The sequence below is a fragment of the Elaeis guineensis genome, chromosome 1 (genome assembly GCF_000442705.2).
Source record: "Elaeis guineensis isolate ETL-2024a chromosome 1, EG11, whole genome shotgun sequence".
NCBI classification, from domain to species: domain Eukaryota; kingdom Viridiplantae; phylum Streptophyta; class Magnoliopsida; order Arecales; family Arecaceae; genus Elaeis; species Elaeis guineensis.
The window spans coordinates 17,328,457-17,400,545 of NC_025993.2; the positions used below are offsets into that span (position 1 = coordinate 17,328,457).

Genomic DNA, 72,089 nt, shown 5'->3' on the forward strand with positions numbered 1-72,089 from the left:
GGCTATGACATAAACACTTCTTCCACGCTCTGATTTTGGAGGAGAATATGGTAAACCTTTCCATTAAAGGACCCAAGAATCCTATTTTTTACTTACTGAGGGTACTGCTCCAATTTTGTATGGTTCTCCATCAGTACAACATGAGTGCATCCCTCAAGCTATTTTGGGAATGGATGTCATCCGTCAAGCAAAGTCTGGGATGGGAAAGATTGCTGTGTTTGTTCTCTCCACACTTCAGCAAATCGAGCCTGTTGCAGGCCAACTTGCTGCACATGTTTTGTGCCGTATGAAAGAGTTAGCTTACTAGGTTTGTTCTTAGCCCCTCCTGAAAGTCTTGTCTGTTTGCTTGGATTTTCAACTATAATGTTTATTAGATATTTATTATTTTCTTATTTGGATATTCAGGTTTATAGAGTTGGGGAACAAGTAAATTATTGTTGTTCTCTATCTTGATTTTTATGCATATCATCCATAAAATAGAGATATTTATTTATTTAAAATTTTTTTAAAGGACCGAACCTTTTCAATCTATGATTATAGGAGGTATATAAGACTGCTCTTGCAAAAAAGTATAGCTCGGAGATTAAATCATAATCATCATTTGACCCAGTTATGTGGGTGGAAGCCATGGGAGGTTTTTCTAAAAACAAGGTGTATGGATTTGGATTATATGCATATTCATTCAGTGTACTTGTGAGCACTCCTACATCATGCTCTACTTCTCAACCAAATGGCCCTTTAGGGAGTGCATCCACAGGTCACTCTGCTATCCAAGAAGTATGGAGATTACACAGTGTTGGGTTTTGGCCACGTAACGAAAAGTAATTTTTAAAAATTTTAAAACCAAACAAATCAATAGTCTTAACAATTAAAACTATCGAGCCAAAACCCAAACCCTACAATCATCTTGTTGATATCGATCAAAACAAAACAAGCATGCAAAGGGATAGAATTTTATACTTTCACCAAAAAGATAATGTGGTACATTGGTGATCTCTACGAGACTCCAAAGTAGAAGCCCTCCAACGATGATCCACATAGAAGTTGGCCAAGATCTTTCCTAACCAGTGCGCTGCCGTAGTCTTGTCTTCTCAAGAACACTGTTGGCTTCAAACTCGAGAAACGATCACACCAAAATCTAGTTGCTTTCGATTTTGCCATCAAAATCACATCAAGAGGACACTTTACAGAAATCTCACAATCTAGAATTTGATTTTGGGCTCCAACACATGAAAAAATCAAATTCTAAGACATACTAGCAATACTTGCTAATTCTCTCACCATCCTTCTTATAACTTTTGCCTCTCAATTTTTTTCTTATCTTTTTCTCAGACTTTTTTAAGAATTTTTTCTCTCATTTACACACCACTTATCTCTAGTTTTCACCCAAAAATCTAGCACCTGAGCCACATGGGATGCCCCATTTAAATAGGGGACTAAGGGACGTGAGGAAAGACCAAGGGGCGCCAACCTTTGGCGCTCTACTTGCTCACATGGTGAATAAATTCACCGTGTATGATTTTTGGTGTAGGAGAGCTTCACACAGAAGGACTCCTCCTCTTCTGTGCCTCATAAAAATCTCATAATAAATTGGTGTGGAAATGTAAGGAATTTGGATGAGAATACAAGGCAACATGATAAGATAAGAGCCTTCATTAAGGACTCTCCATCTTCACATGCTAATTAGGAGGGGACGGCATTTTTATTTTGGCATGAAACCTGGTGGGTGCAGAGGAGTCTTTCTACACTTGAAACTATTCCAAGTTGGATAAGAACCCAATTAAAATGGATCCAATCCCATTAGGTCAAAGATAATTGGTCTAAGTTAGCTCAAACACTTTGAACTGAACTAATTTACAAACTTGGGTTAATACAATGTGCTAGCATATCAAATTAATCCTTAGAATTTATATTAAATCTTAGTTAAATCAGATCAAGATCAAATCTCAAAGTGTGTGATCTATTGGGTTCTAAATCTAGACAGCAGTAGATCTAGACTTTCGACGTAACCCTAATTAGGTCAGCTGAAGAGTCTCAATCAACTAGGACTCTTCCTAATTGATTTTTGAATTAAATTTTTTTAATTCTAATGAGTCTACAAGTTCAGATTAACGTCTAGCAATGTGTCATGACTATCCAAAAGATTTAAAATTTTGACGAAAAATTATCAAAATATCCTTCAGTGGTAAGTTACCGTGTAATTCAATCTTTCAGTCAAACAACATCCCAGATGAGCTGTAGGCATAGAAACATCTCATAAGAAATACATATCTATACCATGAATGATCGTCGATAAAAATTATGAAGTACTGATAACTACCCCTAGCCTGCACATCGAATGGGCCACATATATCAGTATATACCAGGACAAGTATTTCAGTAGCCCTCTCCCTATATCCCACAAGGGCAATTTAGTTATTTTTCTTTGAAAGCAGGATTCACAAACTGTATATGACTCAGAATTAACCAAGTCAAGGATACCATCCTTTTCTAGTTTGTTTATTATGTCCTCTCCAATATGGCCAAGCATGAGGTGCCATAAATACTTATGGTTAACATTATCTTTAGGCCTTTTAATTCCTACAGTACTCACTATTTGCTCATTAATATTCACACACACATCAATATGTAGGTGATAAGGATTGTCAATCAAAACACCACTTGTAATTAATTTATTTTTTAAATAAATTAAATAATAATCTTTATTGAAATTAAATATATAATCTTTCTGTGCTAGCATAGAGACAGAAATCAGATTTCTGCTAGTTATAGATACATAATAATAATCTTTTAAAATTAATTTAAACTCTGACGGTAATCAAAGAAGGTAGATCCCCACGGTGACTACACCAACTCTTACTCCATTTTCGACTCGAAGGATTATTTCTCCTTCTCTTAATCTTGTACTTTTTATTAGACCTTGCATAGAAGTACATACGTGAGCACTCAAGCTAGAGTCTAATATCCAACTAGAAGTAGAAAAAATTATTAGGTTGGATTCAATAACGAGCATATTAGACATACCTTCCGAAGTGTGTTACTTTTCTTAGACTTCAAGTTTTTTAGGTATAGTGGACAATTCCACTTCCAATGGCCATCAGTATTACAATGAAAATATTTTTCTTTATCTGCAGCTTTCTTTGGAGTATCCATCTTTGGCTTTTTTTCCTTCTGTTTCTTTGTAGGCTTCTTTTTCTTCTTCTAGGTAGATTTTCTCTTGGAGGAAGATGCCTACTCTATAGCAAGAATATTATCCCTTGAACTCTTCTAGGTTCTCTCAGCTGTGACAAATATGTTGATCAATTCAGATAAAGTGCAGTCAATTTTGTTCATATGATAGTTCACAATAAACTGATTATATGAACTGGTCAGGGACTGGAGGATTAGATCCATTTATAATTCCTTCTGCATGCTCATGCCCAGATTCTCAAGCTCTTCAAGATCTTTGATCATTGTCAAACAATGATCGTGAATCGACTGTCCTTCATGCATCTTAGAATTAAAGAGTCTCTTTGATACTTCAAAATGTATTGTGTGGTTCTACTCACTATACAATTTTTGTAGGTAAGTGATCATGGCCCTAGCAGTAGGCATGTGCTTATGCTGGCTTTGCAACTTATTTGACATAGAAGCCAGTATATAGCATTTTACCCTATTACCATCGTTCATCTATTTATCCAGTACAGCCCTTTGGTCAGCACTTGGACGGCTTGATACGGCTGGGGGGTCTTGGTCAAGAACATACCATATTTTCTCAAATATCAAAGCTATCTTGAGATTTTTGAGTCAGTTTTTGTAGTTCAATTCGGTTAGACGATTGGACTCTAAGATTCAGGCTAAAGGGTTTGAAGATGATATTGTTAATCTGCGAGAGTAGAAATTTAAGTTAGACATTTGTAATTTGATTTCATTTGATCTAGAAGCTTTAAGACTCAAATGGACTCCCACTATTTTCTTAGATCTCTCACACTCTCTGGATAGAGAAACGAAAACCCTAATGCGACTCAAGATTTCGATCTAGTGGGTACTGTGATCTCACTGATTTGCATGCATCTCACCTAATAGTTATTGGTAGTATACTAAATCAATAGGTGGACAACCTTTGTCCAATGCTTCTCAAGCATGTTGCAGCGATTCGATCTTTAAATCATGTGGGCTCACCTAACTGTTATTGACCACACTTCTTTATTAAGTCAGACCTACTATTCACAAGTAGGAGTGAAGCCGTCATTGGGACCCTTACCAAACAGTTATTGGGCCCAACCTCATCCACATCTTAGAGCAACTCTTTGCTAATAAAGTGGTTGAGTCTTCTCAGTACAACTGAACCACATGACCAGCTGAAAATAATCAACACCAGTAGGACCCCCGCACATCTACAACGATGGAAGATTGCTAGACTTAATATTTGTAGGAAGGTTTAATTTAGGTCTCATCTTAATTAGTCATAACTGTTATGACTAACCCTAAGGGTGTGGGCTAGCTCGAATCATCAAGCAACCATATCAAGATTAATCAACCAAATTGACCAAAAAAATATAAGATCGGTGGAGGTTCTCCCATTACTTTTTTTAGATACTAATAAATTGGTCAGATTAGCGAACGAAATCAATTAAGTAACCACCCCTATTTAGGTCGAGCCAAACTACTTCTTTAGACACCAATAGGTTAATCAATTTTGAATAGATTAGCTTGTGTGACTCAGGCTTGAGTCATTGAGCCAGATCAGATCTTTGAGTTAATCAATCCAACATATGGCTATTAATCGATGTGATCAATCTACAACTATTGGGTTGATCTCGAGCACTCTTGACCTAATTCCAATCAACTCTTGATTGGATTGGATCAATCGTTCGTCTCGATTGAGCCCCACTATATACTAATCAAATGTCTAAAAGTAATTGAATTACTAGATCTAATTGAACTACCCAAGTCCAAACCCTTATGTTTTATACTTACGATTAAGATCTTAAATTCTCAATTTCATATTTTAATCTTAATTTTAGATCCTTAATACTTAATTTTAGATATTTAATTTATAATTTTAGATCTTTAATTAAGTACGTTATGAACATGAGGTAGTTTAGATATCGAAACTACTTTTAGATCTAAACTAACAATCTATGTATCTCATACATAAACATAAAATTAGATCTAAACATGACCAAATATATCACATATATTCATCAAAGATTAGATCTAAACATGAAAATACTTTTTTAATTATGGATCAACATCGATATAGGATAACCTTTCCAATATAAGGGGTAAACCTTATGCCAGGACAACCTTATATCATGTCGATGTAGATCTAATTAGGTTAAGTTTTAAATCTAATTCAAAATCAAAAAATTAATTTTTAAAAATCCTTTTCAGATATAGATTAATCTAATTAAATCAGATTTAAATCTAATCATGCATATTAAAAACCATAGCTCTAATATCATTGTTGAGTTTAGGTGAATCTAGCATGCAGATTTTTCTTTTTTATCTCATGAAAATGCAGTGGAAAGCATAGATTAAAATAATTAATCTATTACATGCCCTATATCTAATCTAGCATCATCTAAAAGGGATCTAATATGCATGATAAATATGGATCTATGGATCTGAAAAACTGAATTTAAGAAGGATTAAAAACTTATCTCAGATTATTGACTAGTTGCAAGCCAAATCTTCAAATTTTGCAGGTTCTGTTTGAAGCCACGCATGCGTTTGACCTCTACAGATATCCACATAGGGCTGATTCAAATCTAGAGCCTTCGAGATCACCGAGGTGCTAGCCTCTTTTAGATCTGCTTCATTTGATTAGATCTCGATGTAGAAGAAGACAGCATGAACTCCTTCATGCAGGACCTTGAAGAAGAAGCAAGAAAAGAACCCTTTTTCTTCTTCTTCTTTTCTTTCTTTTTTCCTCTGATTTTTCTCTCTTTTTTTCTCTGATTTTTCTCCCTTTAGGCAAGGAAACTCAGATGAAATAATGCATCATACGTCCAAGAGGTGGGGCATCCCTTTTTATAGCCAAAGGGGTCGGCCAAGAGGTGTTCACCCCCAACTCAAAGAGGAGTCCAACTCCTCTTCTTATTTCATGCCACAAACCAAAAATAAGACCCTTTTAAGAGTCCTAATCTGATTCTAAATTAGTTAAGATTGATTTATTTTCATGAGAGAGAGAGAGTCCTAGGAGAATGGGGTGACTTCTCTTATTGCACGCATAGGGAGAGGGCATCGATCCTCTCTCTTTGTGCGCCAAAGAGGAGGGAGAATCCCAGTCAAACTAGAACTCTTTGATCCTATTTGATTAGGTCAGATCCTAGTTTGATTTGGGTTCAATTCGAGTCCGATTCGAAGTCAAATCGAGCCCAATTTGAGTCGAACTCGAAATTTAGTCCAACTAGGTTTCTAATCCAAGCCTGACTTAGATTGGGACAATCCATTCAACTTAAATTAGATCAAAATCAATTAAATTAAATTTGATTTAATTTAATTAGGTTCTAAACCCAAACTTAATCTTATCAAATTCAATTGCAATACCTACAATTAGGTCAAATTTGCTAACACTTAGCAAAACTTCTACTTGTAACTTTTACCAATCGATCCTAATTATCAATTTAATTGGTAATTAAATCTTGATCTAATCAATTGATTTGGTCAACCTTTTTTGTGTGTAATCCTATAGGTTTTACTATATCTGATAGTGAGACTTACAATGATCTCCATCAAAGTAACATCAAAAATTCTTTTTGATGGGCTGGAACAATTCCAACTCATCTCGAACTAGGATCATAGATCTGAAACGATCCAAGTGAGTTGTCACAATTCATCAGTCACACCTAGTAGTATGTAGTGATAATTCAGTAAAACAAAATGTATAAAATCTTTAGGTGTAGTTATCATGTGATTCGGTTCGTCTACAATGAGTTCCGACATGATGCAGGTCATGGATAACTCATCAAAACCTAGTATCTGTCATATGTATAATTCAATTAGCTTGAGTCTAAAATATGATTCTGATGAAAACACCTTGCCATCCATCATCTTGCTGTGGCTACAGATTTGTGAACTCAGCCTCTTAGATTGTATAGGACTACTACTCTTTTATCGAGGTCAATAGATCTCATCTTGGTACTCTTCCTACTTCTACAATCGACCTATTTCAGCTAACATATATTACAAGGATCCAAATGGCTAAGAGACCATATTTATGTACAGTCAAACTACAGTAAACCTATTGTGAGCAGTTGAGATATCTCAGATCAAAGAACTACTCACATAACTACAACAACGAGATAGTCACTGACGAGTGAGTAGACATCCATATAACCTCTCGTATGGTTATATTCGATACCGTTGTTCTCTAACACCACCTACATTATCACTCTAGTGTCCCCATTTTGTAGACTTGAAACTTGTCTAAAAGCGAATTATGCACCGATCTAATCGGATTAATTACTACCTTCGTGATGATTTACGATCGGGAGCAATTTAGAAATTAATTATGTATGTCTCAAATTCTCAACTCTTGAGAATATGTATCTTAAGCATTTATTCTCTAGATGATTCAAGGACACAGTAACAAGAATGGATAAAAATATGTCTATTTTATTAATTTTAATAAATCAATTATAAATTTATGTCCTGAAAATTTTATATTGCGTTAGCCTACTTGACTTTTCAGATCGTACATCTAACAACTCTGCCTCCCCTTCTTCTTGGGCATGGGCAACCTTGGACTCAAGGGAGTCCTCAGCTTCCTTCAACTTCAGCTTAGTTGCCTCAGCTTTGGCCCCATCTAGATGAGCCTGCTCCTTCACCTCCTCTAGGGATGCCATTGCTCCTTGAGTTCCTCATCAACCTTTGTCTTGGTCCTCTCCATCACCTTAAGGCAAAGCTCAGACTGTTTAAGCTCCCTCTGGAGGAGCTCGACCTAGTGAGCCAGGCCCCATTTGTTGAATGCTCCTAGAGAAAGGAAGACAGTTAATCTCAATAGAAGAAAATTTCAAAGACCAAGCTTTTACCTCAATGGTAGAGCAATATGAGCAGTGGATGAACTTCCCCAAAGTCCTCTCCCTCAGTAGTTTCTCATCATAAGGGAAGATGATGTCCAAGATCTTTTGGTGCGCATTTGAGTCACCCTAGAGGTTGAGCATTGAGTCGACCTTCATTATTGACCAGTTGGGTTGGAAAGCAACCGACTTAGGCTCATCGAGAGAAAGGTCAGGACAAGAGGACCAACCTCAGATGAAATACTTGATGTACCTCTAGCCCACAACAATTTTGTTGGGTGTGGAGGAAGTAGGCCTGACCACTTTAGATGTAGCTTCACAAGCATTAGGAGTTGCTTCAGAGGCTTCCATGAGCAAACTCATTGGTGGAGGAATAGACACTAGGAGGGAAGGCTCCAGAATAGGTCCAAGCACCCCGGGAGTGAAGGACCCGATCAACACCATCGCGGGCGTCTCTTCCTTGGTAGGCCCCATCTTAGTCTTCATAGTAGTTGCTTCCGAAGGGCTTAAGGGTGTGGCAAGCTTAGAAGTAGAGGAGGATGCCTTCACCAACCTCCTCTTCTTCTTTTTCTCCAAGGACTCAGCACCACTCAACCTCTTCCTTAGTACACTCAAAAGCTCCTCCTCAGAGAACTTCATCCTTGCAACACAGATGATCGGTCAAATCGCTGAGGGCCAATGATCCCAAGGTAGAGCTACGACAGGTGCTTACTTTGGAAAAGCTTGGAGTAGGAGGGAGCTTTGATCTCCTTAAACTCCCAAAAAATAGCCTCTTCCTCCTTGATCAAAAAGTGTAATTAATACTCAGCCAAATAGGCCTGATATTGAACTGAGCCTGGTCTACTTGACTGGCCCAGGTATTAGAAAAAGGGCCCAAAGAACTGCATGATTTTTAAAGCAAAAAAAAATAGAGAGATGGAAGAAGACTCCCGAGGGAGCCTTCTTCCTCCTAATTTTGTAAGAGGAAAGCCGACTCCGAGATGGATTTGACTTCCCCTCCACTTTATTTAGGGAACCTTAACCTCCCCCTATCATCCCACATTGGAGATTTGGAATCTCATTGGAGATTGCCAGAGCTTTTCTCTTCTTCTTCTTTTCAAAAGCTATCACCATACTCAGCAGATTTTGGGTGCCCAAGCACCACTAGAGATGGGATAAGATTACCTCCACCTTCTGACTAATCATTGTCCACAACTTTCTTAGTCATTAGATCAAGATTTCCGACTGGCCATCACTAGATTTTTGGATAGGAACAAAGCCCCTATTTTCTATGATTTTTTCAATCTTCCCCTCTCTTTTCCAGCATCATTCATCATCACTAATCACTAGGGGGTTACCACTTGTGTTGCTAAGGACCCAACCACTACTGGTGGGAGCTCTACTATTTTGGGGAACAAGGGCAATAGAGTGCCATGGTTTGCCAAAAAAAGGAAGAAGGGAAAAAAAGAAAAGAAAGAAAAAAGAAAAGAAAGAAAAGAAAAGAAAAAGAAAAGAGACATTCTCTCTCTTCTTGGTTTCCCTTATTCCTCTCACCCGTCTCTTTCTCTCTCTTATTTCTCTATCTAATGTTATCTCTCTAGCCTTTTCTCTCTTGTTCGATCTTTTTCTCTTTTCTTAGACCTTTTTTCTCTCTCTAGAGGATAGATGACCCTAAAGAATCTCTCCATTGCAGCCCATGTTGGGCAGTGTGTCAGGTTCCACTTTGGCTCTAGTCGGATCGTACTAGATTTGTCCATCTTCAATTTCACTGATCAACTTGTATCCCAATTTTTCTTTTGATAAGATGAAATTATCCAAATTAATCGATTTGTGTTGTCGGGCTCTGGCACTTGATTGGCCTTTCCTAGATCTATCTCGATTCGAGTATGAAGCCAACCCTAATCAAATTCCTAGTTGTGTTGATCTAGTTACTCAACCCATTTGGATTCATTAGGGTTTCTTAGCTGTTGGGCTTCTAAAATGTTGACTATAAAATTAATTGAATTTCAATGGCTTTGAATAGGTGTATCTGATTTGCTTAACTAAAGTTGTATTTTGATGCATGACAAGGTAAGTAACCTAATGCTTCAAAGTGTGCTTTCTAATAATTCTTGAAAAATTGTAATTAGTTTATTTAATTTGATATATGATCTTTATTTTCTATTTAAGAAAATGGGCCAAGCATATATTGTTTTATTATTGTAAATAAATTATTTTTGAACATATGATTTGCTTTGAGAAATGGATTTGAAAAATTTGACCGAAGAGTTTGTGAATTTGCTTTCATATGCATATTCTTAATATGACTATGATCTAGCTCCTATCAATGAGGATTATACATTGGATATGTTGACTTGTAATCTTAGAAACTAGTTTTTTGCACTGAGCGACTAGTAATTAGAATAATAGTATTTGTTATCTACCACTTTGTACAATATATTTCTACTATCAGACCCATGCCTATGGGTCATGTGGCTATAGCATGATGTTGAGTCTCTTATCAGTTTATGAAAATAAATATTTTCAAAAAAATACATGTTATTTGAGATTGTTCTTCTCAGTCAATATTATATTATTTATTTTCTTAGCATGCTTAGACCGTACTTCATTTATGTTATTTACTAGACTAGTGAAGCTTATTATTCTTTTTTTTTTTGCTATTTTTCAGATTTTGAATCATATATTGCTTGGGACTTGGGGGACCATGCTAGATTACTTGGAGCGATTAATAGATTTGGCTGTCTTGGTCATCTACGTCAATTGGTCTTCTTATTAGTTTAGCTTAGATTTGAAGATTTTATCTAAATCAAATATTATTTTTGAAGAGAATGATTTGATTGGATCTTTATTAAATTGGTTCTTTCGAGGTTTGAAAAAAATTATGGATCCGAATTGTTAAAATTTGATCAATAGTCTTGTATTCTTGTATGATTTGCTTTATAGGCATGTGACATCTGTTATGCACTCTAGGCTCAAGGCATGACAGATTAAGTGACATCAGTGCTTAAGTGTAAGATCACCAGGGATTGTGGCCAGATTGTGATAGAAATAGTGGTATGTGCTAGGATCCTTAGGACTTGTTGGAAAGAATGAGTGCTGGGTAGAATTAGGTTATAAGACATCTCTATTTGCTTTTCTTCTTGATAAATCCATATTATCTTGTTTGTGATGATTATTTTATTTCACTAAAATCAGGATGTTGCCTTGCCATCCTCTCAGTCAAAGTGTGAATTAACTAGTTAAGAATTCTTAGTACAATGCAATTTGTATTTAAGGTTCTGATTTGTTGGATTTTGATCTAAATTAAACATAAGAAGATTGGCCTTTCATCGTGCATTGTAGTTATTTGTTCATTAGTCATTAAGTAAATTTGGGAGCTCAATTTGATATGAGATTATATCGTAACATTATTTCTTGCTTGGAGTTAATTATTTTGGTGGCAATATAGGGTTCAATTCATTAGAAGAAGTTTAAGGTTTGTGTTAGACAAAGATCTTTGTAATATTTGATTGAAATATTCTTTCGAGGTTTAAACTTGCATATAGATTATATGATGGTGTTGAATGTGATAATTGGCTCAAGGGTTAATCAAGATGGATGTGCTCTAATAGACTCTTTGATTTGAAAGATTATGATAGATGACTTGATTTGATTTTTCTTGTAGAAGATCTCATTGGTAATGGAGAATATAATACTTTGGAGTTTTGGTTGACCTTGATATCACCATGCAATTTTCACTAATAGCTTTTCCTATCTTATGCAGTACTAAGCAAATTTTAACATCTTGAGGTTAGGATTAGTGGATGATTGATTTTTGATCTTGAATTTGGAGTATTTTGGTAAGTATCCCATTTCTACAAGATTTGAAGCTTAGACTTCTCTATCTATTTGAAAGAATTTGAGATTATTTATTGATCTTGAAGAATAGCCTCTTCTCCAATGTTCTTCCATTGAGGGTAAATTGAAGTTGTTTATGATCTTGTGATAGATCAATTAAATCAAGAGCAGTTGATGACTTTAGCAAGAAACTTGGTCTTATTAAGATGTTGATTTTTGAGTAACTGATTTAGATTATTAACATGAAGGATCAAGTCATAAGGCATTGAATCTTTTTCCTCGTGATAAGATAAAATTGTATAGATAAATAGAATACTTAAAAACTTGAGGATAAGATTAGCACTATCTTCCTAAATTTTTGGAAAAACAAGATAAGAAAATTTAGACGATGAAATTTTTTTTTAGGGGGAGAAGAATATAACATCCGATTGAAACATGTCCGATATTGAACTAGGCCTAGTCCACTTAACTAGCCTAGCTACTAGGAAAAGGGCCCAAAGAGTTGCATGATTTTTAAAGCAAAAAAAAAAAAAAAAAGGTTGGAAGAAGACTCATTCCTCTCGATTTCTTCAGAGGGAAGCCGACTCTGAGATGGATTTGGCCTTCCCTCTGCTCTATTTAGGGACCGTTATCATCCTACATCGAAGATTTCAAATCTCATCAGAGATTGCTAGAGCTTTTCCATTCTTCTTCCTAGAAGCCATTATTGTGCTCATTAGATTTTGGCCCAAGCACCACCAGAGATGAGGTAAGTTCTCTCCGTCTTCTAGACAATCATCACCTACAACTTCTTTAACCAATGGATCAAGGTTTTCCACCAGCCATCGCCGTATTTTTGGATGGGAACAAAATCTTATTTTTCTATGATTTCTTTTGATCTTCCCCTCTTTTCTGGTGCCATTCATCATTGCCGATCACCAAGTGGGGTCCCACCTATTGTGTCATTGAGGCTTCGACCATGGCTGGTGGAATCTTCATTGTTCTAGGGAAGAGGGACAATAGAGTCCCCACTTTTGCTAAGAAAACAAAAGAGAAAGAAAAGAAAAGAAAAGAGAGAAAGAAAAAAGAAAAAGAAAAGAGAGAGTTTCTCTCTCTTCTTGATCTCCCTCTTTCCTCTCTCTCTTGTTTCTCTATTTAGTTTTCTCTCTACCCTTTTCTCTCTCTTGTTCTATTTTTTTCTCTTTTTCAAGACCTCTTTTCTCTCTCTAGTGGGTAGGTGACCCTAATGAGTCTCTCTCTCACAATCCATGTTATTCTCAATAAAGGATTTTGAGTATGGCCGTCGGGCAATGCACCAACTTCTACTTTAGCTCTAGTTGGATCCTACTAGATTTGGCCATCTTTGATTCCAATGACTAACTTATATCCCGGTTTGACCTTTGATAAGATGAAATTAGCTGGACTGATTGACGTGGTTCGTCGGGCACTGACACCTGATTGGCTTATCCTTGATATATCTTGATTTGAGTATGAAGCCATCCCTAATCATACTTCTAGTTGTGTTATTCCGCTTAATAAACCCCTTTGAATTCTTTGGAGTTTCTTAGATGTTGGGCTTCTAAGATGTTGACTACAAAATTAATTGAATTTCAATTGCTTTGGATAGGTGTATATGATCTGCTCAGCTAAAATCAGATTTGGAAGCATGATAAGATAAGTAATATAATGCTTTAAAGTGTGCATTCTAACAATTTTTGGAAAATTATAATTAGACTATTTAGTTTGATTTATGATTTTTGTTTTCTATTTGATAAAATGGGTCAAATATGTATTGTTTCATTATTGTACATAGGTTATTTTTGAACAAATGATTTGCTTTGAGAATGCTTGGAATATGCTCATACTAAGGGAAATTCCTTGGAAATAGAAAAAGCTGACAATCATTCACCAAGCATTAGGGACCAGTTACGTCGGAGGAAATTGATATTGATCAAATAGCTCAACAATCATCGAAGGAGTAAAGAGTCTCAAGCCGGTCTTTAGAGCTTCCTCATCTAAGGCCACCTACCCATCCCGAGGAGATATCATCTGATCAGAAAGATCATGTTAGGATTTGATGCCTCGAGATTCAATCCACATTGAGCCCACAGCGAGGTTCGCGGTGAAAAATGGAGTCCAACGAGACCAAGATCACTTGAAACGGAGCTCGGATGGAGGAGATACGAGCTTTTGAAGTCAGCACGAGAATCGAGGCGGTGGAGGACCGCCGGCGACCGGTGGCGGGCGGCGGTGGCACGGCCGCAGGCGGCGGCGCGCGAGACACGCGACCCAGGCCCGCGGCCCAGCCGGGCGCGCGGCCCAGGCACGCACGGGCCCGCACGCGCGGGCCGGCCCAGGCGGCTGCTGGCCCCTTTGCCCCGGTCCACGATGGATCGGGCGGTCCACAGTGGGGCCTGTGGACCGCATGGGCATTTCCCACGCATTTCTCACGGTCCACGGTACTATTTTGTGGACCGGAGCACGATCGAAGGGCCCAGGTGGCTCCCGATCTTGATCCGATGGTCTGGGACATGATTTGGCTTGTTTAGGACTCTTAAACCTAATCTAATTAGGTTTAAACCCTGTTTAACCCTTTAAAAGGGTCCTGTGACGAACAGAGGAAGTAAGTGGTTCGGGTTTATCACTGTACAGAGCCGTACGAACCCGAGAAGAGAGAGAGGCGAGAGTGCTAAGAGAGAAGGAGCAGGAGGCTCCTGGACAGCGGTCGCCAGGCTCTTCAGGGGTTCAGGGGGGGTCTCCAAGAGAGAGAGAGCTTTTGTGAGGAAAACTTCAGGTGAGAGAGAATTGGCTGTACAAGGGTTGAGGGTGAGGTCTCCTCTTATAAAATTTTCTTTTCATAGTGAAGTTTGCATGCCCCGTGGAGGCGAGCCCTTTTGTGGCTGATCCACGTATTTTGATTGTTTTTCTTTTGTTTTGTTTCTTCTTTCTTCCTGCTGCATCGCGTGGTATTGAAAAGATCTTGGGAGGTGGTGTCCTGGCTAAATATCCACCCAACAAGTGGTATCAGAGCAAGGTGGTACAAGGATGCAGATTGCAGTGGTGGTGAGCAAGACTGAAGATGGAGAAAACAGGAACAATCAAGATGGAGATCAACAAGTTCGATGGTAAGAGCAATTTCTCCTTGTGGCAGGCAAGGGTGAAGGACGTGCTCATCCAATAGGGGTTGATCGATGCTCTCTTGTACGATGAGAAGCCGACCACCATGGAGGTGCGGGATTGGAAACAGCTACAGATGCAGGCGGTGAGTACCATCCGCATGTACCTGACGGATGAGGTGGTGATCCATGTGCTGAGCGAGACTTCCTCGAGGTGCTGTGGTCGAAGCTCGAGGAGTTGTACATGGCGAAGTCTCTCACCAACACTCTTTTCCTCTGGAGGCAGTTTTACCAACTGCGGATGACTAAGGGACAAAGCGTGCAGGAGCATCTGAGCCACTTCCAGAAGATCCTCACCGACCTTCTCAGCATTGGTGAGAATGTTGAGGAGAAGATCAGGGTGCTGGTTTTGCTGGCGCCGCTTCCCCCTTCGTACGAGTCCTTGGTGACTGCTCTTCTAGTGGGGAAGAGCACTATCAAGATGGACGAGATCACCGCGGCGATACTCCAGAATGAAGTTCTCAGGAGGGAGAACCCAGCTTCGAGCTCAGGTGGTGGTAGCTCAGCTTTGGTGGCTTCTGGAGGAGCAGGAGGCGGTAGACGGAGCGACAGGAGATCGCAACGAGGGCGATCCAAGTCCATGAGGGACTTGAGCAAAATCAGGTGTTACCGGTGTGAGGAGTTGGGGCATCTAGCCAGAGATTACCCTCAACTGAAAAATCGGACAGTGGCTGCTGTAGCGACGGCCGGCAGTGATTTAGATGGAGATGTCTTTGAGATATCTGATGAGGTATCTACTTCTTTCCAGCAGTGGATATTAGATTCTGCATGCCCCTATCATGTGTGTTGCAGAAAGGAGCAGCTTGACTCCCTGGAGAATAGTGAGGGCACTGTATATCTACCGGATGGATCGAGCTGTACGATCAGAGGCATTGGGACGGTCAGCTGGAGGACACATGACGGTGTAGTGAGGAGATTGAGGGAGGTCCGATATATACCCGATTTCAGACAGAATCTTATCTCACTTAGCAGACTGGATTCGAGAGGCTACAGGATGGTAGCTGGTGGAGGAATCCTGAGGGTGCTACGCAGTGATAGGATTGTGCTGGAGGGGAAGAAGGGGAGCAGAAGACATTATTACCTGACAGGGAGCCCAGTGCGAGGTGGAGCTTCGGGAGCCAGGTAGAGCCCAGAGCGAGGTGGAGCTCCAAGAGGCAAATCGGGCACGAGACAGGAGACTCGGGAGGAGGAGAGGCGACGTCGCAAGGTGAGATTCCTGTTGCCGCAGGACGATGCCCCGAGCAGGTCTCAGGTCAAGAGGAGCACAGCATATGATGGAGATGAGATCGAGCAGCCTGGCTCGACTCCCATGTTTGCCCATCCATGATCAGCAGGCGATTGCCCCAGGGCATGGGGGCGAGGAGATCCAGAAGCTCTCGAAGTTTGGAGGAGGCCGAATATCGAGTCGAAGTGGAGATTGTTACGATTTGATACCTCGAGATTGAGCCCACAGTGAGGTTCGCGGTGAAAAATTGAGTCCAACGAGACCAAGATCACCTGAAATGGAGCTCGGATGGAGGAGATGCGAGCTTTTGAAGTTGACACGAGAATCGAGGTGGCAGAGGACCGCCGGCTACTGGCGGCGGGCGGCAGCGGTGCGGCCGCAGGCGGCGGCGCGCGGGACGCGCGACCCAGGCCCGCGCGGGATGCGCGACCCAGGCCCGCGGCCCAGGCGCGCGCGCGGCCCTGGCGGGTGCGCGGCCCAGGCGGGTGCATGGCCCAGCCGGGCGCACGGCCCAGGCGCACGCGGGCCCACACGCGCGGGCCGGCCCAGGCGGCCTGCTGGCCCATTTGCCTCGATCCACAGTGGACCGGGCGGTCCACAGCGAGGCCTGTGGACCGCGTGGGCGTTTCCCACGCGTTTCTCGCGGTCCACGATACTATTCCATGGGCCGGAGTGCGATCGAAGGGCCCAGGTGGTTTCCGATCTTTATCCGATAGTCTGGGACGTGATTTGGCTTGTTTAGGACTCTTAAACCTAATCTAATTAGGTTTAAACCCTGTTTAACCCTTTAAAATGGTCCTGTGACGAACAGAGGAAGTAAGTGGTTCGGGTTTATCGCCGTACAGAGCCGTACGAATCCGAGAAGAGAGAGAGAGGCGAGGGTGCTAAAAGAGAAGGAGCAGGAGGCTCCTGGACAGCGATCTCCAGGCTCTTCAGGGGTTCAGGGGGGGTCTCCAAGAGAGAGAGCTTTTGTGAGGAAAACTTCAGGTGAGAGAGAATTGGGTGTACAAGGGTTGAGGGTGAGGTCTCCTCTTGTAAAATTTTTTTTTCATAGTGAAGTTTGCATGTCCCGTGGAGGCGAGTCCTTTTGTGGCTGATCCACGTATTTTGATTGTTTTTCTTTTATTTTGTGTCTTCTTTCTTCCTGCTGCATCGCGTGGTACTGAAAAGATCTTGGGAGGTGGTGTCCTGGCCAGACATCCATCCAACAGATCGTCAACTGCAAAGAAAACTACTGAGGCATACAGTACTCGGCTCGGATTCTTTAGAGATCACCCTCAACCAAAATGCTCTTTACAGCATCTGAGCCGAGGCAACCTTAGATGAGGCCTCACTGACTCCAAAGAGGCCTGATCGGGAGATGCATAATTGGCGGCCTCTTGGTCCACAGGCTTTCCCTCGGAAGATTCCATCAAAAATAAATATAATGAATAGAGAATGAAGAAAGAGTGCAAGGGATCAAAGCAACTGCAGTTGGGGAGCTTGAAAAAGCCTACTGGAGACCTAGAAGATGCATAGGGCTCTGATGGAAGAAGCTAAGTAAACATCGAAAGTCGGGTGACGGAAGAGATGGGCGGAGATGGTTGCAAAGCACTTGAGTCCCTCTCCTTCTTTGGCTTTGGTGATCAAAAGCACCCAAAGTGCCCACCGTTCTCTTCTCCGAGCATTATATAAGGGCTCTAAAGGGCTTGGACAAGCTAACGGCTAGACTAGTTGATATGTTAGTCCACAATTTAGCACCGGATGTCATTGGGATCGTGGACATTGAAGCATCCAATCACTGTCCTAAGAAACCTACCGGACATACGGGTGAAAGTGGTATGGATATTATCCATCCAGATCTATTTTTATACCAAATCAATCCGGATATGAACAAAAATTTGAGGATCTGACTAATATTCATATCTATACCCATATCTATAAAAAAAAAATAGATATGGATATGGATAGACAACTATCCGATCCGTATCCGAATTTATATATAATCCTATATAATTTTATATAATAATTATTAATTTTTTTAAAAATATACAACCATATAAATATGTTATTAATTTGATTTATCATCTATTTAGTAATATCTTTGATTTTATGGTTATAAAGTTTAATAATCTAAGTAATATATGTAATTATGTCTATACTTTTATTTTTTGAATTGCATCTATATCCATTTAAAATAAATATGGATATGAATTTTTGCATCCGAATAATATCCATATTCGTATTTATATTCGTCAAACCAAATAAATACAGACATAGATATGGTGACATTCGATCCATATCCAATTTAATTTCAACCCTAACCAGGCATGATGTCGCTTAGGAAAGTGGAAACACCGGCATGTCTACCATAAATACAATGTCCAAAAACTTCATATAGTAGCTTTTAAAAAGCAACTAGGCAATTCAGGTTGCTGTACAACTCCACAGCTTGAACGCCACATTTGGCCATACAGCTCAACTGGTCCAGTCAACTCAAATGGCTCGATTCACGACTCTATAGTTACACTCTATAGCATGACAAATAGTGCATAGTCGGTCATCCAAGTCTGCTCATCTGCTTCTTTGGCTTGAGCTCTCAAAGGCACCTTGATCTCGAAAGTGGAGGGTAAGTGATATACCTTAGATCCGACTTGTATGATATTACACTGCCAACCAATTGGAGCTTGACATGGACCAATAACGCAATCCTTCTCCTAGGCCAACTAGTTCCTATCATGTGATCATCCAAAACGCGCATGGAAATATCCAAAGTTTCCCTCCATTCGATGATAGCTAGCCATAGTGATAGAATTGCTTCCCTAACCATGAGATCTATATCTCACTGGATTGCATGTTTCACGTGCGAGGGAGGTTATCCTAACAACCTCCCTCATGTCCGAGATGCCGATTGCAATGTGTTCCAACCCTCACCTATATAAACCCTTCCCAGGAACTCTTTTGGTAAGTCTAAAAACTCTGAATTCCAGACCAAGGTACATTAAATCTGACTGTGTCCACTCACAAGCTTAGAGAAGGCCCTTAACAGAGCCTCTCTTGGTGGACTTAGGCATCAGAGGGTCCCCCAAAGAAGATGAGCAAAGATGCAACAATATCTTGTCTTCTCTAACCTTCCACTAAAATAATAAACTTAATAATCCAGCATAATTATAAATTGTTGCTGTAAGTTCTGTTAGCTTCATGGTTAGTGGTCAATTTACATCACCACCTACTTCTCCCTCCCAGCTTCATTGAAGTTGAGATTTCAGCCGTTCTCTGTCACAAATATCCAGTCATTTGTCATTGCCAAGCCGCTAATGTCAACCCACATGTACCCTAGTCTTATTATATGGAGTGACTCAAATGGAATAAATTTACTTTATAATCAATTAATTAACACGGTTCCTATCTACTGCCTAACATGAAAACCTAAGAAGAATATATTCCTGTTTAAAAGATCTCAGTTTAGTGCTTCAAATCCAAGATAAAAAAATAGTGTTCTCTTCTGCTTGTGATAGTTTCTCTTTAGATTAAGTTGGGATGTACATCCGAAAGACCTCTCAGTAAAATATATCATTACTGTAACTAATTTAGTTTTTGTTTATTTATGAAGAAAATATTATTTTCCATTATAACCGAAATAATATTACTAATATTTTTCCCATTGAATTATGTGTTAAATTGGCGGTTATGAATAATGGATGTCAACATAGCTGTTATTAGCGGTTATAATACAAAATAGTTGATGATAACAGTAGATTAACAAATGGTGGTGCTATAGCATGATGGTAACTAATTAAATAAACCAATACAGCCAATAAAGGGATTCTGTGGTTATTGCATGGCCGACAAGGGAAATCTGGTGCCATAGAGTTGTCCTTTTCCTCTTGTTTTCTAAGGGATTCTTTGGTAATTGCATGGCCGACAACGGGAATCTGGTGCCAAGTCCCTTCGCAAGAACAAATTATTGCATGCACCAGGTGCAAGTGAACCGGGGCAAATCCCGGAGCATATCCACCGTCGGATTTGCGCCGGTTCACTTGCACCTGGTGCATGCAATAATTTCCCCCTAGCAAGTCCTTTCCCTACTTCCAACAACTATTTTTCTTAAATCTTTATACATAGGCTTGTAAGGATTCATAGTGCCTCACAGTTTCCAATTCTATTGGGGTGTCAAGAGCTTCCCTTCTCAAAAGATGGCAATGATCTTAGACGCTTTCGTGCAAAGATACATGACCAAACTCGCAGATTTTGTAGAGGGTGAGGTGTCAATCATGCTCAAGGTGAAGGATGAGCTCCAGAAGCTTCAGAGAAGACTGGAAAGGATAAGAGGTTTTCTTGAACATGCAGAGCGGAAGAGGCATGAAGACCCAAACATCAGTAATTGGGTGAGGGAGTTGAAAGATATCATGTATGATGCGGATGATATCATCGATCTTTGTTGTCACGCTCCGAACCCAACACCCGGATCGGATACGTGATGGCCGCACACTCTTTAGAGCAAGCCCTAAAGAATATGCAAGGCCAAATTAAATCGTTACAATCTTAACATCCATAATAACTTATTTCAACAATAATTTGTAAAACCTTGCATAATTATAATTTAAATTTTTTCAATTCTCTGATCAGATACTATGACACTATTTATCTTTCTGCTCATCCGTAAATCCAAGCTATAGCCAATCATAAGCATCCTGTAACTCTGAGAAGAAAAAGAAAGATGAAGGGGTGTGAGCTTTACAGCCCAGTAAGAATTTCCATATCACACTGATATAGTAATAAAATCTAAAAATAAGAATAAGCAATAAAATATAAAATCTCATGTTCAATGTCCAGAATAATACAAACATCCATAAATTTTCTGTCTTGTTAAAATAGATGCATCATCATATGTTAACAGGTGAAATACTTTTGTTCAACAATTATTTCATGTCTTATCTTTCATTTCTCCTTTCATAATCACATGATTCTTAACAGTTTCCTTCCGGCTCTGGACTATCCAAGTCTACACCTCAGTCATCATCCGGATCGAATCCACTTAAAAAGTCTTTCAAGACTATCCCAGGATGAGCTCCTGGCCGGCTGTCCCACGTACGAAAGCCCGTGAGAGGCTGTCCCAGGCATAAGCTCCTGATGGGCTGTCCCAAGCATGAGCTCCTGGCCGGCTGATCCACCTGTAAGCCAGTGAGGGCTGTCCCAGGCATAAGCTCCTGACAGTTTGTTCCACATGACAAGGCTAGTCCATACCATATATCTCTTTCTTTTTATTTAATTATTATGTATTGATTTCATCAAATCAATTCCGACTTGCATTATGATCAACTCAGATATGTCATATCTATATAATCATGCCATCAATCTCTGATACATATATATTGACATAACATACTCATGCTCAAAATCAAATAACAGTATCTCAGATATAATAAATTCATCGATCTCAAATCCGACAATGCAAAACCAATAATGCAAGACCAACAGTAAAATAGCATATATATAATAGTGATCATGTACAAAGATTCTTATCTTTATCGGTGACTGATCCAAGCACAAAAATCAATGTTCTTCTTTGATTTATGAATTTCTCTAACAAAATATTCCACTCGATATCATATGCAAACAATCATCTTTTCATGATCCTGATCAATATAAAAATCACATATAGAGAAATTTCCGATAATCGATCCTAATAACACAAATCGAGGACCTCTCTTAGGATTAATCAAAATTAGGATTTGTCTAAGTATCTGGATCCTCCACTGATCCATAAGACTTCTAGAGAGAGAAAATTCATGAAGAGAGAGAAAATTCTAGAGAGAGAAATAGAGAGAGAAAGTGGAGAGAGAAATCTTCGTATCCTTCAGATGAGGCAATCATGGTCGAGATCATCAGAGGTCCTATCAGGGTGACTCAATATGAATCAAATGTTATAAATTTTGAATAGGATCGGACTGGGATCAGATCTACCGCACGAATTTCAGAGCAATCTCAGATCATCTTATTTTCATTTCAAGTTTATTTTACGGTCTGTGATGAAATCAAAGAATGAAAAAGATTCCAGAGAGACAAAATTCATAAAAATAGAAAAAAATTTAGAGAGAGAAAATAGGGAGATAATCTAGAGAGAGAAATTGGAGAGAGAAGGTAGAGAGAGGAGAGAGAGAAAAGAGAGAGAAAGGAGAGAGAGAAAAATTCTCTCTCTTCTTCTTCTTCTTTTTTATTTTATTTTATTTTTATTTTTCTCTTTCTCTTTTTCTTTTTTTTTTCTTTTTCTTTTTCCTTTTTCTTTTCTTTTTCTTTTTCCTTTTTCTTTTCTTTTCTTCTTCTTCTTCTTCGTTCTTCTTTTCTTTTCTTCCCGCGGCCTCCCTTGGCTGAAACAGGGGAAGACCGTGAGGTCCCCCCCCTCGGTGGCTCGGGCTTCGACGGCTTGGCCGAAGATCCGGCAACGACGGCCGACCATGTGAAGCCGGTCGGCGATGGGGTTCGGCCGGTGGGTTTTTTTTTTTTCGAAAAACAGGGGATCTTCTTTGGAATTTATTTCCAGCAAAATCGATGGCCGGCGGTGAGGTCTGGGGTTGTGAGAAGATGAGCAAGAGAGAGAAAAGGAAGGATTGGGACCTTACCTAGGTTCCGGTGGCCAAAAACAGCTTCGGCGGCCCTTCTCTTCCGATCAACGCTCACGATGCCTCCCTTGAGAAAATTCCACAATTCCTCAAATTTTTTCGAAAATTTTTGTTGAAAGATCCTAAGGGAGGATGGGGGGTCTTTATAGAGGAGGTTTTCTACCCTAGCCGGACTCCTCGAGTCCGATTTTGCTGGAAACGGGAAGGAAGAAGACTCCGGTTAGGAGTCTTCCTCCTCCTCTGTTAATTTTTTTTTTTAAAAATCTGGGTTATTACATTTGTATCATAGAAGGCAGCGAATTATCGGAAAGTCATCAGTCTGTTTCAGTGGTATGCCATCCCTTTCCTCTATTTTCTTGCTTCAGTTGTTTGAAGTTCCACCATGAAATTGGTAACAGAATTAGAGATCTTAATAATAGGCTGAAAGAGATTGTAGATGATAGATCAGCACTGCCTAAACTAGAAGAATACACTAACCAAGTTGTCCAAGTGAGTAGAGTGAATCCTCGTCAAACTTTTCCCATTGAGGTCAATTCTGATATCATAGGGACACAAATTGAAGAAGCTACCCAGAGTCTTGTGGATTCATTAGTCAAATAAGATAAACAAAAATGCTGGATTTTGGGGATTGTTGGGATGGGTGGAATCGGCAAGACTACTCTTGCTTCTAATATATACAATGATGAAAGAATAAAAGAAAACTTTCCTATACGAGTATGGGTATGTGTTTCCAAGGATTTTTTAGAGACAAAGTTGCTGAAAGAGATAATAAGAAGTGCAGGTGGAAATTATGGGCAGGCTGAAACAAAGGCTGAACTCCTACCCAATCTTTCCTCCGTCCTTTCAAGAAGGTTCATTTTCGTATTAGATGATATATGGGAAGCAAAAGTGTGGGAGGATCTGCTCAGATATCCTTTAGAAGGTGCAGCAGCTAGTGGTAGGATTGTGATCACTACTCGAGACATAAATATGGCTAAAAATATAAGTGCACTTGTCCACCATGTTGACGAAATGAATACTGATGATGGCTGGGCATTGCTCTGCAAGAAAGTCTTTAGAGATGACGAGAAGGAAGAGATCATTAATTTAAAAGAAATTGGGATTAAAATTGTCAAAAAATGTGATGGTCTTCCTCTTGCAATCAAGACCATTGCAGGTGTTTTAAGGTTGAAGAAGAGAAGCAGGATGGAGTGGAATAATGTTCTCAGAAGTGATGCATGGTCCATGAGCCAACTTCAGACAGAACTCCCAGGAGCCTAATTTTTAAGCTATGAAGATTTATCATCTGATCTTAAACAATGTTTCCTTTATTGCTCCTTATATCCTGAGAACTCTCCGATGTATCGTGATGATCTTGTTCAGTACTGGTTGGCTGAAGGTTTTGTAAAATCGCAAGGAGATGTATTGCTAGAAGATTTAGCTGAAGATTATTATAAAGAGTTGATTTTCAGGAATCTTTTGCGACCTGATTCTAATTATGCGGATGAGAGTGTGTGCACAATGCACGAACTGCTACGTTCTCTTGCTCTGTTTTTGATAGGAGAGGAGAGTACTTTTGTCGGTCATGAAAAAATATGGAACACGAACCCTTTGATCAAGCTTCGTCGTTTGTCAATTTCAAGTGTGGGAGAGAGGCTAGAAATCCCTGATGCAGTGAAAAAGCAGAGATACTTGAGGACTCTAATTGTGTGGAATAGTTCAAAGACAAAGATAGTTGAGCATGAACTTGTAACACCCGGCCCATTTGGGCCCTGGACCAAGCCCAAAAGCCCAAAGCCCATATATATAAAAAAAAAAATAGAACGAAGAAGACTTCCGCTGGGAGTCTTCTTCCATCCAAATCACCGAAGGAGAAGTCCAATCTGAGGGGGATTCGACCTCCCCTCCACTTTATAAGACCCCCTCTCCCCCTCCTCAACAACCCATGATGATCACCGATCTCTCTCTCTCTCCTTTCTCCTTATTTTTCTCTAATTGAAGTCGAGGCCTCTCGTACCCATGCTCGTCGGAAATTGGAGCTGACGACGCTGCTGAAGCTTGAGGTAAACCCTTCTTCTCCTTCCTCTTTTCCTTCCTCTCCTTTCCCATGGCTTCGTGCACCCTCGCCGGCCTTCGGGATCACTAGAAAATCTATGAAAAGGGTGAATCCTATTTTGCTCTGTTTCAGCCGGACCCTTTCCTTTCTTTTCCGGCCACCGGCATTGTTGGTTGTGGCATCTCATCCCTAGGATAGGACCCTCGTTCCTTTATATCTCTTCCCTGAAGGTATTGGCCGCCGGTGATCGGCCAATGATCAAAAAATAAAAGAAAAAGTCGCGATCCCTTATTTTTTCGATCTCTTCTTGATTTCTCGCCGGCCGAACCTTGCCGCCGGCTATCCCTTGCTCCACCGCCGCCTCCACCTGCTGCCGGACCTTCGACAAAGCCGTCGCCCTCGCCGGAGCCAAGCTGGAGTCCCCTCGTCCGTCCCCTGTTTCGGCCCAAGGGAGGTCGTGGGAAGAAAAGGAAAAAAAAGAAGAAAGAAGGAAAAAAAAAAAGAAAAAGAGAAAGAGAAAGAGAAAAAGAAAAATAAAATAAAAAAAAAAGAGAAGAAGAGAGAAAAAATTTCTCTCTCTCCTCTCCCTCCTTTCTCTCTCTTTCCTCTCTCCTCTCTCTATATTTTTTCTCTCTAGATACTCTCTCTAAACCTTTCTCTCTCTTTATGGATTTTATCTCTCTAGTATCTTTCTCTTTCTGATTTCATCACAAATCCTAGGATAAAATTGATATGAAAATATGATGACCTGAGATTACTCTGAAATTCGTGCAGTAGATTAGATTCCGATCCGATCTTTATTCGAAATTGATAACATCAATCATGGTTAATTCATATTGAGTCACCCTGATATGATCTCTGATGATCTCGACCATGATTGCCTTATCGGAAGGATATAAAGATTCTCTCTCCACTTTCTCTCTCTACTTTCTCTCTCTAGAATTTTTTCTCTCTTCATGAATTTTCTCTCTCTAAAAATCTTATAGATCAGTGGAGGATCCAGATACTTAGACAAATCCTAATTTTGGTTAATCCTGAGAGAGATCCTAGATTTGTGTTATTAGGATTGATTATCGGATAATTTTCTCCATATATGATTTTTATATTTGATTAGGGTTATGAAGAGATAATTATCTGCATATGATATTGAGTGGAATATTTTGTTAAAGAAATTCATAAATCAAAGAAGAACATTGATTTCTGTGCTTGGATCAGTCATCGGTAAAGGTAAGAATCCTTGTACATGATCATCATTATATATGTTATTTTATCGTTGGTTTTATCTCAATGATTTTGCATCGTTGAATTTGAGATCGATGAATTTGTTATATCTGAGACACTGTTATTTATTTATGTGATTTTGAGCATGAGTATGTTATATCAATATATATGTATCAGTGATTGATGGCATGATTATATGGGTATGACATATTTATTACACTGCAAAATTTGAATTGATTAATGAAGCCAAATATTATAATTTCATGAAAATGAAAAGAAAGAGAAATATAGTTTGGACTGATCTTGTCATGTGGAATAGTCTGTCAGGAGCTTATGCCTGGGACAACCTCACAGGTTTATGTGTGGAAGAATCTGATCCGAGAAAGATCATGAATGATTTGATCCGAGAAAGATCATGATCACTTTGATCCGAGAAAGATCATGAATATTTCGATCCGAGGAAGATCACAAAAATCGATCCGAATAAAAGATCGTCGCATGATCCTGGTAGTCCAAAGCCAAAGCCAAAAAGAAAAGGATCAAAGACAATGTGATAATAGAAGAAAATAGAAAGATAAGACATGAAACAATCGTTGAATAAAATTGTTTCACTTATTAACATATGATAATGCATCTCTTTTGATAAAACAGATAATCTATAAATGTTTGCAATATTCTGGACAGTGAACATCGGCTTTTATGTGTTATTGCTTATTTTTATTTTCAGATTATATTATTATATTGGTGTGATATGGAAATTCATACTGGGCTGTAAAGCTCACACCCCTTCATATTTCTTTTCTTCTCAGAGTTACAAGATGTCCATGGTTGGCTATGGTATGGATTTGTGAGTGAGCGGATGCATAGATAGAGTACCGTTGATACCTGATCAGAGGATTGAAGGAATGTTAATTGTAATTATGCAAGTTTTATGAATTATTATTGAAATTAAATATTATGGTTGATAAGGTTGTAATGATTTAATTTGGCCTTGTATATTCTTTAGGACTTGCTCTAAAGAGTGTGTGCCATCACGTATCCGATCCGGATGTTAGGTTTGGGGTGTGACACTTGAGGACTCTAATTATCTGGAATAATCCAAAGACAAAAGATAGTTGAGCATGAACTTGAAAGACTCGGGCAGCTTCGAGTTTTGGACTTGCACGGCGCGGAACTAGAGAGCCTTCTGGGCTCCATTGGAAACCTGTTACATCTAAGGCTCCTGGATCTTGTTCAAACGAATGTCAACAATTTACCAGAGTCTATCGGACGCCTTCAAAATCTACAGACGTTGAACCTCTCGGGCTGTAAATCCTTGCACACGCTTCCCAAGGCCATCACAAGTTTGTGCAATCTAAGATGCCTTCGTCTCGGCGGAACTCCATTGAGCCATCTCCCAAAAGGAATAGGCAAACTGAGAAATCTCGTCTATCTTGAAGGATTTGTGGTCGGTGATGATGGTGGTGAGGAAGACCAGGGGTGCGATTTGGAGGAGCTGCAATCTCTGTACCAGCTGAGAGTGCTGCAGATAGACAGGTTGGAGGGTCACGAGCAGAAGCTTCGGCACTTGCAAACTGCCGCTTTCTTAGAAGATTGTTTCTGTGTTGGCTGCCACCCGAAGCTGAGAATAATCAGCCACGATGTGGGGAGGACGCAAGCCAGAAAGTGAACAAGATATGCAACGACCTCTCTCCTCCATCCAACCTGGAAGACCTTTTCTTCTCCAACTTCTTTGGCAGTGGGTTTTCCGGCTGGTTGATGTCATCCTCATTGGGTGCCTCATTTCCTCAACTGTCATTCTTGAAACTTGATAATTGTAGGTCTTGTCCGCAACTTCCTCCACTAGGCCTATTGCCCCAGCTAAAATACCTTCGGATTACAGGAGCAGACGCAATCTCAAGGATCGGACCAGAGCTTCTTGGTCGGCGTGCCTCAGTAGTAACTGCATTTCCAAGGCTTGAATACCTGCTACTCTGAGACATGCGTAACTGGAAAGAATGGTCATTAGGCATGGGGGAAGAGGTTGGTGATGATGAAATAAGAGGAGCCTCTAAACTGCTGCCGCGTCTCAAGACCCTAGTTCTAGAGAACTGTCCCGAGCTAATAGCTCTTCCGGAAGGTCTGGGACATGCCACCAACTTGAAGGAATTGTATATTACGGGTGCCAGCAATCTGAGAGAAATAAAAAACCTCTCCTTAACTGACAAGCTCTACATTAAAGAAAACCCGATGTTGGAAAGAGTATCCAACCTTCCCATGCTGAAATCAATGGAAATACTGAATTTCCCAAGGTTAGAGCAAGTGGAGAATCTTGACAAGTTGCAATACCTGGTCTTGGAACATCCTTCTGCAGTACAGGGGCCCTCAGAGATACCTATCGGTCACTCGCCAGAGTGCCTCCAAGATGTTTCCAATAATTTTGATCAACAAATGGAGCAGCTCCCATGGTGGTTATTGGACCTACTCGAGCAGCATCAAAATGCTCCAACTGCCGTGCAGAATCTCAGAAAATTTCGACTGAAATGCAGCTCCCCACTGTTTAAGAGCTTCCTGAAGGATACGCCAAATTTCATTCAGTGGATCCCTGAGGTTTGGATTCAAGACATAGATGGTCCCTCATGGATACGATATGCCAAGGGACCCCCTCCCACCGTTCAAACCAACGAGCAAACAGAAAGCTAACTGTTGGGTATAAAATACCCTCAGCCGAAGTTCTCAACGGGAGTGACCCTCGGGAGTCTCCCCCGATCTCGGCTGCAGACAGACCTCTTCCGGACTCCTACAGGAGCCGGACTCCGCCAACAACTCCAACAGCAAGGAAGACTCTGCCCGGACTCCTACGAGAGCCGGGCTCCGTCCCCAACTTCAACTGCAAGGAAAACTCCGCCCGGAATCCTACGGGAGCCGGGCTCCGTCCCCAACTTCAACTGCAAGGAAGACTCCGCCCGGACTCCTACGGGAATCGGACTCCGTCCTCAACTTCAACTGCTGGTAAGCTCCGTCCGGACTCCTACGGGAGCCGGACTTCGCACCTGACTTTAATTGCAGGAAAACTCCGCCCGGACTCCTACGGGAGCCGGGCTCCGTCCCCAACTTCAACTGCAAGGAAAACTCCGCCCGGACTCCTACGGGAGCTGGGATCCATCCTCAACTTCAACTGCTGGTAAGCTCCGTCCGGACTCCTACGGGAGCCGGACTTCGCACCTTACTTTAATTGCAGGAAGACTCCGCCCGGACTCCTACGGGAGCCGGGCTCCGTCCCCAACTTCAACTGCAAGGAAAACTCCGCCCGAACTCCTACAGGAGCCGGGCTCCGTCCCCAACTTCAACTGCAAGGAAGACTCCGCCCGGACTCCTACGGGAGCCGGGCTCCGTCCCCAACTTCAACTGCAAGGAAAACTCCGTCCAGACTCCTACGGGAGCCGGGCTCCGTCCCCAACTTCAACTGCAAGGAAGACTCCGCCCGGACTCCTACGGGAGCCGGGCTCCGTCCTCAACTTCAACTGCTGGTAAGCTCCGTCCGGACTCCTACGGGAGCCAGACTTCGCACCTGACTTTAATTGCAGGAAAACTCCGCCCGGACTCCTACGGGAGCCGGGCTCCGTCCCCAACTTCAACTACAAGGAAAACTCCATCCAGACTCCTACGGGAGCCGGGCTCCGTCCCCAACTTCAACTGCAAGGAAGACTCCACCCGGACTCCTACAGGAGTTGGGCTCCGTCCTCAACTTCAACTGCTGGTAAACTCCGTCCGGACTTCTACGGGAGCCGGACTTCGCACCTTACTTTAATTGCAGGAAGACTCCACCCGGACTCCTATGGGAGCCGGGCTCCGTCCCCAACTTCAATTGCAAGAAAAACTCCGCCCGGACTCCTACGGGAGTTGGGCTCCGTCCCCAACTTCAACTGCAAGGAAGACTCCGCCCGGATTCCTACGGGAGCCGGGCTCCGTCCCCAACTTTAACTGCAAGGAAAACTCCGCCCGGACTCCTACGGGAGCCGGGCTCCGTCCTCAACTTCAACTGCTGGTAAGCTCCGTCCGGACTCCTACGGGAGTCAGACTTCGCACCTGACTTTAATTGCAAGAAAACTCCGCCCGGACTCCTACGGGAGCCGGGCTCCGTCCCCAACATCAACTGCAAGGAAGACTCCGCCCGGACTCCAACGGGAGTTGGGCTCCGTCCACAACTCCAACTGCTGGTAAGCTCCGTCCGGACTCCTACGGGAGCCGGACTTCGCACTTGACTTTAATTACAGGAAGACTCTGCCCGGACTCCTACAGGAGCCGGACTCCATCCCCAACTTCAACTGTAAGGAAAACTCCGCTCGGACTCCTACGGGAGCCGGGCTCCGTCCCCAACTTCAACTGCAAGGAAGACTCCGCCCGAACTCCTACGGGAGCCGGGCTCCATCCTCAACTTCAACTGCTGGTAAGCTCCGTCCGGACTCCTACGGGAGTCGGACTTCGCACCTGACTTTAATCATAGGAAAACTTTGCCCGGACTCCTACGAGAGCTGGGCTCCGTCCCCAACTTCAACTGCAAGGAAGACTCCGTCTGGACTCCTACGGGAGCTAGGCTCCATCCACAACTCCAACTGCTGGTAAGCTCCGTCCGGACACCTACGGGAGCCGGACTTCGCACCTGACTTTAATTACAGGAAGACTACGCCCGGACTCCTACGGGAGCCGGGCTCCGTCCCCAACTTCAACTGCGAGGAAGACTCCGCCCGGACTCCTACGGGAGCCGGGCTCCGTCCCCAACCCCAACAGCAAGGAAAACTCCGCCCGGACTCCTACGGGAGCCAGGCTCCGTCCCCAACTTCAGCTGCAAGAGAGACTCCGCCCGGACTCCTACGGGAGCCGGGCTCCGTCCTCAACTTCAACTGCTGGTAAGCTCCGTCCGGACTCCTACAGGAACCGGACTTCGCACCTGACTTTAATTGCAGGAAGACTCCGCCCGGACTCCTATGGGAGCCGGGCTCCGTCTTCAACTTCAACTGCAAGGAAGACTACACCCAGACTCGTACGGGAGCCAGGCTCCTTCCCCAAGAGCAAGGAAAACTCCGCCCGGACTCCTACGGGAGCCAGGCTCCGTCCCCAACTTCAGCTGCAAGGGAGACTCTGCCCGGACTCCTACGGGAGCCGGGCTCCGTCCTCAACTTCAACTGCTGGTAAGCTCCGTCCGGACTCCTACGGGAGCCGGACTTTGCACCTTACTTTAATTGCAGGAAGACTCCGCCTGGACTCCTACGGGAGTCGGGCTCCGTCCCCAACTTCAACTGCAAGGAAAACTCCGCCCGGACTCCTAAGGGAGCCGGGCTCCGTCTCCAACTTCAACCGCAAGGAAGACTCCGCCCAAACTCCTACGGGAGTCGGGCTCCGTCCCCAACTTCGACTGCAAGGAAAACTCCGCCCGGACTCGTACGGGAGCCGGGCTCCGTCCCCAACTTCAACTGCAAGGAAGACTCCGCCCGGACTCCTATGGGAGCCGGGCTCCGTCCTCAACTTTAACTGCTGGTAAGCTCCGTCCGGACTCCTACGGGAGCCGGACTTCGCACCTGACCTTAATTGCAGAAAAACTCCGCCCGAACTCCTACGGTAGCCGGGCTCCGTCTCCAACTTCAACTGCAAGGAAGACTCCGCCCGGACTCCTACGGGAGCCAGACTCCGTCCACAACTCCAACTACTGGTAAGCTCCGTCCGGACTCCTCCGGGAGCCAGACTTCGCACCTGACTTTAATTGCAGAAAGACTCCACCCGGACTCCTACGGGAGCCGGGCTCCGTCCCCAACTTCAACTGCAAGGAAGACTCCGCCCGGACAACTACGGTAGCCGGGCTCCGTCCACAACTCCAACTGCTGGTAAGCTTCGTCCGGACTCCTACGGGAGCCGGACTTCGGGCTCCTCTCAAATGGATAGCTAACCACCCCTCTCCGCCAGACACTCCAGCCGAACTTCAGCCGACAGGCCTGCACTCCCTGGCGGGTCGCGGTAATGGCCACGACTCTGCTTCACTTCCTGCGACGGATTTCGCACAGCTCCATCACTCCCTGGCAGACCGCTATGATACCCACGATCCTGCTGCACTTCCTGCGATGGATACCGCACGATTCTTCCATCCTCTGGCAAGTCGCGACAACGGATGCCGCTCCACTCCCCATGACAGGCTCCACGTGGCGTGTCCCGATGATAGCCACGATTCCACCCCACTACTCTTCGCAACAAACTCCCCCTGATTCTAGGCAGCCCACTGCCAGACGGTTACAGACACTGCTATCAGTCTGTTGCTCCCTCCGCCTATAAAAGGGGGCCCCAGATACGTTATTCTCTAAGCTCTCATTTTTTACCTTGAAACTCTGCTAAAATTTTCGTTCGAGCACTCCATTCTTGTTGAGGCAGAGAACTGACTTGAGCGTTTGAGGATCTTGCCAGAGCAACCCCACCTCTGGTTTAGACTTCTTTTGCAGATCCCGGCGGCGACCGCGACTCCAGCTTCTCCGGCGTAAGCAGATTTTTGCACCAACAGGATTGGCGCTAGAGGAAGGGGCTGTATCTTCACAGTATCCTTGTTCTTAAAGGAGCACTCAACGGGACCGCCCTCGGGCATCTTTTCCGACGTCCTCTTCTCCTTCCTCCACTTGGTCTTTGCTCGATGCCTCCCCGCAAGGCATCCACACGACGATCCACGGCCTCCGCGGCCAGATCTTAGGCTCCGGCCTCACCTCCTGTTTCCCAACCTCCTCCTCCTCCTCCGACGATGGCGGTCGGCACGGAGCAGTTTGATCTGCTAGCGCAGCAGGTCAGAGGCCTCACTGAAGCTGTGCAGGCCATGCAGCAGCAGCAGCCGCAGGCATCAGTGCGCCTGAAAAGGGTGTCATCGGAACACCAGAATCCGACGGTGGGGTGGGTCACTTGGGCCAGCCGTCCCGTCTTTCCTGGAAAAACGAACCCGAGGGTGGAGAGCCCTCAATTAGATCACGACTCCACCCTTGGAAGATCCTTGCCCCCATTCTGCCAGAGGACCCTCGAGACCCGAAGTCGAGAGGATTTTCTGGACCAGAGACTCCAAGAGATGAACCGGCGGATCGAAGAACTCCGCCATACTCCCCCCGCTTATGGTGAGGATATTTGCACTGACCCTCCCTTTTCTCAAATGATCATGCATGAATCGATCCCGCCAAACTTCAAGCTCCCCCAGTTCGAAAGCTACGACGGGACTTCGGATCCAGTTGATCATCTGGAAGCCTTCCGAACGATGATGCTGCTTCATGGCGCACCTGACGCTATCCTGTGCCGAGCCTTCCCATCCATCTTGAAGGGAGCGGCGAGAAACTGGTACTCGGCTCTGAAGTCGGGTACCATCTTTTCCTTCGATCAGATGAGCCACCAATTCGTGGCCCATTTTGTCAGCAGCCGCCGCCTCTGGAAGGGTTCAGAGTCCCTCATCAATATCAAGCAGAGGGAAGGGGAGTCCATTCGGGCCTACATCAACCGTTTCAATGTCGCAGCGCTGGAGGTCTGGAACTTGGACCAATCAGTCGTAATGGCCATTCTGAAGGGCAGCCTTCAGAAGAATGACCTTTTATTCTCCCTGGAGAAGAAGTACCCCAGGGATTTTGCTGATTTGTTGGCTCGGGCTGAAGGGTACGCCCGAGCGGAAGAAGCCTTTAAAATGAAGGATGAGAAGACCGCGAGAGAGCGGCAGGCAGGAGACTCGAGTAAGCCCGCAGTCGAAAAAAGGTCGAGAGAAGCTCGGCCGCATTCTCGATCCCCTCCTGGGCACAAGCGTGCCCATACTCCGCCCCGGGTGCGTAGGCAGAGAAGTCCGGATCGCGGGGTTCGACGGGGTTCTCCATCGGGAAGATTCCGCAACTATGCCCCCCTCAATGCCTCGAAGACCCAGGTACTGATGGAGGTCAGGGAGCAGCTCCCTAGGCCAGAGAGGATGCGCACACACCCCAGGAAGCGCAACCCCAATAAGTTCTGTCTCTACCACCGCGACCACGGCCACGACATGGAGGAATGCATCCAGCTCCGAGACGAGATTGAGGAGCTCATCCGGCGAGGTCGGCTTGACAGGTTCATCCGATGCCGGCCTGAGGGTAGAGAAGATCGGCCAAGGGCCCTGCCGCAACCAGATCTGCCAAGGAGGGAGGAGCAGCCCGGAGATCGGCCTCCAATCGGGACCATCGACTCCATCACCGGAGGGCCTCAAAGAGGAGCAGACCTTCCACGACCATGGAACTCGGAAAACCTGTAAATGTATCGCTTACGACTTTGTCCTGAATCTAAATTCCTTTCGACTTTGCATGTTCCTCCCATTTGGCACGGATTTGTTATGACTTGGGATAACCCCTTCAAACAATTAAAACAAGGTTATGTTAGGAACAGGAGGAGAACCTCATCCTAACATAAATAAAATGAAAGTTCGATTATCTTGAGATCGGATGGGGGGAGAGGCCTTACAACGCCCTAATGCACCCCCACAGCCATGTCAGGAACAGGAGGAGAACCTCGTCCTGACATGAGCAAAGTCAAAGGCCTGGTTCTTTTAGACCGGATGGGGGGAGAGGCCTTACAACGCCCTAATGCGCCCCCACAGCCATGTCAGGAACAGGAGGAGAACCTCATCCTGACATGAGCAAAGTCAAAGGCCCGATTCTTTTAGACCGGATGGGGGGAGAGGCCTTACAACGCCCTAATGCGCCCCCACAGCCATGTCAGGAATAAAAGGAGAACCTCATCCTGGCATGAGCAAAGTCAAAGGCCCGGTTCTTTTAGACCAGATGGGGGGAGAGGCCTTGCAACGCCCTAACGCGCCCCCACAGCCATGTCAGGAACAGGAGGAGAACCTCGTCCTGACATGAGCAAAGTTGAAGGCCCGGTTCTTTTAGACCGGATGGGGGGAGAGACCCCTGCGATGGCTCTTATGTGCCCCCACGGCCTCGTTGGGAACAGGAGGAGAATCTCGTCCTAATCTGAGCTAAGGTCGACTACGTCAGGAACGGAAGGAGAACCTCATCCTGATGGTGACGAAACCCGACCGCCCAACAAGATCGGATGAAGGAGAAAGGCCCCTCAGCGGCACCTTCACACTTCTACGCCACCCCGCAAAAAGCAAGGGGAGGGCCCTCACTCCGAAAAGAGGAGGGAAATTAAAAAGGAGAAGCGATGAACTATGTCGGAAACAGATGAAGGACAAACCACACCAAAGACCTAAGCAACCTCATCTCAACAAAGACGAAAAGTTCCTACCAAACACCCCCGACCTCTAAGAAGGCTCTCGACACAGGTCAAGAAAACAGCGACGCCCCCGAGGTAATGTGGAGTTCGGACCACCAAGCTCGAGCCTATGGCCATGAACGACGAGGAAAGCAAACCAGTGTATCGACGACTGGGCACCTCCAAACGACGTCAATGTCGGACAAGTCGAACAACAAGAGAAGTTCGACGGACGACAATTTAATACAATATACGGATGAGGTAACACAAAATCTCCTTTTCATTCTATTTGCGAAATATACATCACGAAGCCCAGAAGGCCAAGGGAGGAAAAGCAAAATGACAAAAGCGAGACAAAACAACAAAAGGGAAAATGTATACATGAAAAGACAGAAGGCCAAAAAGAGCTCTAGGGAAGCTCTGCTCCTTCTGACCTAGAATTATCTGCTCCACCCCTTATCTAGGACTGCCTCAAATTCTTAACTTCTTCTTCTAGCTCTCTCCTTTTCAGCAGCGCATCCTGGAGCGCCCGACGAAGTCGCTGGCTTTCGACCTCCGCCTCTCGACGCCTCTTTCTCAGGACCTCAGATTTTGCCTCCGCGTCCGTGACAGCCTGCTGCTCGTGTGCCAGCTGGATCTTCAATTGCTGCAGCTCAGCCGTCCTTTCCCCGAGGGCGACAGAAAACTCTTCGACGGTTCCTCTCAGGGACTGGAGTTCATTAGAATCCCGAGCAGAAGTAAGCTGAGCCCTGTCAGTCAGCTGCCTCTGAAGATAGGCGACTTCGTCGGCCGCCACCCTGAGTCTCCCTTTATATTCATCCACCTGCCTGCGCCAACCGACCCGATGCACGTCGTAACTCACCTCGGCGTCCTGAAGCTGCTGCTGAAGGTCGGAGACCTTCTTCGACCACTCCCGGTCGCCGTCGGCCCGAGCCAAGAGCCGGGACAAACTTCCTTCCAGCTGGCCGATCTTCTCCTTCGCAGCCGACAGTTCCACCTTGAGAGCACTAATCTTGGTAGCTTGAGCCCAAATTCGATCGCTGGCGCTCTTCTTGTATTCCTCAAGCTCCTTCGCGAAGTTCGCCTTCCTCCGGCTATACTCTATGATCCCCTTCACGTGGAGATTTCGAAAGCGGATGGCCTCCGCGGTGGCTTCAGAATGACTCTCTCTCAACCTGCGAAGCTTGCCTTCCATCTTCTTCGCCCCTTTTGTCAAGTGAAGAACTTCCTTCCTCAATCGCCGGATCGTGGATTTCAGCAGGATTCCCAGGGGCAGGGGAAGTGCTTCGGCAGGGCACTGCCATCGGAAGGCAAAAGCGTCAAGACACGCCTCATCAGAGAAAGAAAAGCAGAGAGAAGAAAGGAAGGAAGGAGAAGCCATCCACGATAAGAAATTCAACTTTATTGATTGAATGATTCTTGAAGACAAAAAGGAAAAGAAAAACAGCAATAAAAGAAAGATACAAGTCGAAGGTCTCAGACCTCAGAAGCAGGAGTTGGAGAGCTCGGTGTTCCTGAAGGGGGGGCTGTGGCAGCAGTAGCGGCAGGAGAAGGACCGGCCTCATCCTCAGACTCCTCGCCTAAGAAGCCGAGGTCGATTTCGGAAAATTTCCTGGCCACCTTCTCCTGGCAGAGCTCGAACCCCTTGATGAATGCTTCTTGGCCGAACCTGACGTTCAGGTCCCTCATCTCTGTGGAGGCCTTGAACTCCTCCACTGCAAGAACCCTGGCCTCCGAGAGCAGGACCAGAATCTGCTCCGCCAAGCTGGCGACCTCGGCCTCCGCCTTCCTCACCGTCTCCTCCGAGGTCTGCCTCTCTCCTTCCCGGGCCTGTTTTTTTCTCTCCAGGGCCTCCTGGAGGGCAACTACTTTGGCTGCCTTTTCTTTGAGGCGTGTGACCTCGGTCCGGCGATGCTCCTCCACCTGGATGGCATCCCTCCTCACCTGATTCATCGCCTCGATATTGGCGAGGAGCTGGTGCCCAATCTGCAAGGGCGGCTAGGGGATCAGAACAAGGGTCGAATAGCCAGATAAATGAAGATTTGTTTACCTCGAGAAAGGATCCTAGGGAGTCCCAAACCCTCTACTCAGGATCGGTGCGGTCGATCTTCTCGATGACTTCAGACAGAATACAGCCATCGATCAACCGCTTGATCAAGTCCCTGTCATTGAAGGGATTCTCCGGCTCCTCTTCGGAATCGAGGGACTCGTCAGCGGTGGCTCGGTGGCTACTCACCCTGCGGGCCACCGACTTCCTTCTCTTCTCCCTCGCGACTACGGGCACCTCCATGGAGCGGACCCCCGAAATGGGAGCCCCAGTCGGCGGACTCCTCGAAGAGGCCCGGGGGGCCATAGGTTCGACATCTGAGGGAACGTCGATCGCTGGAGCCACCTGGACGGGCACGGCCAAGCTCAACTCCTCCGCTCTGGCCCTCTTTGCTGATTCGAAGGCCGCGGTGCCCTTTCTTTTGTGGGCCTTGAGGCCCCTGGCAAGCATCCGTGCTGCTTCGGCGTCCATTCCTTAAAAAAAAAAAAATCAATCAATCAATCAAAAATCAGAAATCAATAATGGAGTGAAAAAGAAAGGAGTAGCATGCAAAAAAAAAAGAAAGAAAAGAGAAAAGAGAAGAAAAAGAAGAAGGACGGAAGAAAAGAAGAGAAAGGAAAAGATGGAGTACTCGCAGGATCCTGGGGGCTCAGGCCGATGTTGAACAAAAATTGCTCCCTCAGAAGGTTGGGAAGGGAAGGAGCGGAGTAGTCAAGAAGCTTCCGGGCAGCCTGGAGGTCGCCCTCCCCCAGGCTAGGGGCCCGACGAACAGAATCCCTCAGAGAGCCCCAAGGGGGCAGGCCCAGCCTCAGGGTCGGGCAGTGGACGAAGAGGTATTTCCCCTTCCAGTTGTGGATTGAAGAGGGGGCACCTTTCAACAACCCCTTCTTGTCGAACTGAGGAAAGAAATACCACCAGTCTTTCGCCGAAGGATGACGCTTGAAGGTATAGAAATGCCTAAATAGAGAGAGAGACGGCTGGACCTCGACTACGTGGCAAAGGGAGAGAAACCCTATCAAAAACCTAAAAAAATTCGGAGCAACCGATGCCAAAGAGATATCTAAGAATCGGAAGAGGGCGACGACAAAGGGCGGAAGCGGAAGCCGGAGCCCGGCATGGAACGTCTCCTGATACAGGCAAAAACGATCGGGTGGGGGAGTGCTAGCCCGGTCGGAGGGGCCAGACAGCTCCAGGTTGTATTTCGGAGGAACTCCATACTGAACCCTTATCAGAAGGAGTTCATCCGGAGTCAGGGAGCACGGAATGACGCTCGAGGCAAAAACCGGGCAAAGCCCAGCCCTAGATGTGGGTTCATCTACAGAACTGGGGACCTGGGGGGTTGAGGCGGAAGAACTCCCGGAACAGCTGGAAGCGGAAGAGCCGGAAGATATTTCAAATAACTTCGAATGAAGACTCTAAAGATCCTGAAGAAAACAGACAGGACAAAGGATGAGAGGTCACGGAAGACTAACTCAGAGGAATACGACAGAAGAAAATGGCGAAGAAAAGGCCCCTAAATGGCAAAAAGAAGGACAAAGGTTCTGGGACTAACCTAGATCGCCCTGAGGGATGCAGAGGGGCGAGGACAGGGACGACTTGAAGGATGCCTATGGCCCAAGAAGATGCCAAGAGAATCAGGGCTCTCGAAGAAAGGACAGATACCGATAGAACTCTCAAGCGGAATAGGGCCCCTAAAGGCGGAAGGACGGGTTTAAATAGCCCTTGGGATCCGGCGCCATAATGATCGCGAATCTCCCCAGGCCAGCCCGTGCTCGACATGTGTCCCACTCATCACGGCAGGCGGCTAAAAGTGGCTGACGGTTGACAGAGCCATTACTGCACCGTACCTGGGCCAGCGTACCAGCGAAAATTTCGAAGGGTCCCTTCGTATCATCCCGATTCGAAAAGACTCCAGCACGCAGACATTTAATGCCAAAATATCTGAGGGCGGCCGTGCACAAGATTCAAGGGGGCAACTTCGGCTGTGCAAACCTCTCTGTACTTCCTTCATTAAAAATTTAAACTCGAAAGTAGGGGGACTGGTGTTGGGTATAAAATACCCTCAGCCGAAGTTCTCAACGGGAGTGACCCTCGCGAGTCTCCCCCAATCCCGGCTGCAGATAGACCTCTTCCGGACTCCTACGGGAGCCGGACTCCGCCAACAACTCCAACAGCAAGGAAGACTCCGCCCGAACTCCTACGGAAGCCAGGCTCCGTCCCCAACTTCAACTGCAAGGAAAACTCCGCCCGGACTCCTACGGGAGCCGGGCTCCGTCCCCAACTTCAATTGCAAGGAACACTCCACCCGGACTCCTATGGGAGCCGGGCTCCGTCCTCAACTTCAACTGCCGGTAAGCTCCGTTCGGACTCCTACAGGAGCCGGACTTCGCACCAGACTTTAATTGCAGAAAAACTCCGCCCGGACTCCTATGGGAGCCGGGCTCCATCCCCAACTTCAACTGCAAGGAAAACTCTGCCCGGACTCCTACGGGAGCCGGGCTCCGTCCCCAACTTCAACTGCAAGGAAGACTCCGCCCAGACTCCTACGGGAGCTGGGCTCCGTCCTCAACTTCAACTAATGGTAAGCTCCATCCGGACTCCTACGAGAGCCGGACTTCGCACCTTACTTTAATTACAGGAAGACTCCGCCCGAACTCCAATGGGAGTCGGGCTCCGTCCCCAACTTCAACTGCAAGGAAAACTCCGCCAGAACTCCTACGGGAGCCGGGCTCCATCCCCAACTTCAACTGCAAGGAAGACTCCGCCCGGACTCCTACGAGAGCCGGGCTCCGTCCCCAACTTCAACTGCAAGGAAAACTCAGCCCGGACTCCTACGGGAGCCGGGCTCCGTCCCCAACTTCAACTGCAAGGAAGACTCCGCCTGGACTCCTACGGGAGCCGGGCTCCGTCCTCAACTTCAACTGCTGGTAAGCTCCGTCCGGACTCCTACGGGAGCCAGACTTCGCACCTGACTTTAATTGCAGAAAAACTCCGCCCGGACTCTTACGGGAGCCGGGCTCTGTCCCCAACTTCAACTGCAAGGAAAACTCCGCCCGGACTCCTACGAGAGCCGGGCTCCGTCCCCAACTTCAACTGCAAGGAAGACTCCGCCCGGACTCCTACGGGAGCCGGGCTCCGTCCTCAACTTTAACTGCTGGTAAGCTCCATTCGGACTCCTACGGGAGCTGGACTTCGCACCTTACTTTAATTGCAGGAAGACTCCGCCCGGACTCCTACGAGAGCCGGGCTCCGTCCCCAACTTCAACTGCAAGGAAAACTCCACCCAGACTCCTACGGGAGCCGGGCTCCGTCCCCAACTTCAACTGCAAGGAGGACTCTGCCCGGACTCCTACAGGAGCCGGGCTCCGTCCCCAACTTCAACTGCAAGGAAAACTCTGCCCGGACTCCTACGGGAGCCGGGCTCCGTCCCCAACTTCAACTGCAAAGAAAACTCTGCCCGGACTCCTACGGGAAATGGGCTCCGTCCTCAATTTCAATTGCTGGTAAGCTCCGTCTGGACTCCTACGGGAGCCAGACTTCGCACCTGACTTTAATTGCAGAAAAACTTCGCCCAGACTCCTACGGGAGTCAGGCTCCGTCTCCAACTTCAACTGCAAGGAAGACTCCGCCCGGACTCCTACGGGAGTTGGGCTCCGTCCACAACTCCAACTGCTGGTAAGCTCCGTCTGGACTCCTACGGGAGCCGGACTTCGCATCTGACTTTAATTGCAGGAAGACTCTGTCCAGACTCCAACGGGAGTCGGGCTCCGTCCCCAACTTCAACTGTAAGGAAAACTCCGCCCGGACTACTATGGGAGCCGGGCTCCATCCCCAACTTCAACTGCAAGGAAGACTCCGTCCGGACTCCTACGGGAGCTGGGCTCCGTCCCCAACCCCAACAGCAAGGAAAACTCCGCCCGGACTCCTACGGGAGCCAGGCTCCGTCCCCAACTTCAGCTGCAAGGGAGACTCCGCCCGGACTCCTATGGGAGTCGGGCTCCATCCTCAACTTCAACTGCTGGTAAGCTCCGTCCGGACTCCTACGGGAGCCGGACTTCGCACCTGACTTTAATTGCAGGAAGACTCCGCCCGGACTCCTACGAGAGTCGGACTTTGTCCCCAACTTCAACTGCAAGGAAGACTCCGCCCGGACTCCTACGGGAGCCGGGCTCCGTCCCCAACCCCAACAGCAAGGAAAACTCCACCCGGACTCCTACTAGAGCCGGGCTCCGTCTCCAACTTCAGCTGCAAGGCAGACTCCGCCCGGACTCCTATGGGAGCCGGGCTCCGTCCTCAACTTCAACTGCTGGTAAGCTCCGTTCGGACTCCTACGGGAGCCAAACTTCGCACTTTACTTTAGTTGCAGGAAGACTCCGCCCGGACTCCTATGGGAGCCGGGCTCCGTCCCCAACTTCAACTGCAAGAAAAACTCCGCCCGGACTCCTACGGGAGCCGGGCTCTGTCCCCAACTTCAACTGCTGGTAAGCTCCGTCCGGACTCCTACGGGAGCCGGACTTCGTACCTGACTTTAATTGCAGGAAAACTCCGCCCGGACTCCTACGGGAGCCGGGCTCCATCCCCAACTTCAACTGCAAGGAAGACTCCGCCCGGACTCCTACGGGAGCCGGGCTCCGTCCACAACTCCAACTGCTGGTAAGCTCCATCCGGACTCCTACGGGAGCCGGACTTCGCACCTGAATTTAATTGCAGGAAGACTCCACCCGGACTCCTACGGGAGCCAGGCTCCGTCCTCAACTTCAACTGCGAGGAAGACTCTGCCCGGACTCCTACGGGAGCCAGGCTCCGTCCACAACTCCAACTACTGGTAAGCTCCGTCCGAACTCCTACGGGAGTCAGACTTCGGGATCCTCTCAAACGGATAGCTAACCACCCCTCTCCGCCAGACACTCCAGTCGAACTTCAGCCGACAGGCCTGCACTCTCTGGCGGGTCGCGATAACGGCCAGGACTCTGCTCCACTTCCTGCGACGGATTCCGCGCGGTTCCATCACTCCCTGGCAGACTGCTGTGATGCCCACGATCCTGCTCCATTTCCTGCGACGGATACCGCACGATTCTTCTATCCTCTGGCAAGTTGCGACAACGGACGCCGCTCCACTCCCCGTGACAGGCTCCACGTGGCGTGTCCCGATGATAGCCACGATTCCACCCCACTACTCTTCGCAACAAACTCCCCCTGACTCTGGACAGCCCACTGCCAGACGGTTACAGACACTGCTATCAGTCTGTTGCTCCCTCCGCCTATAAAAAGGGGGCCCAGATACGTTATTCTCTAAGCTCTCATTTTTTACCTAGAAACTCTGCTAAAATTTTCGTTCGAGCACTCCATTCTTGTTGAGGCAGAGAACTGACTTGAGCGTCGGAGGGTCTTGTCGGAGCAACCCCACCTCCGGTTTAAACTTCTTTTGCAGGTCTCGGCAGCGACCGCGACTCTAGCTTCTCCGACGTAAGCGGATTTTTGCACCAACACTAACAAATCAGGCGTGTGCAAGTGCCCTCTGTTCAGCAAGGTGATTTCTATTTCCATTACGTTTACCTTTCTCTCTTTAATTTGTCTATGACCGTTAGACCAGCTGCGATTATGCCTTAATCTTATATATATTAATTCTCTATTCCCAGGTACAGTTTCGTGTGAATTTAACAGTTGGCATGAGATGGATGTGATCAGTGTCTTTTACCTTTTTTTTTTTCCTTATTTAAACTTTGTATTGGACTTGGATATTTATTCTGTAATTTCTATAAAGTGTATTGATAGTATTGTATAATTGTGCTGAATGTAACTAATGAATTCATATGCAATAGATCATCTGTCCTCATGTTTTGATGGTATTATATCAATCTTCTTTTTTTTTTTTTTAATAAAAAAATGAGGACCATTCTTGATCAATCTAGATATAAACTTCTATTGTTTGATCTAGGTTCTTCTTTTATGTTATTTTTGTGATTAAAGATTGGCCAGATCTATAAAAGCTTGTGACTGTTACAGCATTCAAAATATTCAAACAGTCAAATCACCTTCTAGATCACATAAGAACTCAGGGGATGTTTTATTTGCAACTGGAATCTGAATGGATGGAAATTAGAATTAAAATGGCCAAATCCCTTAAAGCATTTGGTCCATAACCAAAATCAGAATTGGAATGAAAATTTTGAACCTTCAGAAGAGAGTAGAAATTAAATTTTAGATAGATTGGACCATTTCTATTTTGCCCAGAATCGGAATCAGAATCGAAATTGGACTCCTCTCAACCAAATAATTGAAATCAGAATCACCCATTTCCATTTTGGTTGCAAACCCCAACTCCCTCCAACCAAACACTCCCTTAATATTTTTTAATTTCATATACCTAGTCTTTGGCTAGGCTAATTAACTACTCTAAGGTGGGAGGCTTACTATGACCGACAGGTTGCTATTGGGGAACTATGGGGACTACGTCTAAAAACTCATGCTTGGATTGTTGGTCCTTTGATTGTAGGAATGCATGCACAACTAGAGCCTTGAAATAGACTTGCAAAGAAGCAGGCATTATGCATAGTTACAGTGAACTCATGAACTTAAGCTCTGCTTGAAATTATCGTTGGCAGTAGAACATTTGCCAATAGATCTTTTAATAAAACATTAACCATATTTCTAAAGTATTGGAGAACTTTAACATCTGTTTGGCAACCAAACTAAGAAAGTATTGTTAGGATGAGAAAATGATAGTAAAGAATAGATAATATGATAATGATAGTAACATAATATTATCATAATATTAGTATAGTATAATACATTATAAATCTATTATTAGTTAATAATTATAATATAATTTTTCATATAATTATTATTATATATTACTATATTATTATATTATATAGAATCATTATAATATATGAACATGATATTATTATTTCAGGATAATTTTATAATAGTATTATATTATAATACACACATATTGGTGAGAAGTGCTTTTCGGGTCCTAGAAAGCACTTTTAGCCCCTTCAAAAATAATTCCAAAGGGGCACTTGATATCATAGAAGAAATGGCTACTCAAGAGAGGACTCTTGCTTGGAATTTCTCTTTCTTGCGCTAAAATGACACCTAAACCACCCAAACTACCTAGTTAATGAACTAGGTTGCCCAAGTGTTCTATGACAAGGATACAAGTGCATGGTATTGCAAGATGGCAATCTATGAGCTTGTGCGTCAACCTGACTTGCAACCGTCCTTACAACTGAAAACCTCATTAAAAATGGAATACAGGTGGATCCATTGTGTAAGTTCTGTTATAAGTTCAATGAAATAGTGAACCATTTGATGCTAAATTGCTGCTTCTTCAGAAGGGTGTGCACACTTGCAACAACCGGACTTCAGCTCCCGGATTTGCCACAAAACTTCACTCAAATTTGGGAGGAATTGTATCTTCGTTTCCCAAATAAGATTCAAGGTAAACTCACTATATCCTTTCTGATAACTGCAGATTGGATGATATGGAAAGAATGAAACAATTGAACGTTTCGTTTTGAAGCTTTCTCAGCAACACAAATAATTAAAAAAACAGTCCTCATATTCATAGAATGGTCATCAACCGAGGCAAACAAATCGAATATGAGTACTGAATTGGAACGGCTGCACTCACATCTTCAGGTACGAGTAACACAACAAACTCATGGTGTTGACCCTGCTGAGATTCATGATGAAGACGGTGTGGTTTAACACAGTTTAGAGGAAGAAGAAGATCACTATTTTGCACTCATATTGTATGCATATTCATCACCCTAAGTCCATTGTAATTATATCTAATACCGCTGTATCCACTGTAACACTCCCTTCACCTTCACGGATTCACATCCCTCTTCACTTCTTCCTATTGGGTTTCAGTCATGCAGTGGAATATAGATTTTAAAAAATTTTAACATGCATATTGAAAGCTTTAATAATTAAAACTATCCAACCGGAACTCAAACTATAGAATCACCTTATGGATGTCGAACAAACAAAAACTAAGCATGCAAAGAGTTAGAAACTTATACTTACTAAAATGAGCAATATGGTAAGAAGATGATCTCCACGAGACTTCAAAATAGAAGTCCTCTAATGATGAGCCATACGGAAGATGATCAAAGTCCTTTTCAACCAGTAAACCATCATAACCTTTTCTTCACAAGAATACTACTGGCTTCCTTCTCGAAGAACGATCGCATCAATACACTTTTACCTTTGATTCCTCCACTAGGATCATACCAAGAGAATTATCTCAAGAAATCTTATAACTTAAGATTTGATTTTGTACTTCAATATATAAAAAAATCAAATCTTAAGACAAGCACACTACACTTATCTTTTTTCTCACCTCTCTTCTTTCTATTTTTTCTTCTCAATTTTTTTAATCTTTTTTTTTCTAATTTTTTTCTAGCTTTTTTCTCTCTTATCACATGCCAAAACCTCAGAATTTCTTAGCCTCTATCCCATAGGTGGCATCCTATTTAAATAGGGAAAGAAGGGACAGCAAGGAGTCCTAAGGGGTGCCAACTCTTGGCGCTCCACTTTCTCACATAGAGAAATAATTCTTCGATGAATTAAATGGTACAGAAGAGCCTTCACACAAAAGGACTCCTCCTTTTGTATGCCCCATAATTTTCATATTAAATATGGCATGTGATAATTAAGAAAAACCGATGTAAAATGAAGAGTGTTAAGAGACTTAAAGAAGAAGGACTCTCCATCTTCCTTAATGCATAAAGGAGTAGGCGGCATTTATTTTTGGTGTGGACACTAGATGGCATGGAAGACTCCTTCCATACTTGAAACACTTTCAAGTTAGGTAGGAAACCAATTAAAATAGATCTAATCCAATCAGGTCAAAGGAAACAAGTTTGGTTTAGCTTAAACACTTTGAACTTAACCTAATTAAAAACTTGGGTTAATACAATATACTAGCATGTCAAATTAATCTCTAAAATTTATAATAAATTCTAATTAAATCAGATTAAGATCAAATTCTAAAGTGTGTGACCCATTGGATTCCAAATCTAGCCAGCAGTGGACTCAAGCTCTTGACCAAACCCTAATCCGATTAGATTAGGTTAATCCAAGTGTCCCAATTAACTAGGACTCTTCCTAATTAATTCTTAAATTAAAATCTTTTAATTTTTGTGAGTCTACAAGTCAAGATTGATGTCTAGTAATGTATCATGACTATCCAAAAGAAATAAAATTTGATAGAAATTATTAAAATATCCTTCAGTGGCAAGTTATCATGCAATTCAATTCTTCAGTCAAACAACACCCCAGATAAGCTATGGGTATGGAATCATGTCAAGCTCAATTGCTTGTCTAAATGTATCTTGATCAGAAGGTAATGATTCAGTTGATGATACATTAAATTTTTTTTTTAATTATCATCCTGTTTTGGCTAAAGACTTCCAGAAACATCAACCTATGAGATCACATAGGATGTTTGCTTTTCTTATTAGGAGTGATAGATCCCTTATTAACCACTCACAATCTTCATGCACACTTCACCACATCTAAAACACCCCACACAATGATCAGAGAATCAGATTAGGAAGTGAACCAAAATATGGATATATGTACACAAGGTACTATGATGATCTCAGGTCAAAGGATCACTTGCACAACTCTTACTAGAGAATAATCAGCTGACATGTAAATATGACTCCATCAAATATTCTCTCATCGATTAATTTAGTGAACTCATTCTCTAATGAATATCCACATCCTTGTATTAGTATAACCACATAAGTGGTTGTGAGATCAATCATCCTCACCAATGAGCATACATAAGATGTGTCAGTCTCACTGGTATCATTGATCCCTGACTTAATAAATTAATGATTGAAAATATTTTAGATCAGGGCTATCAAGAATTTAGGTCTCACTGACGTAATCTTATCACAGTCCTAAAATCATTGTTTAGACCTATGGGGTTCATTATAATCTTAAAATAATAATAAAATGTAGTATATAATGAATTAAAATACCTATTCTATTAATTAATAATGTCAAGTACATGAGTTTGAAAGATAAAATATAGAAAAATACTCCATCGCATCCCATATACGATTGGCTTGTAGGAGATAATTCTTTTAATCTCCCACTGGCACTAAAGTCAATCATCCCTATACTTGATGCCCATGTAATTTAGGTGGCTGTCAAACTGCTGCAATGATAAGGCCTTAGTGAACGGGTCTGCTATATTGTTCTTGATGTTAACTTACTCTACAATCACATCGCATCTTTTGACTATCTCCCGAATGAAGTGGAATCGTCTTAGGATGTGCTTGAATTTATGATGAGATCTCGATTTTTTGGCTTGAGCAACTACTCCAGTATTGTCATAATAAAGTGGCACTGATTGTCAATTTTCAGAATCACATCTAATTCTGAGAGAAACTTCTTCATCTAGACGGCCTCCTTAGCAGCCTCACTAGCAGCAATGTACTCAGCCTCAGTATCTGAGTCAGCAATAGTTTGCTATTTGAAACTCTTCCAACTTATTGCTCTACCATATAGGATAAATACATATCCAGATATAGATTTACTATCATTCGGATTAGATTGAAAACTAGAGTCAGTATGATCTTTCAGTTTTAAATCAGATCCTCCATATATAAGAAAAATATCTCCAATCCTTCTCAAGTACTTGAGTATATTTTTCACATCTGTTCAATGATCCTCCTATAGATCTACCTAAAATCTGCTTACAATGCCCAAGACATAAATCACATCAAGCCTGGTACACAGCATGGCATACATTATCAATTCTACAGTGAAAGCATGAGGAATAGAACTCATTCTATTTTTCTCTTCAGGTGTCTTAAGAGATATCTTCTTAGAAAGTTATATACCATGACCCATGGGCAAGTAACCTCTTTTACTTTCTTCTATGTTGAACCTCTTCAACACAAAATCTATGTACCTTGACTGGGACAAGCCAAGCATCCTTTTTGATCGATCCCTATATATCTTTATACCAAGTATATAGGATGCTTCATTCGAGTCTTTTATGAAAAACTTTTGTGATAGCTATATTTTGACCAATTGCAGCATAGGGATGTCATTCTCAATGAGCAGTATATCATTTACATATAAGATCAAGAAGATAATAGCATTCCCACTAGTCTTCTTGTATACATAAAATTCATCCATATTTTTGATTTGACTATCTCAACAAAATAGATGTTTCAATTCCTTGATACTTGCTTCAATATATAAATAGATTTATTTAGCTTGCGTACTTAATTTGCTCTCTCATTAGAGACAAATCTTTCTGACTGAGTCATATAGACTTTCTTCTCAAGATTTCTATGAAGGAAGGTAGTCTTAACATCTATCTGTCAGATCTTATAATCATAGTATGTAGCAAAAGTAAGCATAATCCTAATAGACTTGAACATGGCAACGGATGAAAAGATTTCTTCATAATCAACACTTTATTTTTGTCTGAAATATTTGGCCACCAGCCTGACCTTATAGGTCCCTACCTGGCCATCTACTCCAATCTTCTTTTTGAAGACCCATTTACAGTCTATTGGGGTCACACTCTCAAGCACATCAACCAAAGTCCAAACTTGACTTGTATATATGGAGTCCATTTTGAATTTATGGCTTCAAACCATTTATCAGAGTCACTACTCATGATAGCTTTCGAATAGGTCATGGGATTATCATTCTCAATGATGTGGGATGTGTTGTCATTCTCAATGATAAATCCATACCTGTATGGTACATTATGTACTCTATTTGATCTTTGAAGAGGATGTGTGTGTAGTGGCTGTGCCTCAATAATAGGCACTTCTGGTTGAGCATCGCTTGTGAATTCTCTACATGCTGATTCTGGATAAACTGTAGGTGTAGAACTTTTTCAAGTTCAACTGTCCTCCCACTACCTCTTTTTTGAATGAACGTTTTCTTCAAAAAAATTGTATGCCTATGAACAAACACCTTTTATTGAGTAGGATGGTAGAAATAGTATCCTATACTCTCCTTGAGATAACCTACAAATCTGTATTTTTCTGATCTAGTACTAAGCTTATGTCCATCAATATTTTTCACATAAGCAGGACAATCCCAAATCTTAAGGTGTTTGAGATTGAGTCTCTTTTCTTTTCATATCTCATATGGAGTGCTTGAGATAGATTTTGATGGTACTTTATTCAAAACATATGCCGCAGTCTCGAGAGCAGATCTCTAAAAGAAGATCAAAAGATCCATGAAATACGTCATGGATCACACTATATCTAATAAGGTACAATTTCTCATTTTCGTAATACCATTTAATTGTAGAGTGTAAGGAGGTGTCCACTGAGAGAGAATATCATTTTATTTTAAATGATCAAGGAATTCACTAGTTAAGTATTTTTTTCTTCGATCAAATTGAAGAGCTTTAATACTTTTGCTAGTTTATCTCTCAACCATTCTTTGATACTTTTTAAACTTGTCAAAGACTTCAGATTTATATTTCATTAAATATACATATCCAAATCTTGACTTATCATTAGTAAATATGATGAAGTAGGAGTAACTCTTTTGGTCTGAGTCGATATTGGACCATAAATATTAGTATGTATTAGGTTCAAAATGTCACTCTTCCTTTCTTCATGTCTAGTAAATAAACTTTTAGTCATCTTACATATGAGATAAAATTCACAAGTTTCATATGATTCAAAATCATAAGGATCAAAGAATTTATCTTTATATAACTTGTTAATTCTTGACTCATTTATATGATCAAGTCGGTAGTGCCAAAGGAATGTGACATTCATATCTTCTCTTTTTCTTTTCTTTATATTATCAACATAAAGTATATTATCATTAAGGGACAAGAATAAAAGATCATTATTAATATAAATATTTTCATAAAATTTATTAGAAAGATAAATAGAACAACCATTATTCTTAGTTTTTATTTTAAAATCTTATTTTAATAATAAAGGTACAAAAATAATATTTTTAATAATTTTAAAAATATAATAACAGATCTTCAGTTCTAAAATTTTTGTCCGAAAGTAACTTCAACATCTTGATTCCTATGGCTTCAGTCTGAATGGACTCTCCACAAGCATCGAATAGTACAACGTCACCTTCATTCAGACTTCTTATTTTCTGTAGATCCTACAACTGTTTATAAAGGTGTGAGCCACATGTATCATCCAATATCCAAAATTTTGAAGTTAAAGTACTTAATGATAAGTTTGTTTGTATCATATATAAATCTTTAACAATATTTGCTTCATTGTGCTTCAAAATTGTAAGGTATTCCTTACAATTTTTTTTTCAGTACCCATCCTTACCGTAATGATAGCAAGTACCCTTAGCGGAGATCTTCTTTGCCTTCTTTTTCAAGATGCTAGCCTTAGGGTTCATTTTTTTCTTAGAATCTTTCTTGTTTTTCTTCTTGGAGATCTTATCTACAAAAAGAACTAGAGCCTTTTCATCCTTGAAATGACTCTCTACTGTTTTAAGCATATTCAGCAGTTCAGCCAGGCTAATATTCAGTTTATTCATATAGAAGTTAACAACAAACTGAGAGAAAGAATCGAAGAATGACTGCAGGATCAAATTCTGACTAACCTCACCATCCATGACAAAATCTAGTTATCCCAGATGAGTGATCAGATTAATCATCTTAAGGATATGAGTTTGCACGGACATGCCTTTACTCATTCTGACATGGAACAACTGCTTAGATATCTCATATCTAATAGTTCGACTTTATTCTTCATATAACTCCTTTAGATTAAGAAGTATAGAAGGAACATTCATGCCTTCATGCTGCCTTTGAAGCTCATTGTTTATGGAGGCATGTATGATACACTTGATAGTCACACTGTCATCCTTTCATATTTTGTATGTGGCCCTTTTCTCCTCGGATGTATCTTTTCTAATCGTATCAGATGCAGGGGTATTCAGTTTATAGGAGACTTTCTTCTATGTGAGAACTATTCTCAAGTTTCTCAATCAGTCCACATAATTTAGTCCGATCAATTTGTTTACATCTAGTATGTCACGAAATGATAGTGAGGATGCCATTATGCAGTTAATTTACTATAACAAGAACACTATGTAAGTGAACAACTTATAATGATATGCACAACTAGATTTGGACTTTTATCTAATTGTGTCTCTCACTATTTTAATGAATTTCATAGCTCTCAAATATGAAAAACGAGAAACATCATCATATTTGTAAATGAGGTTGAGATTTTTATTCCTCATAAACTCTTTGTGGATAGCATAATAAGCATTCATGAGTTTAAGAGTAGGTAACTCTTTATCAATTATATTTTATATAATTTTTAATATTTTTTTTATCTCTAAATCACTCATAGTCATGTGGATATCACAATAAACTATGGTGTTCTAGTTAAGTTAATCCTTCATTCTCATATGGTCATATTCAAACAATATTATTTTTGTGGATAGCACAACAAGATAATACTATTCAAATATGCCATAAGCATTAGTATGCACTTAGTCAATATCATATCAATTTCTATAATAAGCCTTGTGGATAACACAATAAGCTCACTAAGATCTGGATATAATATTGACTAAGTATGAAGAAAGACCTTTGTAATATCTACATCACTAATCAATCTAAGTATGAAACTCAATTAGATCAAATTGGTTAGGTAAGTAGGTGGGAGGCATCCCGTAGCTTTTCTTAGACACCAATATAGTTGGTCAGATCAGCAAACAGACCTAATTAGAAAACCATCATTAATACTTATCTAGATACTAATTGATCAAATGACTTCGACATTTGATTTGTAAGTGAATCCTAATATTACAATTTAATTTAATTTTTATAGAGGATCTTAGACTGGTCTTAGCACATCCTAACTTCTACATAATATGTAATATACATATTATATTTCATACTATATAACATGCTTTTCAAGTTATAATATCATTCATATTATCATATCAAAAATGATTATAACAATCATAAAGGGTGTATAAATAATTTTAACTTAACATATAACAAGTTGAATCAACTTACAGAACCCTAACCGAATTAGGCATGGAAATATAATACACCCTTAATTAAAATGATTTAAGCATCAAACAACCATGAATCATTAAATTTCATATTATTATAAATTTTAAATTTAATAACTAAAATTTAAATTTATGATTCAAACAAAGTCAAAAATAACTTTTGATTTTAAGACCAATGCTCGAAATCGATACAACAAATTGACGAAATATGAATCAGATCAAATCTATACTATGACTTAGGTACTTGTTTGATCAAATCTCATAAGGATTACTCTGATACCACTATTAGGTTCTGATCATACATTAGAATATGGATTTTAAAAAATTTTAACATGCATATTTAAAACTTTAACAATTAAAACTGTCCAATCAAAACTCAAATCCTAGAATCACCTTGTAGATGTCGAACAAACCAAAATCAAACATGCAAAGAGTTAAAAACTTATACTTGCTAAAATAAGCAATATGGTAAAAGATGATCTCTATGAGACTTCAAAATAGAAATCCTCCAATGGTGATCCACACAGAAGATGATCAAGATCCTTCCCAACCGATGCACCATCGCAGTCTTTTTTTCATAAGAACACTTCTGACTTTTTTCTTGAAAAATGATTGCACCAATGCACTTTTATCTTCGATTCCTATATTAGGATCATACCAAGAGAATTCTCGCTAGAAATCTCATAATCTAGGATTCGATTTTGTACTCCAAGATGAAAAAATTAAACCCTAGGACAAGTATACACCACACTTGCCTTTTTTCTCACCTCTCTTCTTTCTATTTTTTCTTCTCAAATTTTTTATCTTTTTTTTTCATTTTTTTTCTAGCTTTTTCCTCTCTTATCACATGCCAAAACCCCAAAATTTTTCAGCCTCTATCTCATAGGTTGCATCCCATTTAAATAGAGAAAGAAGGGACGGCAAGGAGTCCCAAGGGGTGCCAACTCTTGGCACTCCACTTTCTCATGTAGAGAAATAATTTTTCAATGAATTAAATGGCACAGAAGAGCCTTCACATAGAAGGACTCCTCTTCTATGCTCCATAATTCCCATATTAAATATGGCATGTGATAATTAAGGAAAATCGATGTAAAATGAAGAGATGTTAAGAGACTTAAAGAAGAAGGACTCCATCTTCCTTAATGCACAAAAGGAGTGGGTGGCATTTATTTTTCACGTGGACACCAGATGGCATGGAAGACTCCTTCCACACTTGAAACACTTCCAAGTTAGATAGGAAACCAATTAAAATAGACCTAATCCAATCAGGCCAAAGGTAATAGGTTTGGTTTAGCTCAAACACTTTGAACTTAAACTAATTAAAAATTTGGGTTAATATAATATGCTAGCACATCAAATTAACCTCTAGAATTTATAATAAATCTTAATTAAATCAAATCAAGATCAAATCTCAAAGTGTGTGATCCATCAGATTTCAAATCTAGCCAGCAGTGGACTCAAGCTCTTAATCAAATCCTAATCTGATTAGACTAGATCAATCCAAGTGCCTCAATTAACTAGGACTCTTTCTAATTAATTTTTGAATTAAATTTTTTTAATTCTTGTGAGTCTACAAGTCAAGATTGTTGTCTAGCAATGTTACATGACTATCCAGAGAAGATAAAATTTGATAAAAATTATCAAAATATCCTTCAGTGATAAGTTATTGTGCAAGTCAATCTTTCAGTCAAATAACACCTCGGATGAGCTATGGGCATAGAATCATGTCAAGCCTAATTACTTATTTAAATATATCTCGATTAGAAGATGATGATTCAATTGATGATACATTAATTTTTTTCTAATTATCATCTTGCTTTGATCAAAAACTTTCAGAATCATCAACTTATGAGATCATATAAGATGTTCGTTCTCCTTATTAGGAGTGACCGATCTCTTATTGATCACTTTATCATGCACACTTCACCACATCCAGAACACCTCACACAAGGATCAGACAATCATGTTAGAAAGTGAATCAAAATATAGATTCATGTACACAATGTACCATGGTAATCTCAGGTCAAAAGATCACTTGCACAACTTCCACTAGAGAACAATCAGCTGATATATAAATAAGACTCCAGCAGATGTTCTCTCGTAGGTCAATTTAGTGAACTCATTCTCTAATGAACATCCACATCTTTATATTAGTGTCACCATATAAATGATTGTGAGATCAACCACCCTCACCAATGAGCATACATAAGATGTGCCAGTCTTACCGGTATCATTATCTTCAACTCAATGAACCAATGACTGAGAATATTTTAGATCAGAGCTATCAAGAATTTAGGTCTCACTGGCGTGATCTCATCACGACCCTAAAATCATTATCCAGACCTATGAGATTCATTATAATCTTAAAATAATAATAAGATGCAGCATATAATGAATCAAAATTTATTAATTAACAATGTCAAGTATATGAGTTTGAAAGATAAAATATAAAAAAATATCCCATCACATCCCATATGCGATTGACTTGTAGGACATAATTCTTTCACTTCCTCTTTGGACCCATCATCCTAGAAGCTTGTAAACTTCTATTCAATGAAAGAACTTCGAGGGAATTTCCCTTTCCCTCTGGCTCTTCAGAAGAAAAAACCTGACTTGCAACCATCCTAAATTAAATGTGTTCAAATTTGGTAAAAACATGTTTAGATTGTAAATTGGGTTGTCTGATTTGACTAATTTGTTAGATAGGCTATTTTTAGATTTAGAGTTCGGAACCATTTAACTATCGATCCATTTAATAGTTGTCTTAGGTCAACACAATTACAACCCAACCCATTTAAGATACATCTAAAATATGTTCAAGTTGATTTGACCTATTTATTAAATAGGTTAGGAAGGCTGTGATGCATTATCGACTTAAAAAATAGGTTGGATTCTATTATAGTATTTGGTTTGCCTAACAAATAGGTGGGTTCGTATTGACATATTTTTAGTCCCACTTATATTTGACCCATATTTGATCCAACCCGACCCACTTGCCTTTTCCTTAAATTTGCTTTCATAAATGATATAACAATCAAGGTATATTTGCAATAATGGAATCTTATACATTATAAATGCACCAACATTTCAATGCGTGACCATCACTGGATCTATTAGATTTGGTTCTAATTTTTTCTTTCGCAAAGTATGGTTTTAGTTGTAGGATAGGATAGATATAATGACAAAAATAACTTTTTATTCTATGCAATGGTCAAAAAAACTTTATTTATTTACTTTTTTTTTGAGACTAGGGAGTCTAAGCAAGCACTCTGTGGTGAAAACTTAGAAACCGGACTTATTTAGTAAGATGAGCATCTGTAATGATTTTTTTTTGCACAATATTGTGAGTGCCATTATGTTAAAAATGAAAAAAAAGAGTATTTAAGAAGGCTGTAAATCCAGATTTTGATTAGTCTCGAAATGCCAACTTTGTTCTTTTATTGCCACTTTAGGGATACAACATTTTTCTTATTATAAAAATGTTAGAGGCATATTTGGTTAGGGAGTTAGACCCTGAAATGGCAATGGAAATAAGTAACTGACATTCCAACCATTTAGTTAGGAGAGTTCTTTGCTCATTCCAATTTTAAGGGGCATACGAATGTCCCAATTCTCTAAAATTCAATTCTCACTCTTCTTTTGATATTCAGATCCGATTCCATCATTAAAAAAATTTATTTTCAAAAATACTTATATGATTAATTGATTTTTCAAAAATCTCATCCCACCTCCACACCCTAACTAATCAAAAATTATTAGTTGGTTTAGCTTCACCATGGATCATTAATACTTTGTTCCTTTTCCCTCCACTTTCTTTGTTTGGTGTGCCATAACAACAAGTGCTATCATGTAATTTAATACCTTTTTCCTCCTTAACAACATGCCCCACCATGTATTTAATGGCTTTTTTTTTTCCTTCTAATTAACAAATTATGTGTGGTCCATGATGAACCTAGATCGTTGGGCTAGTGCCAATTGAGCATCTCTCTTGCTCTATTGGTGGCCCCCACTGTCAATGCGCATCTTTTGCTGGGTCAAAATGAGCCTACCACATAGGATTACTGGCAAAGACAATCAAAGCTTAACATGTCAGCCATAAAATTCTGTTTTCATTAAATAAGTAACTATAGTTAATTTTAGTTTAATAGAAAAGTATGCTGATTTCATTAAAAACATATTTGGTTGGAGGGAGTTGGAGTTTGAAATCAGAATAAAAATATGTGACTTCTATTCCAACTATTTGATTGAAAAAAGTCCTATTTCGATTTCGATTTCGATTTTAAAATGAAATAAGAATGACTAAATCTATCTAAAACTCAATCCCTACTCTCCACTATGGATTTAAATATTCATTTCGAAATTAATTCCAATTCTAAATTTCGATCATGGATCAAATATTTTAGAAGATTTGATCATTCCGATTTCAATTTTCGTTATGATTGCAAATCAAACATCTCTTAAATGCCTAACTATCATAAGCAGAATTAATTAATTAATTATCTATAAGAGTACAATATGAGCCTGCCAAACATGCATTAATGATGGGTGAACATCCAACCCTGGCACACGTTAGTAGCTGCAGAAAGAATTGATGCACCCACGTAGAGAGAGGATGAGAGATAAGGGCATGCTCAAATTTTGAGACCCGCTTTAAGATTAGCAAGATGAATGGAACATAAATGAAACTATGAAGACCACAATCCTCAATCCACCCATCGTTACTCAACAGGACACACATGTTTCTACACAAAACAACACACGATCGGATCGCAGAATTAAATAAACAACACAACAATAGATTCCAGAATCCGGGCACGTGATCCTGATAGCGGTTGATGACTGTGGCAGGGGGATGCTGGGAGTCAGGAGCCGAGAGGAGAAGTTACGGTACCGAAACTCCTTGGCGGCGAGGGCATCGTCCTCAAACCTCTTGTCGAAGTTGAGGGCGTAGCTCAGGGGATCCGCGAGATGAGGCTGCAGAACCGGTCCTTGATCTCCAGCAGCTCTTGCATCTTGAACCGCTGCCGCACGGACGATGATCGGATCGATAGCAGCCGCTCCTTGTCAATGGTGGTGTTGGCAGCCGGACTCTCGAAGTCGGTGAGCAACTTTCCCACTAAGCTATCTTTTTCCTATTAAACCATGGTTACTCATGATTACGTATTTAATAAGAACCTGACTGACGTGTTGAGCTTTCGTTGTCGTTGCCTATAACCCATCCTATGCGGTAGGCTCATTTTACCCAACAATATTTTGTCAGAATGTGATCGGATGGATGTCTTCAAGCTGGAGCTGGATAAGAGATAGGATAAAACAAGTCATTTAGTAACACAGACATCTCGTCTCACCCAAATAAATGGACAAAAATCTCCACAAGATCTAAAGACTCTAGCACAAACATTTTATATAAAAGAAGCTACCACTCAGGGGAAAACCTTGCTTTGCTCCTAATGAGTATCATACAGAAATTACATAGAATTTTTTTGGTAGAAAAAATAACGTGGAAGTTGAACAACTATTTTTGTTTCAGGAGAATGTTAATGTGTTACTCGATGTTGCTAAACCAAAAATAATTTTGTCAGCTAATGCAGTGTACACGCATACAGCTTCAAAACCATGTCAAGCAGAATCATGCACTTCTATTACTTTAATCCAAGTATGCATTACTCTTGTATTCAAAAAGAGTAAATTTAGTTTTTTATCCAAGATTTAATTTTAGGATCTATTTAGATAGCTAAAACTGGGTGTTAGTGAAACCTAGCTGTAGCAAGTGAGAGAAATCTTCCAGTTGGTTGGTCATGTAAACATTGAGGCCCACCGCCCATGCAGCTGGAGTTGCAGATGCCCTCCACTAGACGCATCTTGATGTTCGCTGAGATTTTACTTTCGGTACTATGATAGTTGGGGTTTACTGGGCTTAGGGTTGCCTCATGTGCGAATTCTTGAGGTGCAGAAGAAGTAAACCAAACTTTTAATTTTAAGCTGGAAAGGAACGGGCCCAACATTATGGGTTTCACTGGCAATCATGAAATAAATATTAACGCATGGAAGCAATAGGATTTTTGGTTTTATGGGAAGATTTTATAATGGCTTGCTCTTAATTAAGTGTCTTGGATATACTCAAAATTGCTGGTTTACCTAGATTCAATCCATAATGTAGTTAATTAGCAATATTTTTTCAGGTTTTCATCAATTGCTAGTAGGTAATCCCCATCACTGCCTGAAGGCTTCGACATAGAATAATGTTATATCCAATGTAACCATGAGATATGCTTGATGAATGGTTGAAACAATAATGAAAGCTGAACAATCTGATAAGTTGGCCATAAGAATGTCCTTATCACTCCCAGCAGGCCCCTTTTTCTTTTTGATAGGTAAGGTATCTCTTTTTTGATAGGCAAGGTGTTATAGCCCAAAACCCAAGCCCAATCCAGCAAGACCCAAGCCCAGGAAAAAAAAAAAAAACAGAGGAAAAATCGGGAAGAAGACTCCCGATAGGAGTCTTCTTCTCCGGCGAGACCCGGGCAAATTGAGAGTCCTAGGACCTCTCGAAGTCCTAGGGCCCTCTATAAGAATACCTCCCCTTTCCCTAGAAGCCGATCACCGGCCCTCTTCCCCTCTCTTTCTCCCTATTTTCCGATGTGGAGCCGCGGACAACCGTTTTGCTCTCGCCGTGATTTCTCGCCGGTGGGGTCACCGGAGGCCGATGTGAGTTCCCCTTCTCTTCCTCTCTTCCTTCCCCTTCCTCCCGTGCCCTTGTGCGCGGCTGCCGGCGATGGGAGTCGTCGATTCTTAGTCGGAAAAGAGACCCCTGTTTTGGTCTCTTTTCTCTTGGATTTTCCGACGCCGGCGATCGCAATCGACCGCCGGCCATGCTCCTCCGTAACCGGGGGAGTGGCCCCCTCTGCCACCAGCCTCTGCCGCGGCCTGAACGGCCCGGCACAAGGAGGGGACTGTCGTCCCCTGTTCGGCCTGGAAGGAGCCCGAGAGAAGAAGAAGAAGAAAAAGAAGAAAAAAAAAGAAAAAGAAGAAAAAAAAAGAAAAAGAAGAAAAAGAAAAAAAAAAGAAAAGAAAAGAAAAAAAAAAGAAAAAGAAGAAAAAGAGAAAAAGAAAAGAAAAGAAAAGAAAAGAAAAATAAATAAATAAATAAATAAATAAATAATAAAATAAAATAAATAAAAAAAATGATGAGAGAGAGAGTTTCTCTCTCTTCTCTCTCTTCTTTCAGTCTGAACCCTTACTTTCTCTCTCTGAAATTAGATTTTCTCTCCCTACTTTCTCTCTCTAAAATTTTCTCTCTCTAGATTGTTTCTTTCTCTTGATGGATTCCTCTCTCTCTAAAGTTATTCCTCTAGGATTAGGGTAGTGGAATGTTTCATTTGATGATTTTGATCGAGTTTAGGAAAGAGTCTGATTTTAAGTGAGGTTTTGATTTGGGATCTGTTTAGATTGAATTTTGAATTAAAATTAATGTAAAAATATAATTTTGAATAATAGGCACTGAAGAATCTTCTAGAAGTTAGTCGATCCATTCATTCAGTGCTCCGTGAAAGGTAAGTAATGAATCATCTTCTCGAGATATTTCATATTTATTCTGAAAATAAATAATTATTCTCTGAAATTATGTATGATTTATGAAATTATATTTTGAAAGAATAGTGCTTTTGAAATATTATGGTATGTCGATTTATGCACATGTTCAATGAAAAATTATGATATATTATGGTACAAAGTGTTTTGATACAGATCGGATTTATGCTCTCAGTCTAACTATGTTTCAGTGGGCTCCGCCAATAGAGATTATACGTTGGTACTTTGTGGACCCTGTCAGTGGGGGTTGTGCGCTGGTGTTTGTGGACCCTGCCAGTGGGGGTTGTGCGCTGGTATTCTGTGGACCCTGCCAATGGGGGTTAAACGTTGGTCATAGTCGAGGCTGTTGAGTTACGAGTATTTTTTAATCGAATCGAATTTATGATTATATTATATGTGAATATTTTTGAAAATATTGGATTTGCATTAAATCAGCATGAAATATATTTTTATGTTTATTTACAGCATTATTCTTGAAAATTATAAAATATCTAGTTGAGATATTTGTTACTTACTGGGCTGTCTGCTCATTACCTTTCTTTTTATTTTTCAGATTCAGATAATTAATTTCGAGCATGGAAAGAAATATTGAGACAGAGCTTTTAGAGGCGAGATTAGCATTGTCAACTTTATTGAACTTAGACCTATTGTTTTATTTTTAGTAAAATTTTATTGGATGTAAGACATTTGATTTAAATTACTTGAATCAAAGTTGAATAATAATTATTTGAATTTATTCCGCTGTCATACATTGATATCGTGATGAGATGCCTTGCATGCTTATGGAGAGAGTTCTTCATAAGTATGTGGCGGTTGCCGTGACCCTCGATTCACAATCTCGGGTCGGAGGCGTGATAATTAATATGGTATCAGAGCATAAGTGGATAAATTATGATACATAGGATTTGACATAGTATGAGTGTAGGTGGGTAAATATTAGGAATATTGGGACGTTAAAGTATGAGCATCATAATAAATCTATCCTAACAAATAGATAAATGAATCTAATAAGGTTTTACTACTACAAGGTTACCATGCCTCCCCGTAGAATGACAAGAACTACTCAAGGAATTGCAAGAGAGACATCACAACCACGGGATGGTAGCACTCCCCATCTGATCAGTGGCACCCCTCAGGAGGAGGGAGTCGTAGATCCTAATGGGAGTACTTCGAGAGCACGTCAAGAACCAGATATGGCTCAGTTAATGCAGACCCTAATCAGAATAGTACAAGCACAACAACAAATACAACAGCAAATGCTTGAACAACAGCAGATACAACGAGATACACAACAACATCAGCATCCACCACCACAACATGGAGAGCAACCAGTACAATGGAACAACATTTCAGAATTTAAAAAGCTTGCTCCTCCAGCTTTCAAGGGGATTACTGAACCTCTGGAGACTGATAACTGGATAATGGAGATGGAGAAGGCCTTCGCTGTCCAAGAGTATCTTGATGAAGAAAAGATTCGATATGCAGCTTATTTACTACAAGGAGAAGCATACAACTGGTGTCAGCGACTACAGCACAAGTATGAACAAGACGGTGAAATACTTACCTGAGAAAGATTTCGGATTGCATTCTATGATCAGTATTTTCCTCGGAGTATAAGGATCCAGAAAGAGCAAGAGTTTATTTATTTGAAGCAAAAGGGTATGAGTGTGACTGAATATGAAGTAAAATTTATAGAGTTAGCAAAATTTGCTCCGAGATTAGTGGATGGTGAACAAGAACGTGTTCACAAGTTTGAGATGGGACTGAGAACTGAGATTCGAAAATAAGTGGTTTCATATGAGTTGACAACTTATGCAGATGTGGTAAACAAAGCACTGATAATTGAAAGGGAAGTCAATGAAGAACGCATGGAAAGGGAAAGAAAGCAAAGGAAGAGAGCAAAATCAAATGATACATAAGGGCAGAATAATAAAAACATCAAAAGATCAGCTAAGGGAGCAATAGATAATAAGACTCAACAAATTGATGGTGAGCCGTGCTCCAGATGTGGCAAAAATCATGCAGACAAGGATTGCTATTGGAATACAGATACTTGTTTCAAATGTGGTCAGATGGATCATAAAATTGCTAGCTGCCCGCTAAATACTGAAAATCAAGTTGGCCAAAGAACTTATGAAGGACAACATAAGGGTGGTGGACAGATTTCTAAAATCCAGGGAAGAGTTTATGCGTTTACTCAACAGAATCCACAAGCTTCCAATACACTGGTGACAGGTATGAAAAATTTTGAGGACGAAATTTCTTTTTAGGGGTGAAGAATGTTATAGCCCAAAATCCAAGCCCAATCCAGCAAGACCCAAGCACAGGAAAAAAAAAACAGAGGAAAAACCAGGAAGAAGACTCCCGATAGGAGTCTTCTTCTCCGACGAGACCCGGGCAAATTGGGAGTCCTAGGACCTCTCGAAGTCCTAGGGCCCTCTATAAGAAGACCTCCCCTTTCCCTAGAAGCCAATCACCGGCCCTCTTCCCCTCTCTTTCTCCCTATTTTCCGATTTGGAGCTACGGACAACCGTTTTGCTCTCGCCGTGATTTCTCGCCGGTGGGGTCACCGGAGGCCGAGGTGAGTTCCCCTTCTCTTCCTCTCTTCCTTCCCCTTCCTGTCGTGCCCTTGTGCGCGGCTGCCGGCGACGGGAGTCACCGATTCTTGATCGGAAAAGAGACCCCTGTTTCGGTCTCTTTTCCCTTGGATTTTTCGGCGTCGGCGATCACAATCGACCGCCGACCATGCTCCTCCGTAACCGGAGAAGTGGCCCCCCTCTGCCGTCGGCCTCCGCCGCGGCAGCCGCGGCCTGAACGGCCCGGCACAAGGAGGGGACTGCCGTCCCCTGTTCGGCCTGGAAGGAGCCCGAGAGAAGAAGAAGAAGAAAAAGAAGAAAAAGAAGAAAAGAAAAGAAAAAGAAGAAAAAGAAGAAAAGAAAAGAAAAAGAAGAAAAAAAAAGAAAAAGAAGCAAAAGAGAAAAAGAAAAGAAAAGAAAAGAAAAAAAAAGAAAAAGAGAAAAAGAAAAGAAAAGAAAAATAAATAAATAAATAAATAAATAAAAAAAAAATAAATAAATAAAAAAAATGATGAGAGAGAGAGTTTCTCTCTCTTCTCTCTCTTCTTTCAGTCTGAACCCTTACTTTCTCTCTCTGGAATTGGACTTTTTTTCTCTACTTTCTCTCTAGAATTTTTTCTCTCTAGATTGTTTCTCTCTCTTGATGGATTCCTCTCTCTCTAAAGTTATTCCTCTAGGATTAGCGTAGTGGAAGGTTTCATTTGATGATTTTGATCGAGTTTAGGGAAGAGTCTGATTTTAAGTGAGGTTTTAATTTAGAATTTGTTTAGATTGAATTTTGAATTAAAATTAATGTAAAAATATAATTTTGGATCATAGGCACTGAAGAATCTCCTAGAAGTTAGTCGATCCATTCATTCAGTGCTCCGTGAAAGGTAAGTAATGAATCATCTTCTCGAGATATTCCATATTTATTCTGAAAATAAATAATTATTCTCTGAAATTATGTGTGATTTATGAAATTATGTTTTGAAAGAATAGTGCTTTTGAAATATTATGGTATGTCGATTTATGCACATGTTCAATGAAAAATTATGATATATTATGGTACAAAGTGTTCTGATACAGATCGGATTTATGCTCTCAGCCTAACTATGTTTCAGTGGGCCCCGTCAATGGGGATTATACGTTGGTACTCAGTGGACCCTGCCAGTGGGGGTTGTGCGCTGGTATTCTGTGGACCCCGCCAATGGGGGTTAAACGTTGGTCATAGTCGAGGCTGTTGAGTTGCGAGTATTTTTGAATCGAATCGGATTTATGATTATATTATATGTGAATATTTGAAAATATTGGATTTGCATTAAATCAGCATGAAATATATTTTTATGTTTATTTACAGCATTATTCTTAAAAATTATAAAATATCTAGTTGAGATATTTGTTACTTACTGGGCTGTCTAGCTCATTACCTTTCTTTCTATTTTTCAGATTCAGATAATTAATTTCGAGCATGGAATGAAATATTGGGACAGAGCTTTTAGAGGCGAGATTAGCATTGTCAACTTCATTGAACTTAGACCTATTGTTTTATTTTTAGTAAAATTTTATTGGATGTAAGATATTTGATTTAAATTACTTGAATCAAAGTTGAATAATAATTATTTGAATTTATTCCGCTGTCATGCATTGATATCGTGATGAGATGCCTTGCATGCTTATGGAGAGAGTTCTTCATAAGTATGCGGTGGTTGTCGCGATCCTCGATTCACAATCTCGGGTCGGGGGCGTGACACAAGGTATCTCTGTGATGTTGTGCAGTAACCTGATCTGATACTTGCTAGCAAAATGGTGTGAAGCACTGGTCTTTCTTTACTTGGAAAAGTATATATTCTTAAATGTGCACTGAAAATTCGATGGACCATGCAATTGATGTGAGAAACTGTCTGATGCTACCTTGGTTATTTCAACCTAAATGCATGACATGGTTCACAAAAAGAATCAAAAGGTCCAATTAGGTGAAAACAATCAAATTTTGAATACTTTTAGATCAAAGATAAAATTAAAAAATTAGGGTTGATTCCAATTCCTGCTTCAAATGAACCAAAAGCAACAATAGAAATCAGGTATCTAGATTCTAATTCCAGTTACGAACCAAATATATGAGGAAATATAGCCATTTTGATTCCAATTTCAGTCCATTTTGATTTTGATTTCCATTCTAATTCTAGTCACGGACCAAACACACCCTAAAATCAAATACACTACATATTAGAACAAGAACATACTCATAAGAAATAAATGTCACTTTTTCAGCAATAAATCTTAAGTAGGCTCCAATTGAAAAAATTTAGTAGGCATGTCGATTGAACCAACCTGCAAACAAATGATGGTGGGCGGCCATTAAGTTCTGAAAATTCAGCTTGCAAAGTTTCAGGGCCCATCTTATAAAACTTCGAGTACAATTTTCTCCATATTTAAGAGGACTTACTGAACAACCGAAGAAGAATGAGCTTTACAAGATAGAAAAGCTTATGTCATAAGTGTACCATGCTTTTTCAACACTGACGATGATGAAGGTCTTGGTCTCTAGATTTTGGACAAAGAAGGGGACACCACTAGTGATGTAATCGATTGCTCAATAGGGTTCCAATTTCCCCATCACTCTCCGCTTGATTTGGGGTCGAAAAGGAAGTGGTTGAATGTGAATAAGAAGGTGGCGGAGGCAACGTGAGGTTTCCAGGGGTTCTTTTAGCTAGATTTGATACATTGATATAGCAGTGAGAAGAGAGTGAAATAAGAATATGGTCGCTTTTAGTCTCCGACAAAATTACTCAAAGATCCCTGAATGGGCGCTAAATTGTTTGTCATTTTGTCACTGGACAGCCGTCATAATATTGAACTACTCCCGGCATGTACGTGGCCTGTGGGATTTTATTTACTGAAAGTATCATGAACCGGACGGGTATGCAAATGTCTATTATATATTTTTCACTTCACTGCCAACCACAAAGATGGACTAGCATCGGCAAGCGGCATGACGGAACTAGTTTTTTAATAAAACTAAACAAGCCCCAGCAAGCCTTCCTACTTAATTTCGTTGCAGGCAGTACAATTCTGTTTGAAATCTTGAAGTCCCATGCAAGGTATGTGTGAAGTACTAATAAGGTTGAGCAAGCAAATATACACTAATAAAATCCCACAGCAATGCAAAGCAAAAAAAAAAAGGACTGTTTAGCAAAAATAAAATTTAGATGGAAAAATTAAAAATACATTATTGATGTATGAAATATTATTAAATAAATATAAAAAGTAAAATAACAATATTATCTATTCTAGTGGTTAAAAATAAAATTTGGAAACATAAATTGAGGCTCCCGATAAATAAATTAAAATACTTGATTCAAGGAAAAGTCAGTATAATATTATAAGGTTGAGATATGATAAAAAATGAAAATGGTCAAAAGCATAAAAAAATAATTGTGAAAATTCTAAGTGTTGAGTGCAAGGCAAGCAAATTAATAGATGAATTAAGTACATGTAAAAATAAGATAAAAAATTAAAATGCAAAATTTGAAATTACTAAAAATCAACCCCAAATGGTTGGACTTATAATTGACTACAAAGTAAAACCTATGTGTTAGATATAAATCAAAATTAATATATATGCAACCTAGAAATAGATTATATATGAATCTTGTCAACTTGAACTCAACCCAATTGAGACTCATTAGGTTGCAAGAGTATATACCTCAAGGTATCGTTACAAGTTGGGCAATTTTGTTTTAAGATATTGTCACAAGTTGACATATTAAGATAGGAGTTGAAAGTGCATAGCCCCACAAGATGCAATTTGATGATCCTGACATTAAGAAATACACGGCATGTTTGGTTGAGAGGAGTTAGGCTTTAAAATAAGAATGGGAGTGAGTGACTCCCATTCCAACTATTTGATTTAGGGAAGTATCATTTTCATTCCAATTTTAGAGAGGAATGAGAATATCCCAATCCCCTAAAATTCATTCCCTATTCCCTTTTAGTATTCAAAACCCATTCAGATTTCAATTTCAATTCTAGTCATCAACCAAATGTAAGGGTCTGGATTTTTCTAAAAACAACCCACATAAATCTTAAAACAAGCAAAAAAAAAAAAACACGGAAGAGGAGGACTCCCGATCAAGTCCTCCTTCTCTTCCGAGTTCAACTGGAAAAAGAATCCTTGGGGCATTGAAATTTCAGCGATAATTAGGATCCACGCCTATAAACCCCCCATCCTATCCTCCTCAATGCGTCGCTCAAATCCATGGCCAATCATCGGCGATGCCGTGAGATTTCTATTAGTTTCCATCATGTGTTCCTTGATAAATCACGGCCAATTTCTCGCTAGAGTTGAGGTATAGATCCCTACCCCTTTTCATCTCTCCTTTCAAACTCTAGGGAGTTTTTAATGATCGGATTAAGCAACTAGCCGCCGGATTTCATTGGGGACCATGCCTCCCCTATTTTTATTGTTTTCTTTCTTTTTACTGGAACAGCCACCATCGTCGGCATTGTTCGACTGTCGAAGGTTGAGGTTGCCAAGCTCCATCACCACGAGGGGTGGTTGCTGTCAAGGGTCACCATTGTGGGATGGCCAGTCGAGCCCTTTCTCTCCCCTATTTCCATGAAGAAGGAAATGAGAAGAACAAAAAAAAAAAATAAAAAGAGGAGGAAAAAGAAAAGAAAAGGAAAAAAATAAAAAGAAAAAGAGAGAGAGAGACTCTCTCTTTTCTCTCCACCCTCTCTCTCCACTTTGTCTCTCTAGTTTCTCTCTAGAATTTTTTTCTCTTTAGAATCTTCTCTCTCTTCATGGATTTTCTCTCTAGGAGTCTTATGGACTAGTAGAGGGTCTAGTTATCTAGCTAATTTAGATCAATTGATTGGTCCTAAAAGGGGCCTTAGACTTATGATGTCTAGTAATTTTTTCATAATTTTTTTATCCTAAATCACATATGACTTTTATGTTTGTTCATGATTATGTAGAGATGCAAATGATTGTAGAAGGTATTGAGTGAAATATCTTGATTTTGAGTTCGTAGATTAAGGAGTTCATCGATTTCTGTATTTGGATCAATCATCAGTAGAAGTAAGAATCTTTATACATAATCACTATTATATATACTATTTTATCATTGGACTTGTATCATTGGTTTTCCATCATTGAATTTGTATTGATGGATTTATTATATTTAAGACATTGTTATGATTTTTTAGCATGAGTATATTATGCCAATATATATGTATTAGTGATTGATGGCATAATTATATGGATATGATATACTTATCTTGATCACACTAAAAATTAAAATTGATTGATGAAATTAATATGTAATAATTGAATAGAAAGGATATGGTTTGGATTAGCCTCGTCATGTGGACTAGCCTCCATGGCCTTATGTATGAAAATTTGATTCAATAAAGATCGAAGAACAGTCGGTCAGGAGCTTATGCTTGGGACAGCCCCCATGGATTTATGTATGGGAATGTGATCTGAGAAAGACCATAAGAATTTGATCCGAGAAAAATCATGAAAATTTGATCTGAATAAAAATCATCGCATGATCTTGATTAGTCCAAAATCGAAAAGAAAAAGGTTAAGAAAACTAGATATGTGATAAAGGAAACAAATGACAAGACATAAAATTAATACTGAATAAAAAAATTTCACTGGTTGACATATGATGATACATCTCTTTTGACAAGATAGATATTTAATATATCTTTATATGGATGTTTATATTATCCTGGATATTTAATATGAGATTTCATATTTTATGCTTATTGATATTTTAAAATTATATTATTATACTAGTGTGAATATATAAAAATTTTTACTGGACTGTAAAGCTCACCACCCCTTTTCTTCCTCTTTTCTTTTTTAGAGTTGTAAGATGCTCGTGGTAGGCTATGGTTTGGGGTCATGGATGAATGGATGAATTGATAAAGTGTCATTGATATCGATCGGATGATTGAATGAATTAAATTTGTAATTAAATAGGTTTTACCAATTGTTATTGAAATTAGATCATTATAGATGTTGAGGTTGTAATGAATTTTTTTTAAGCCTCACATATTCTTTAGAGCTTATCCTAGGCAGTATGCGGCCATCACATATTCAATCTAGATGCTGAGTTTGAGGCATAACAGAATGGTATCAGAGCTTAGGTTTAAGGTCATTAGGGACTGTGATTTAAAGAGTATTTTTGCATAATGTTATGATTATTAAGGATATGATAGAATAATATCAGAGCATAGGTTTAAGATTACTAAGGACTGTGACATAAGCAATATCAAGACTTTGGATTATGATTAATGGAGTGTGATAGAATGGTATGATCACATAGGACTATGACTTAAGTGGTATTTAAGTATAAGGTTATAATTACTACGGACATGATAGAAGTAGTAGAAAGAATTCGAAGTTTGGATTTCAGATCTATAGGTATCGTGATGAAATTTATGCATAAGTGGTATACGACACATACAACAGAATTTATGAGTTATGTTTTCGATTTCAATAAGTAGGGTTTGATCTAAGTATGAGAGGTGTTGATCCTGAAATAAAGTAGCATATATTGATATGTTGTGTGGAGTATACTTGTTTAATTGTTATTTAGATGATTTTAAAATTCTAAACTTAATATGGATTAAAGATCATCATTATTTTTCAAATTTTAATGTTAATTGTTGGATCATTATAATTTTAGATTTATCAAAAGGAAGTTATTTAGGATATGGCCTAAGAAAGAATTATATCACATGAGAAAGAAATATTTTTGAACATTGAACCTACATGAGGATTATGTATGAAACCTACATATATATAAAAAATATATTTGGTTCTATTGGTGAATTGGATCTTATTGTAAGAGTATGACATAAAGAATATCAAAACTTAGGTTTATGATTAGTAGGGATTGTGATAGAGATGATTCATACGGTGTCGATGGATAATTTGTATTTTGGGTTGTAGTTTGAGGAATTGATAACCTACTATTTTATTGGTTTGAAAGTTATATAGCAAACTCAAAATATTCGATGGATTTAAATCAGAGTGCATAGCAAAAGTATGGTGGTTCAAATCATTTAAATTTAATCAAAAGGATTGATTCTAATTCAAAGGATGTTATGACAGAAGATTGAAATTTCTTTCAAGTGAAGAAAGCTACCTTCGAGCTCGAGGATAAGATAAAAATTTTGTATCCTTTAGGTTTTGGCTTTATAGTATGCTAATTTCGAGGATGAAATTATTTTTAGAGTAGAGAATGTAGGGGTCCAGATTTTTTAAAAAAACCCACACAAAAAAAAAATTAACACAAAAGTGAAGGACTCCTGATCGAGTCCTCCTTCTCTTCCAAGTTTGATCGGGAGAAGAATCCAAGGGGCATTCAAACTCCGGAGATGATTAGGATCCATGCCTATAAACCCCCCTCCCATCCTCCTCAATGCATCGCTCAAATCCATGGCCAATCACCAATGATGCTGTGCGATTTCTATTGATTTCCATCATGTGTTCCCTAATGAATCCCAGCTACTTTCTCACCAGAGTTGACATATAGACCTCCTACCCCTCTTCATCTCTCCTTTTCAAGCTCTAGGGAGTTTTTAACGATCGGATTAAGCCACCGACCATCGAATTTCACTGGGGACTAGGCCTCTCATGTTTTTATTGTTTTCTTTCTTTCTGCTAGAGCAACCTCGATCGCTGGCCTTGTTCAACTATGGAAGGCCGAGGTCGCTGGGGTCCACCACCATGAGGGGTGGTTGCTGTCTGGGGTCACCTCTATGGGATGGTCGGCCGATCCTTTTCCCTCTCCTATTTCCACAAAGAAGGAGAAAGAAGGAAACGAGAAGAATAAAAAAAGAAAATAAAGAGAGGAGAAAAAAAAGAAAAAGAAAAAGAAAGAAAAGGAAAAAAAAAGTGAGAGAGTCTCTCTATTCCCTCTTTCATCTCTCTACCCTCTCTCACCACTTTTTTTCTCTATTTTCTCTCTCTAAATTTTTTTCTCTCTATAATCTTCTCTCTCTTCATGAATTTTCTCTCAATGAGTCTTATGGACTAGTGGAGGATTCAATTATCTAGATAATTTAAATCAATTGATTGATCTTAGGAGGGATCCTGGACTTATGATGTTTAAAAATTTTTTTATAATTTTTTTTTCCTAAATCACATATGATTTTTATGTTTGTTCATGATTATGTAGAGATGCAACTGATTATAGAAGGTATCGAGTAAAATACCTTGATTCTGAGTTCATAGATTGAGAAGTTTATCGATTTCTGTGATTAGATCAATCATTAGTAAAAGTAAAAATCCTTGTACATAATCATCATTATGTATGCTATTTTACCATTGGACTTGTATTATTTGTTTTGCATTTGATGGATTTGTTATGTTTGAGATACTATTATGATTTTTAAGTATGAGTATGTTATATCAATATATATATGTATCAGTGGTTGATGGCATAATTATGTGGATATGATATACTTATCTTGATTACACTAAAAATTAAAATTGATTAATGAAATTAACATGTAATAATCAGATAAAAAGGATATAATTTGGACTAGCCTTGTCATGTGAAATAGCCTCTACAGACTTATGTATGGAAATTCGATTTGATAAAGATTGAGGAACAATCAATCAAGGGCTTATGTTTGAGACAGTCCCTATGGGCTTACGTATGAGAATATAATCCGAAAAAGATTATGAAGAATTTGATTCCTGAAAGATCATGAGAATTTGATCCGAGAAAGATTATAAAAATTCAATTCAAATAAAGATCGTTACATGATCTTGATTAGTCCAAAGTCAGAAAAAAAGTTAAAAAAACTGGATATGTGATAGGAGAAATAGATGACAAGTCATGAAATTAATACTGAAAAAGAGTTTCACAGATTGACATATGATGATGTATCTCTTTTGACAAGATAGATATTTGACATATCTTTAGATAGATGTTTGCATTATTCTAGACATTTAATATGAGATTTCATGCTTTATATTTATTACTATTTTCAAAATTATATTATTATACTAGTGTGGATGTGTGAAGATTCTTACTGGACTATAAAGCTCTCCACTCCTTTTCTTCCTCTTTTTTTTAGAGTTGCAGGATGGTCATTGTAGGCTACGGTTTGGGATCACAGATAAATGGATGAATAGATAGAATATCATTGATATCGATCAGATGATTGAAGAAATTAAATTTATAATTATACAAATTTTATCAATTATTATTGAAATTAGATCATTATGAATGTTGAGGTTGTAATGATTTTTTTTTAGACCTCGCTTAAATTCTTTAGGACTTATCCTAAGGAGTATGCGGCTATCATGAATCCGATCCAGAAGCTAGGTTCGGGACATGACAACAAATGCATTGGGGATATAGCCATTCTGATTTCCATTCCAGTCCATCTCCTTCTGATTCTAATTTTGATTTAGGCTGCAAATCAAATGCACCCACAATATCTTGGCCATTACTAATTACCCAATATGCAATGTGATAGGAGATAAAAGAGAACAAAGGTTTGTTGGTTTCTTATTTATATCCGAGGGATGGGAGAGAATTGCCACATGCTTAC

General features: G+C 41.0%; 1 pseudogene; it reads left to right on the forward strand.

Annotated features, from left to right (window-relative positions):
• Positions 1 to 20,300: 20,300 nt before the first annotated feature.
• Positions 20,301 to 28,742, forward strand: LOC105038073 (putative disease resistance protein RGA4; annotated as a pseudogene).
• Positions 28,743 to 72,089: the final 43,347 nt, after the last annotated feature.